Here is a 60,948-nt window from a genome sequence, read left to right on the forward strand (position 1 = left end):
TTGCTACTTTTATCGTGGCAGTGGACGTCTACAACTTCAATATAAAGTTCTTTAGAAAGGTTACATCATTCACAATACAACATGAGAACCTGCATAAAACCTCATCCATTACAAAGAAACAATTTAGAGATACCATCGAGAGCAAAATGAAGACATTTTGCATTAGTGGAGGGGGATTAATTGTAATAAGGTATAGAAAAGTTAATTATATGGATACTTAGAACTATGGAAGTTTTTAGATTTGGAGTTAAGTTAGTGGATCAAGTAGGATCCATTGTAGAACATTCTTAAAAGAATTTAAGGTGGTTACTCAAATAGAACTTACCATAAAATCTTCTAGAAGAGAGTGTAAGCTGGTTGTTATGTTAGAATCTACCACCTAAGAACATTCTTAAAAGTTTAGAGTAGTTGCAGAAGGTATGAATTGGACATGTTTATGATTTTATTAGAGAAGTAGTTGAAGGCCTTTATTTAGGTGGTTGTACCACATATGAACATTCTTGGAAGTCTTAAGGGGTAGGAGTTTTTGTAAATTGGACTTTCTTGGGATATGTGTGCATCTGGTTTGATATGTCTTTAAACTCTTTCTTCTTGTGAAGTTTGGTTTTGCATCTTTCCATTTAGAGTTGTTTTGTTATATTTCTATTTATTCAATTTTGTCTTTCATATCATATTGTATTTAGTTCCTTTTAGTTTTTTTGTGATTTATTCTTTCTTGTATTATGAAAAAGCCTTATATTGTTCTCGATTGACAGGATCTTGAATTTTTGAAGTAATAGAGTTGTGTTTCATCAACCACCATTTGGACTAATCTATAATTTATTACAAAATGAGTTGATTATATTTAAAATAGTCTTTGATGAGAATATAGCTATAAACTTTATATGCCTTTCAAAATCTCTAGTACAAGCTTGTATCTTATTTATGAAGAAAAAATTAGGATTTTTGCTAATATACATAGAATATTAAAGACTTAACAAAATTGCCATCTAGAATTTACATTTCATACCTCTGATTTCAAGATTTCTTAATGAATTAAATCAAGTAAAGATCTATATAGAAATAGATCTATAAGGTGCATTCAACTTAATTTACATTAAAATAAAAGATGAATGAAAGACTTTTGTTTGAGCTAGGTATGAATATTTTGAATATAATGTCATATCTTTTGGATTTACAAATATATGAGCTATTTTTCATCATCTTATTAATAACATTTTTTGTGAGTTTTTTTAGTGGTTTTATTATCTATTATGTAGATGGCATTCTAATCTACTCTAAGAATATAAAAAAATATAAATTTTATGTTCATCGTGTATTACAAAAATTCAAAGATACAAGATTATATACTAAGATAGAAAAGTACATATTCTCTATTACTCAAGATGACTTTTTAGGATACATTATTTTCAACTAAGGTTTAATGATGGATCCAAAGAAGATCCAAACTATCATAGATTGGAAGATTTTAAAAATAATAAAAAATATACAATGCTCATTGAGATTTGTCAATTGTTATTGAATCTTCATCAAGAATTCTTTTCAAATTTCAACTCTTCTTACATGTCTAATATATAAAGACAAACTTGAGTGGAGCAATGAAGCTAGAAAATCTTTTAAAGCCATGAAGACATCATTTATTTTTGAAACAATTTTGTATTACATTAATTTTTTTAAGGCATTTTTTATGAAAACAAATGCATGAAATTTTAATATAGATGCCATTTTATTATAAATGAAAGTATATGACAAGTTCTATCTAGTAGCTTTTCATTCAAGAATTTTTTTAGCAACCAAAATTAATTATGAGATCCATAATAAAGAGCTTCTTGTAAATGCTGATTTATTTTTTAAATGATGTCATTATCTAAAAGGTACTTCAAATTAATTCAACATATATATACAAATTACAAGAATTTCAAGTACTTTATGTTGATACATATTTTTAGTCATTAAAAATCCCTTTGGAGCGTGTCTTCATCAAGATCACTTATCAATTTGAAAAAAATAAGATTTGTTAAATGCTATTTCTTAATATTTTTATCTTATATCAAAAAAAGAGGTGTAATTTTTAATCAACAAAGAATAATTTTCTTGAAGCCAAAATATTTTCATCTTTGAGTAATAAAACAACATTGATTATTAATTCAAATTGTCTTAAGTAAGTTCAATGAAATATGTTCTCTGATTTTTTTGTTCAAAATATTAAGAATATTTCTTCTAAATTTTATGATGTTTTTAAATTTTAATTCAAAATAATCTATTTTATTTTTAAAAATAATTATATACTTTAGAAGGCAAGCCATGATTACGTATTTTTTAAACTTATCATGACTTTTCAGCAACCAATTATTTAAGATATAACATTACTTTGGAGCTAATATTGAAAGCTTTTTAGTAGCATGAAATATAAAAGATATTTAAAGACTTTGAATAATCATGTGATATTTTTTCAAGATCAAAAGCTCCTTGTTATTGAGTTTATGGACTTCTTTTGGCATTAATTTTTTAGAACAATCATAATCTTTTGTTTCTATTAATTTTATCATGAAATATTTGAGGTGTACCATCAATTATCATTAAGATGATTAGACAACTTTTTTGCCATTATCAAAGTTTATATATAATAATTTAATATATTCTTCTACTCAACAAAAATCTTTCATAACCAATTATAGTTATCATCCATGACTTGATAGTTTTAACTTTTCAAAAGTTGATAATCTTATATTGAAAGATTTGATAAATTGTTTGTCAGAGATACATGAAACAATGATGGCATAGCTAAAGAAAGCTCAAAAATGATAAAAGTTTAATTTTGATGTTTATCAAAAGGAACAACTACAATTCAATGCAAGTAATAAGATATGGATATTGTATCACAATATCCAAATTACATGTCCTTGTTGAACTATCATAGACTTGAATTATTGTAGGCTTGGATATTTTTTCTATTTATAAATAAGTCGATCATATTGCTTATTGATTGTATGTACCGAAGTTTATGAAGATCCATTATGTATTTTATGTGTCTCTTTTTGAGCTATATAAGACAATGAATATCTTGATAAGAAGACATATACTACTTCCTTTTATAGAAGTGAATAATAATCAAGAGTTCAAGGTGGGGTCAAAATAGATTGAAATATCTTCTTTATTAGCTAGGATATGATATTAATAAATATACATAAGAGTCAACAAAGAATCTTATAAATGCAATAAGGAAAATTGAAGCATTTTAATGATGACATCCATCAAAATCAAGATAAAAAATATCAAATCTTTGCTATAAAGAAACAAGTTCTAAAAAAGATAATATTCTACCTTCTACTCTTGTATGTAACTTTTGTGCATTTGTGCTCATAAGAAGATGGAAAATCAATAATTAACATATTCAACTCAAGATTTATTATTTGTTGACTTAATAAACAAAACATTGTGATTGTCACAACCTTTAAGATGATGAAATTGAGATGAAGATGTTCAAGAATAACATGTTCTTCTTTCAATAGATGGCAAGATATAACATATTTGATATCATGACCTTTGAAGAGATTCTTGATATTTGTTATTTTTATAAAAAAATAAAAATATATTCTAATAGTATTTTAAATGTATTATTTAAATAGAATTATAAAGGCATCAAAAATGATTAAATAACATGGTAGTCTTTCTATCCTAATATTGGATACTATCAATAGCTGAGAAGTCCTATCAACCATCTTAAAAAAAATTAAGATAAAGATTTGTGGCAAAGATAATTTATCAATATTATACTGTAATTATTTATAATATGTATAAATTAATTAAAATATATAATATTTTTATTAATCTTGATGTATAAAAGAATGGTTAATAGATTAATTTAAAGAAGATTGATGTAAGAAATTTTATTTTGAGGTTAATCTATTTTGATTATAATATTTAAATGATATAAAATTAAGATATTTAAAATAAAATTTAAAGAAAATATTAGAGCTCAGAGATGAAGATTCAAACTACTTAGAAGCTTATTTGGAGGGATGAAAGCAAAGTATGGAAAGATGAAGATAAGAGGCAAAATTCTTCATTTATATAGGTTGAAGGTCATGACCAATAGGCTTTCAACAGGTTGTTGATGGCTATAACAAGAATTTTGGCAACTTCAATAAATGTATGATAAGATTTAGAATTTGAATTAGAATTTGTGCATACAATTTAGAAGATTTAGAATGAGGGTAAAGAGGTTATAGCCATTTGAAGTTAAAGGGTCTTTTTTAAGATATACTATTATACTTTTGACGATTAGAGGAATTATAGGATAATTTTTGGAAATCAGAAGATCTAATTGCAAGAAATTTTTTAAGACCTATATCTTTTATAAAAGAATTTTTATATTTAGAGTATGAATGAAAGAATTATAGAGAGTTGAAGATAGTACAAGTAAGTGAGTAATTTTATTGATAGTAATGATTAAAGCCATATCTTGAGTTTTTGGATGATATTTTAACTCAATTTTTTTTAAAGTGTGAATTATTCGGTTAAAAAGTTATATACTATTTTTATAGTATTAAAGTGATTAGTTTATGAGATATAAAAAAACTATACGTAGATATATGTAAATAAAGATTTGAAGCTATTGTTAGGATTTTGGCAATATTTCATGATATGTAACAAAGTTATAATTAAAATTTGATTTAATAATTATTTAAAGTACATCAATACTTCATATAAAATTTGAATTTTTTAGGATAATTCAATTGCAAGATATGATTTGTTGAAATTTGAATAAAACACTCTTTAAAGATATATAAGATTTTAGAATATTTTTATCACATTTTAAGAGTTTATTGGTACTTAAAACTTATATATTAACATAATTACCTTGATAAGGATGATAATATATAGAATAAATACTTTCTTATTTTAAAATTTAATTGAGTATATAATAAAAGTCAAAAGCTCAAGCTCTTTTGAGATAAACAAAAATAAGACAAGACTAACTTAAAAACCCAAGAACCTTCCAATTTAGAAAAATATAAGGCTTTTTCAAAAATTAAATAAAATAGACTAAAATAAAACAAACCGAAATTAAATCAAATAGCACATGAAAGAAAAACAAAAAAAAAAAAAAAAAAAAAAAAACACACATATAGAAAAAAAAACGCAAAACAAAACTTTCTATGAAGAAAAGGTCAAAAGCATTACGAAACTACATGCCCTAAAAAGCCCAGGCCAATCTAACTAATACCTTCGACTAGTACTGTAAACCTTTAGAATGTTCTTAGGTCGTAGATTCTAACATAATAACCAGCTTACACTTTCTTCTAGAAGATTTTATGGTAAGTTCTATTTGAGTAACCACCTTAAATTCTTTTAAGAATGTTCTACAATGGATCCTACTTGATCCACTGACTTAATTCCAAATCTAAAAACTTCCATAGTTCTAAGTATCCATATAATTAACTTTTCTATACCTTATTACAATTAATCCCCCTCCACTAATGCAAAATGTCTTCATTTTGCTCTCGATGGTATCTCTAAATTGTTTCTTTGTAATGGATGAGGTTTTATGCAGGTTCTCATGTTGTATTGTGAATGATGTAACCTTTCTAAAGAACTTTATATTGAAGTTGTAGACGTCCACTGCCACGATAAAAGTAGCAATGCTCCAAAATGATGTCTACTTCATATTCTTGTTGGTCATCAACTATAATTGGTGGTGGTGGTTGGTGTTGATCCAAAAAGCACTTTGGCTTAGTGTGAAACTCCTTCAGTTGCAAAACATGGAAGATTAGATAGACCCGGATATGTGGCACAAGCTCAAGGAAGTATGCAACATTAGATATCACTACAGAAATGCGAAAAGGTTCAAGCCACTAAAGTGTTAGTTTATAGATTTGGATTGATGTAGCAAGTGACAAGTTGATGTTTGAGAGTAATACTTGATCACCTTCTTGAAAGGTCTTGTGTTGTTGATGGTTATTCACATATTATTTTTATCAATTTTATAAAGTAAGGAAGCAGTGTTGTGTCTCTTTTAAGCCATTGTATAAATTCCTCTATTTTTAGATTTTTGGTATAGATGGTATAATAAAGAAATATTGATATAATCAGATACTGATTAATATTAAAAACAAATGGTGAATGAGTAGTACTTGCTTGAATGATATTATTATAAATAAATTTTAAAGATATTAAGTATTCATCCCAATCATTATGATGAACCACCACAAATGCTCATAGCATATCATCTAAGTTTTGAATAGTATGCTTTATTTGCTTATCTGTTTAAGGACAAAAGGCTATAGACATAGCAAGTCGTGTACCTAGTAGCTTGAACAAGGCTTGCCATAAAACTTCCCGTGAAGTGAGGATCGTGATCTGAAATGATGATACAAAGTAATCCATGGGGACAAAAGATGATATCTAGGATGACTCATTATCGACTTAATGAATTTTCAGACTATGAACTCGCCTTATCTTGCTAGTACTTGTATTTTGACATTTTGGACAACATCCAATCTAATGGCTTGGCTCTCAATAATAGAAACACAATCCTTTTTGTACCAATATTTGTCATCTTTACAATATCAATAATCCTTGTAAGGCATCAATCTCCATTGGCATTGATTGTTGTGTCATAATATTAGATAGCGGCATAGAACTTTATGCTATAGGTTATACTCTACAATTTCTTAAATCTATAGCATCGATCCTCTCTACAATCCAAATTGCGTCTTCAAATATTTGTGGATCCTTTAGCTCCACCTCTTATTGGACTCTAGGTTTCAAACCTTGTAGGAATCATTCCATCATCTCCACCTCTGAAATATTGTCAATTTGGAGATATAAGGACTTGAATTGAGAGAAATAATCTTACACCAACCTAGCTCATGTAAGATTTGTCAAGTGATCACATGCTATCTTCTTCACATTGATGGGTCAAAATTGATTCTTAACTCAATCTCAAACTCCTCCTAGTCACAAAATCCACCTTAAGCTCTATAACTTTGAACTCAATGTTGCCACCAAATGGCTACCACATCTCTCAAATAGCTGGTTGCATATATAATTCCTTCAATAGTATTTGCCCCAGATAGTTAGAAGTATTGTCGCATATTTAAGAGCCATTGACATATATCTTCTTATTTCAAAGTTCCAGAGTATGTACTAGGCTTATTCAATTTCAACCTAGCGGATGTCGATTCTCTTGTCCTTAAAGCTTCTATTTGTCCTTGCAAAGTAGCTATCTAGCCTAAGAGGTGTTGTATTTGAGCTTCCATTTAGGATTGCTCTATTATATCTCCCATACCATAATTTCTTTGTTGGATTCTACTATTATAATGCCTTCTCACTTCCCAATTGATTTTTTAAGAATAATTTGTGATAGCCTCAACACAATACCTAGTGTGACCACAATAATTGACCTTGGACTAAATGATGACTATTGACATAAAACCAAAAGTAAACAGTCTAATATTCACTCTAATACCAATGAAATAAGACTGGACTAACTCAAAAATCTAAGATCCTTCTAATCTAGAACAACATAAGGCCTCCTCATAAAATAGGACAAAAAAAAATCTGAAAAAAAACTAAACAAAATAGAATATAAAAGACAAAATTGAGCAAACAAAAACAAAACAAAATAGATTTGAACAGAAAGATGCAAAACCAAATTTTATTAAGAGAAAGGATCTAAAGCCATACTTGACTAGATGCCTCAAAAGGCCCTAGTCAGTCCTTTTTATACCTTATCCTACCACCCTAGATTTTCTAGTATGTTCTTAGGTAGTGGATTCTATTTCAATAACTGAGTTAAATTATTTTTTTAGGAGATTCTATGGTGGGCCTTACTAGATAACCATCCTAAATCCTTTCTAGAATGTTCTACGATGGATCCTACTTGCTCTACTAACTTAATTCCAATTCTAGAAACTTCCATGGTTTTAATTATTTATATAATTATCTTGTCTATACTTTGTTACAGTTGAGCTTCTTTATGTAGATCAATTGAATAATTATAAGAATAATGTTTTAGAAGAGTATTTGTTTTTTTATTTTTAAAAACATCTTTGAAATCTTGATATTGGTTAGGAATACTACCTGATGTTTTTCTACCATCAAAAAAATGAACATGGCATATATAACAAAAGATGATCCTTCTTTTATTGCATAGATGAAAGCGCTTACACCTACCATTAAGGTTTTAGATGTACTAGGCTTATCTATTTCTTCTTTACTAGCTAATATCAAGATTTTGGATTAAACTATTTAAAAAATTAAAGTTACAAAAAAAATCCAATGTATTTGAGGATTATATTTTTTTAACTATGATAATTCTAAAACAATCAAAATTGAGAGAGATCTTATCATATCAAATATTACTATGCTATTATGATTTTTAATTGTTACTTCAAAAGGAATAATTTCATAGATAACATTTCTAAAAGATAATAAATGACCATCTATGATTTTTATATGTACAAGTTTAATTTTCTTGATTAAAGATGTTTCTTATTTTTTGACAAAGTATTTGTTTATAAATTAGGCTAAGGCTCTTGAATCTAATAATGCAAAGACTTTGTAATTTTTAGGTCCTAAACACATATCTATTATAAAATAAAGTGAGGGATCTGAGGAGAAAATAAGATCTTTACTAGATATTATATATGATTTGAACGACATGGTGTCGGGATAGAAAGAATTTGCCTCAAAAAAGCGTTGGATTTTTGGCTATCATTAATTATTCAACCAAGTCTCAAGATAAAAAGAATATCAAGTTTAGATATAAAATTGTCTCTAGAAAGGCAGTTACATCAATACATAAATCCTAAGTACCAAAGATTACCAAAAATGTGATAAAAATATTATAAAACCTTGTATATCTTTAAGATGAATTTTTTCCAAACTTCAATAATTCATATCTCACGATCAAACCATCCAAATAAACCAAAATTTTACATGAAGTATTAATATACTTTTAACAACTATTATAACAAATTTTAATTGAAAATTTATTATGAATCTTGAGATATTGCCAAAACCCTAACAATAGCTTCAAATCCTTACTTACATATATCCATGTATAATTTTTTTTTTATATCTCACAAATTAAGAATTCAAATACTATATAATTTTAATATATTTCTTTTCAACCTAATAACATACATTTTTGAAAAGTTTGAGTCAAAATTCCGAAAACTCAAGATATAGCTCCAACCATTGCTATCAACAAAACAACTCGCTTACTACCTTTGAATTACATGTATTGTCTTCAATTTTCTATAATTCCTTTATAAAAACTCCAAATACAAAAATTCTTTTACAAAAGATGTAGATCTTGAAATCATCCTTGTGGCTACACCTCCCAAATTCCAAAATCTATCATAAAATTCCTTATATCCTCAAAAAAGCAATAATATATCATAAAAAGATACTTTAACTTCAAATCGCTATAATTTCATCACCTTAACTCCAAATCCTCTAAAATTTGTACAAAAATTGTAACCCAAACTTTAAACCTTACAACCTTTATTTTTATTTTTAAATATCCTTTTTGAAGTCGCCAAAATCCTTATTATGGTTGCGGACAGCCTATTAAATACCTATTGAGCATGGCCTTCAATCAATAAGGATGAAGATCTTCACATTTTTGCCTTCATCCATCCAAACCTTGATTTCATCTCTCCAAATAAGTTTTTTAGAGGTTTGGATCTTTATCTTTCAGCTTCAATCTTTTCTTTAAATTTTATACTAAATATCTAAATCCTACATAATTTAAATATTATAATTAATTTAGGTAAACTTCAAAATGAATTTTCTTATATATCAACTCTCTTTAAATTAACTTATTAACTACTCTAATGCATACCAATACTTATAAATATATTATATATTTTAATTATTTTTTACATACTATAAATAATTATAATATAACAACAATTCTTATTGAAGCTAAAAAAACTTATTTTTCAATACATTATCTTTTTTGGAAATTTTTCTCTTGATTTTGTGATTGTGTTATTTTTGTGGATAATATTAAATAGTATGCTTAACTTTTCTATAATATAAGTACAAACTCTTTTAATGAAGACAAGTATTTTTTTGCTCCATAAGGAATTAAAATCATATTCTTTCTTTCTAATTCAGTCTTTATTCTTGACACATTTTAAATAATCAAGTGTTACATTTAATGGCTTTAGCAATAAATCGTTTCAAAGATTTTGCTCTTGACATTATCAATAAAAAACCTTTGATGTTATCTTTCAACCTATATTGAAATTGATTGATAAAGGCTTTGTCATTTTAGTCTACGTCGCAAGCAATGTTTTGGAATTCAGCAGCATATGATGGTTGACCATGATTTTTGTCATAAAGATAAGAGCTTAGTCTATTTTACTCTTTTTTGATCATTTTTTTTTAATGTGGTTGTAAATACTTGTAGGAATGAATTCAAATTCTTAAAGAATTATGAATTCTTTTCCAACAAAGGTACAAACCAAGAAAAAGTACTTTCAGATAGAAGTACACTTATAAATCTAGCTTGAGTAAATCCATCATGGTATTGGAAGAGATGCAACCTTAAATAGAACTTGATTTGTTACATAAATCTTTGAAGTTTTGATCTTATTCCATCAAACTTCTTAGATTTGGTCGTAAAGTCAATCTACTTGTTTCTTTCAATTGCATAGCTTCTTAATATAGATTTTAAACTTCTTCCATATGTATAGGATTAGTATTTTTGTAGTTAATATTGATGATGTGTGAAATTTTCATCTTAAGAGTATTGACAAATTTGTGAAGATTTGCAATAGTTGCAAATCTATTGTCACTTCTATCAAGTGTAGCATCTATGATTTTTTCTTCTATTTCAAATAACTAAATAAATCCATAAGTTAAATTAGAGGAAGATAATCTGAAACCTCTAATATCAAATAAAAACTTCTACAAAGAAGAATAATACGCTCTCTTTAAAGAAAAAATCAATATTAAAAAATTAAACAATTTGTTTAAAGTTAGATAATCCATAATCTTTAAAATACAACAATAAAAGTAGAGTAATCCACTCACTTCTAAACAAGACAAGAAAAATGAGTTAGCACTCTTGTCAAACTATCTAAGACATAAATATCAAAAAAATAAAAATAAAAATAAAAATAAAAAAACAAAAAAAATCTCAATGCACTCTTATATTACTTAAAAAGATTAGAAAATTACTCAAAGATGATAATATATTGAATTAGAATGGCTATTGCCAAAGACAAAAAGATTAGAAAGGTGTCCTTAAGAGTGAAGAAGGCTTCACTCTTGCCTCCATATATATTTTTTGATGAGGAGCTATATGACAATATTATATAGGACCTCCAACAAGTATTGAATTTGTTGGACCCATGTTTTAACTTGCAAGACATGTTATCTATATGTGTGCCACATAGTTAACCTATTCTATAAGCTACTAATACATGTATCATATGGCTAATTTGTAAATCAAGTTTCTAGCCTATTAATTAACTACAAACACATATAAAGTGAAAGTAATATCTATGATGCTTTTAAGAAGCTTTTCTAAAAGATAATATGAAATTAATTTATTTTTATCTACTTCTATTTAATCATATAGGTAATTATTGGAATAAATATGTGTATCTATGATATATCCTTAGTCATAAATAAAAGCTCCAAACCTAAGATATTTGAGTGATTTAGATTCTTAATTATTGTGTAAAATTATAATTGAGGATAAAAATATTTATATATGTAAGATTAATGGTAATAAATTTTAAATTAATCAATCTTTACTAGAAGTAAGATTAAAATATTTGAATCATTAAAAGTTGAGTTAAATATTGAATTCTCTTTACATACTTATTGCAATACTTATATTAATGCAAAAAAAACATAATTTACTATGATTCCTTTTGAATGGTTCAAAGAAACAACTCACACATCAATGTACAAAATTTTAAATTTTGTATTTTTCATATTTCACAAAAAATATTGTAATATTCAAATTGAATGAATTTGGTTTAATGGTCAATGTAAGTTGGTGTCTACTTTATAGTTTTGCATTCCTTAGCTAAGATTGTGTGTATGCAATTAGTTTTAAAGGCATGTCACATTATGTTCCATCATTCATCAATCACTTGTTAAGTTTTGGAAAGTCTTATTTTACAATTTATAGGTATTATTTTTTGATGTAACAAATCTTTATTAGTCTAAAGCTAGAATTTAAAATTACACATGATTTTCCATAACATTTGAAAGTAGAGTCTTATCAACTGTGGCTTGATTCCTATGATAATATATTTTAAGGAAATATTCTAACTTTGGAGCATATCTCAGAAAAGATTGTTTTGCAGTATCAAGTAAACAATAGTTGGAATCATGAAAATCAATGATAAGATCATTATTTGAACATTGTAGGATGACCATCAGCAGCTTAAAAACCTCTTAATTTATTATTTTACTTACATTTATTAGCACTCCATGCTTTCCAAGTGTGTTAAAATGAAATGTATGTAGCTAAAATTCAAAATAAAATGTATGTAGCTAAAATTCAAATTGAAGTAGGAAAAGACCCTCACCACAAGTTTTTGTTTTTGTTTTTGTTTGTTTGTTTGTTTTTTTCCATTGTTTATTATGATTCTCTTTTTCTTCCATTCTCACATATTACTTAACAAAGTTGAATATTAAATGGATGTTAAACTACTCAATTCTTTACAATTTGTGACGTGTTTTTAAATTTCATGTAACATATACATACCATGATGTATCAAATATGACAAACTCTATATCCCAACAAGTGGTCCTACTTATACAAAACCCACACTAATTTCATACCCCCATAAAAATATTGCAATTAATAACGGTTCTTTGCTATGCCAAATTCTTCCTAAACTTTCCACATTCCAAATGAGTCATGTTAAGAACCAAGCTTAGGGACTGATGTAAACTTTTCGTCTCAGTGGTGCCATGCCCGGGGACACCAATGCTGGGTCACAACCATTCGGGCAGAGTCCGGGCAACAAATCCAATCCGGCAGACAGGAACTTGCGAAGACATGGGGAGGGGACACCATGGCTGACCGGATGTTCTGTTCTTCTTGGATGTGTAAGTTCATCCGAGAATATTCATCGCCTCCCGTCCCATCAATCGAAGGGGGATCCAATCTCAAGATTTGAAAGTCAAGAATATTCTGGAATCATGACTTTACTTCTGAGCTGACTGCTAAGTTTGAGAACAAGCGTGCCCACACTATTATCACACCCCACGGTAAATTTTGACTTACTCATTTTGACTTGATTTGGGGGTCGACTCGATTATTTCTTAGAATTTTCCTCTTTGGGGATTAACTTTTATAATTTGCCGTTACCTTTCATGGCTTGAGCGTTCATCCAACCAAGTAAACTCGATTAATTAGATAATTTGTTTTTTATTTTTATTTTGAACTGAACGCTTTTTTTTATAGTTGAATGGGTTTGATCACAGCTATTTTTATCTGGGATAATGTTTAAATGTTTGGGAAACGTGGAATGGACTTCAGTAATGACCATTGCGTCTCATTCATTGGCAATCTGACGAATTAAGATTTCATTCAAGAATGTGTAGATTTGAGCATTGAATTGAATCAAAGCTTTAGATATTATGCATGAATAACCAATAACATGATTCAGGTTGTCGTTTCACATTTACACATTTTTTTGTAAGGATACATAACATCCGAACTTTCATTATGCAACATTAAAAACAATGTGCAGTAATATGCCTAAAATGAGAGCATTTCAGAATACTTGTTGGACTGATATTTAGATGCAAGAAGTCTTCAAAATTCGGCCCAATTTTTTCACCCAATATTATGTGATGTGAAATTGCGACCAATCACACTTGATTTCAATCACTACAAGCAAAGCATGTTTTCATGACCTCCATCAAAAGGTAAAAGTTTTTATTTTTATTAGTTTAATAGCTACAATATGCACTTTTCATCAGAATAACTGACTGTAGGAAGGAAGTTCCACCAAACTAGGTGATTTCCGAACCACATTCCACAGTTGCGAAATCTGAAGTTTCTCCCACACAAGTAGCCCTAGATGTCTAGATATGAGCCCCACTTCTTCATGCTCTTGTTTGCAATGCCATATCAACACGGAATGTGTTGTTTCGGCAACACATTTTCATGATTTTCATGTTTTCACTGTTCCTCTACTCGACCGCTTTTTTCTCCTTTCACTTTTCCGCTCCCCAAAAAAGATGCTTGTTTCAGATTCATACACCGCATCCTTTACGATAATAATCAAATCACACAGCAGCAAAACTAATCCATACAAGCTGGGGATTAGAGAAGTGAGGGTAAATATATACATGGTTATATATAAATGTAGGGAGAGAAAGAGAGAGAATATGGGAGAAAAGAGGGAATGAATATTCAAGTAAGTAATATCCAAAACATCTGTAAGTGTGTGTTTTAGTTTATTTATTTATTTATTTGTTTCCACCCATTCTTACGAGAACACGAGATCACACTGGGCCCCCATTGAGTGCCAGGTAGGAAGTTGACGTGGACAGCACACGGCAGGGGATTCGCCACGTGGCAATCGGGTGTTGACCACATGGCCGGGAGAGGATTGATAAATATTCATCATCCCAGATCTCTCACTCTCTTCCGTCTGTGTGAGCAATCTCTCCAAAGCCCCGCTCGTGGAGGAAAGCCAACTCAGAGTCCCTTCCTCCCCCCTCGTTCGCCGTTCCCTTCCTACCCGTTCCCGGTATATTTCTTGCTTTAGGGTTGGTTGCCCACGCTGCCTGAACAATCTCACAACGTCTGACGCTGCTACTGTCGTCGCATGGGGAACGTTGGGAACGTGTCCAAGCGGAGGACATGTCAGTCAGGCATCCAGGCAGCAAGGACAGTGAGTCAGTTAGTCGGGGAGGAGGACGACGACGACGACTTCGGGGGGTCTTTTGTCCGTCCACATCCGGAACTCAGGCATAATGAGGCTCTCCTCCTGCTCATCAGCAGGTTTAGGAGGGGGGGGGGAGGAGAGAACGGATGTAGGAGGGGTGACCTCTGACAAATGAGTGCCACAATCTACCCAGCCCACTCACTCCCCCTTCCCGCCCCTTCTCATGGATGTACATCAGTGAGAATAGATGAATGATGAAAGATGAATAACATTGGATGGAAGAACGTGGCGAGAGAGCCCTCCCTCCCTCAGTCCGTTCCTCCCCGCTCTATTCATTCATTCATTGGTTCATCCATTAATTCATTGTTTCGTTCATTCATGTTGTTGTTATTGTTGTGTTTTTGGTCATGTGCTGGGTGGGTTGACGACGTCGTGCCAAATCATCGCTTATATGAGAGGGGGACCTAGACGTGTGGGTTTGGGAATGTTGACTTGGGTACCCTCAATGATGAGTGGAAGGAAAAGGAGGAAATGGAAAGAGCAGAGAAGGGAAGAGAAGTGCAGAGAAAAGAAGGGAAGGGAAGGGGGGGGGGTGTTGTTTGTTGTTGTTCCCAGCCGTGGAGGAGGAGGAGGAGGGGGAGGAGGAGAGCGTGGGCAATCCGGGCTGGGCTGAATCTGTGTAATATGGTGTGTATCCATGATTTGATGATTCTCTGATGATTTATCAAATATTAAAAAGTTACCTCCATAGATCAGAGTAAAGGATTCAAAAACCGGTTATTGAATATAATTGAAATGAAGGTATCAGCATCTCAACTACAACGGTTAGTTTCAAATTCATGACACTTAGGAATTCCCTTGAGGGAAAAAGTAACCTTTATTAAAAGATCATATTAGTGATCTTTCAGTCATCAGCATCACGTTTTACTTTAATTTATAATTTAAGAAACGACTGTAATTGATAAAATTAGAAAATGATGTAATTTGTTGAGCTGAATTAAGTGCACACAAAAGGCAAAAAGACAGTTTGTTGCAAGTATAAGTTCCCAGTATTCCTGAAACTTAACTTGAGCTTCATATCAAAAAAACAAAACATAACAACAACAACAACAATTTGATTAACTACTATTATTAATCTTATCACCAACAACATCATACTAAAGCGGAAAGACATAAAAACAAAAAACCAATCCATACTTGCAACAGGATCATATTTCCGAGCCACGTCACGAACCGCCAATCAGGGCTCACCAGGTTACGCGCCGAGGTGGTACCAGCCACGCTGAACGGGAGAAGAACCACCTAGGCCCTTTTACTGTGCCCGTTACTTTGACGCGATACTTTTTAAAGGCGACCCCGGCTAGTTTCGGGAACTTTTTTTTTTCCCATCCCACTAAAAAGGCCGTGTGGATGCCGCGCTCACACGCAGTGGGAGGGATGGAGGAGGCAGAGGTGGGGGGAAAGGGGTTCAGCGAGGGACTAGTAACAGGCCCACAACGGGTGGGCAGAAAGAGGTGGGCCTACAGGATGACTTCCGGTTAAAACCAGCGCGCCCCACTAAAACTGGGGTTCATCGCCATCGTCGCTTCCATTCCCAGCTCTCTATCTCTGGTTGGGTGCGGACCCGGCTCTTGTGCTCCCTCGCGTGATCCGTCTGCGTTGCCTCTTTGGCTGCAGTTTAGCAGGTGTCGAACACGCCGATGCGAGCCCGAGGTGCACGAGTGTTATAACTACAGCCCTTGTCACGGTCGTGCTCTTCTTCTTCCTCCTCTACCATGGCCAACCCATCCACGCGAGAAGCGTTCCAGGTACTGAACCGTTGTGTGTGTCGTCTGAGTGAGTCCGTGCTGCAGCTTTGGTGGGGCGGTGTGTTGCTGTTGGATCGATTCTGGTTACTGCTCTCTCGTCGGCGTGAAGGTGTCGCGTGGAGGACTGGGCATGTTGTGTGTGGGGGGTGGTTTCGTGGATGTTGATGTGAAGTGGGGAATTTGGGTGGATAGTCGGTGACCAGCTAGTAGTAGTCTTCCGGCGCGGACAGTTGAACCTCGCTGCGTGCATCGTAGTGCCTGAATTTTTTTATCCAATTGTTCCGCCTGCCTGTTTTGTTAGTCCGCTAGTGTACTGCCTCAACACTTTTGTGTTCAATCTATCGCCTTTGGAGGCACATGTGCACATGTCAGTCGTCCGGTAGTGCGAATCAGCTGCTTTGCACATGTACACCGTAGTTGCGGTGGTTGGTTCTCCACCAACTTCTCGCCCTGTCCTTCCCTTTCAGAGCTTGACTTTGGCTTCATAAGATTACGTAACCTCCCTTCCCCCCCTATCAGAAACACTTGTGCTTATAAACTTCACACAAGATTTCAGAAACATTCTATAAATCCGATTACCTTTGTTATTTTTAATGTCCATGTCGGTGGAATTGGTAGCGAGCTGATTTGTCCTCGCTCTTACTCCGCTGACAATCGAATGAATTGGCACTATACATGGCGTTCAGGAGCACATGCAGGAGAATGGACACAAGAAAGTGAAGACTGTCGACGAGTGGCTGCCTGTGACCGGCGATCGCAAAGCCAAATGGTGGTACTCCGCCTTCCACAATGTTACCGCAATGGTGGGCGCCGGAGTGCTGGGATTGCCCAACGCCATGGTCTACTTAACATGGTGAGGGCTCCTCACGTTTTGTCTAATCCGTCTCAGAGTCACACAGTTTCATGTTGCAGTTTGCGGCAGTGGGCACAAGTAACGGAATGGCTATTCACATGCAGGGGACCGGGAGTGGTGGTGCTGGTGGTGTCGTGGATGATCACGCTGTACACGCTCTGGCAGATGGTGGAAATGCACGAGATGGTCGAGGGGAAGCGTTTCGATCGGTACCATGAGCTCGGACAGGAGGCATTCGGACACGATCTGGGCTTGTGGATCGTAGTTCCCCAGCAATTAATCGTCGAGGTCGGTGTCGATATCGTGTACATGGTTACAGGCGGAACGTCACTGCAGAATTTCTACAAGCTTGTGTGCTCAGGCAACTGCCCGATGGCACACCACACAAGTGCCTGGATCGCAATCTTCTCGTCAGTGCATTTCGTTCTGGCGCAGTTGCCGAACTTCAACTCCATTGCCGGGGTCTCCTTGGCTGCCGCTATCATGTCCTTGAGGTAATTCGGTCATTGAATGCTGTTGCAATCGGCATCAGGTTGGTCGGTAGTATCGACAACGACTCCCTTAACCTATCGATTTGTGTGCAGTTACTCGACGATCGCGTGGGCCATTCCAGCTTCCTACGGCCATAGCACACCCCTCGTCGGCCCCGTAAACTACAAGCTCCCGGTTCAGTCTGTGTCAGCGCATGTATTCAATGCCTTCAACGCCCTTGGGACCGTCGCATTCGCTTACGCAGGCCACAATGTCGTCCTGGAGATTCAAGCCACGATCCCCTCCACGAAGGAGCGGCCCTCCAAGATCCCCATGTGGAGAGGCGTGGTGCTGGCCTACATCATCGTTGCCATCTGTTACTTCCCCGTCGCGCTCATTGGCTACTGGGCTTACGGCAATCAAGTCACAGACAACATCCTCGGTTATGTCGGTAGGCCGAGGGGGGTCGTGGCCATGGCGAACCTCATGGTTGTCGTTCACGTTATTGGAAGCTACCAGATCTACGCCATGCCTGTTTTTGATATGTTAGAGTCTGTTCTTGTGAAACGCTTCCGGCTTGCTCCCTCCAGGAAGCTACGGCTCGTCACTCGCTCGCTCTACGTCGGTGAGTGACCCACGCAGATCTGGCGTCTTTTTGATAATTACTCGCTGACCATCTCCGTAGCCAAGATTGATGACCTTAAATCTCCCCTCGTGCAAACATGAGATGTAATGCTCATCGTTAATGGTGCAGCTTTTACTGCGTTTGTCGGTATGACGTTCCCCTTCTTTGGAGCTCTTCTTGGTTTCTTCGGAGGATTCGCCTTCGCTCCTACAACATACTTTGTAAGAATCTAGTCTACCGACTCAATGTTGCAGCTCGTTATTCTTAGTGATCTCTTTTCCTTTAAGCGCTCGTACTTGTGTAGTGTTTGACTAGGAATTGAAGCACTTATCCAAGTGTTTGTGAAATTGTGGCAGCTGCCGTGTATCATGTGGCTGTGCATCGTCAAGCCCAAGGCATTCAGTTTCTCGTGGATTTTGAACTGGGTCATCATATTCCTGGGAGTGCTGCTCATGCTGGTTTCGTCCATCGGAGGTTTGAGGGCGATAATTGTGTCCGCATCAACCTACAAATTCTACGAATGAGCGATCATCTGGATGGTGGATAGGCTCTATCAATCAAGATGGGGATTACACCCACATAAAACGAAAGTCGTGATCTTAGATAGAATGCTGGACAGGTTCATCGCAGCGTGTACATTACTTGTGAATCATGGTTTCGTTGCTTCCAAAGGATTGCTTTTACACTTCTGTAAAAGCATAATGCAGCTCGACCCTTTGTAAAATGAAAAGCAAACGTTTGGCCTTGCTGCCCTGCGAACCTTGTGAACGAACTTATTTGTCTCCATTCCATGTGTTTCGCGATTCGCAATTGCATTGTATTGCACTTGCATAGAGGGTTCTGTCAATGCATATGTGCCCTTGCTTAACCTCGTTATGTCATTGTTCGAAGTGGCATGGCCTTCGGCTTTTTGTACTGATATTCTGTTGAGACTGACTCCCTTTCAGCTTCATATCAGAACTTTGGACTTCATTTCCCAACTTCAGACTGATCTGTGAACCCGTTCTTGCACTCCTAATCGATGAAAAAAGTAGTACATTGACCTCGCTGTACACGTGGATTTGCAATTAGTCAATCATGCATGGCAGCGTTCGCTTGCTGTTTGTTCGAGTGAATTTGAGAACAGCAGGATGTGTGAAGCACGATACATACAGAAACTATCCAAGGATATCAGCAAAGAGCGTTCGGAAATGTGGGTTCCCACCGCAGTGGACTCTAAACTCTCCCGGTTGTGGCATTCGCAGCGCGCAACTGTTTCCTTGCATGACAAAATCGCAGCTAATGTAATAAAGACAAGTGAAATGAGGGCCATGGTTCACAAAACGTAGCAATTATTCAACATCCAAAAGGATATACGCCAGCAATATGCATCAACAGTGGTACATTAGATGCAGTGAACGGATTTGATACTAAATCTCGCATGGGCTGGAGGAAAATAGCATACCGACTGCTCCGACCCAGTTGTTTCACTTCCTGCACTGCTTGGAGCATTCAAGCATTGCTTCCTTATGTCGATGCACTTGGTCTAACAATTTTTGCATGCTCCAAGAAGTTTGGATGGAAAATACTGCTTGAAGTGATACTGCGTGATCAGGGTGGAGCTAGAGAGAGAGAGCTTTAGGAAATTCTAGAGGTTGTAGAGAATAGATTTATGTTTAAAGAAAGAAAGAAAAGACCATAGTTGGATTAGGATTTTAAGATGGTTACTTATGTTGTTTGTGGTTAGAATTGTGGAAATGAAACCGTGGAGGACAATTCTTGATTGTATAATTGGAGCAGTAAGGTTTTGATTGAATTAAGAAAAATAATAAAATATCCCAAAAACTCTAAGCATACACAACAAGTTGAGTACCATTTAACAAATTCTTGTGGTGAGGAAGTGTTTTTTTACTTTCTCTCATAATTATGTTAGTTTTCTATTACAAAGTATGATTAAATTTGACAATACATACAAAAATATGTAATTATAGCAAACTTAGTTGGAAGAAAAATTTTTATTCTTCTAAGCTTATTCTTCTTGATGGTTGGTCTTTTAGATACTTAGTGGAAAACAAATATTTTTAAAGGAGAAAATCTACTATCAAATCCATCTTTACAAATGAATAAATAATAATATAAATATATATATATATATATATATATATATCATTGTAAGTAATAAAATCATATTATATCCAAAATTTACTTCCTTGAGAACTTGAGGGTTTACAAAAGAACAAACATATTAGATTTATTAAAAATCATTACAAATAATAGTATCACATCAAAGTCATCATTAATTTATGTTATAGATTCATCTTCTTGTTAAATAGAAATAATTATTCAAAGAGTTTTAGAGAGCCATTTTAGTATGCAAAGAAAAAATGAGTGATAAATAAAAAAGACTATCATAATAAATAAATATAAACCATACAAGAATTGAATTTTGGAAAGCTTACAAATTTAAATTTTACAATAATAAGTCACAAAAGTTCAAAATATCCACAATTGGAATCATAATTGTGATGTATCGAGCAATTAGTCAACAATAAAGATATATAGAAAAAAATCTAAGTAGTAAATAATATAAGAACATCAAATTTATTAATAATTAACAATAAAATTTGGAATCTACATCCAATTATGACAAGAGAATATGGATGTATTAATAAAAGAAAATCTACCAAGTTTTTTGTGATTTAGTACTTGCATACTATTTTCTTGTCTATTTTACAATCCAATATCAACATATAAGGTAGCCAATCTATTGTTGACCATCCCTTCATTTTCAATCTACAAAGGATCATATTTCGGCTATGTTGGCAATCTCTTATCTACTAAGTTTGACATTTTAAAGTCAACAATAGTTTGGGAGCCTTCCAGAAATGAATTAAATTCTAATTAAAATAAATTTCTAGTGACTAATAAAAACTAATTTTTGTATTAATAGAGCTGGATACATGTGGCAGCTGATTATGGATTTGCAATTGCTTTGTTTATATTTATGCTATAGTTGGTATGAGTGCTTCTGATATTTAAAATTACATTAGCCATATGAAAAAAATCCATACATAATTGGTTGTAAATAAAATGAAGATAGCTTGTGTTTCTTCTCCACAAACAACCAGTCAATTTCAATGTTATATTAGAAGAAAATCACATTAAATAAGAAGAAATTTTTGTAGTCTTGATATTTTGATTGCTTTTGATTATCTATCTTTACCATTCTAATGTGCACCACTACTATGTATATTTCTTTCCAATTAGCCCATAACTTCACAGTGTCTAATTAGCTCTTAACTTTGAGTTAAAAAATGATCCTTCAGTTGGTTTTTTTCTTAGAAATTCAAACTGATATTTTTGTAATCAAGGAAAGTGGGTGCAGAGAAAGAGGAGGGAAAGGAAGGAGGGAAAGAAGAAAAGTGTCTATGTCGGAATATTAATTTTGAGGGATCAAATTTTTGCTACAATTCTATATTATTGAAAAAAGCCCTAGAGAGGTAATTAATAAAAATTTAAAATATAAAATATAATAAAAATTTAAAATATAGAATATAATAAAAGTAAAAAAAGAAGGTGAGTGCATGTCATGGATATGCATATTTATTTTAATAATTACCTATATGATTAGCTAGAAGTAGATAAAAGTAGATTAATTTTATAATATGTTATAAAAAAAACTTTTTAGAAGCTTCATAGATGTATTTTCTATTTTACACATATTTATAGTTGATTAGTATGTTATGTTAGGGACCATATATAAGACAAGGATTTAAGACCAAGGAATGGAGTTAATTAGACATTAAAACAACAACTAGATATAAGACAAGAAGGTCTTGGTTAGATCACAAGAAGCGAGTTGTTGAGACTAAGGATTCCCTCAGCCTTGACTCCTATATATACTAGGTCCTAAAAAGCTTCTTGAGAAGTTTTTGTGAAGCTAGAAAACAAAATAAGCCTAAGATTCTTCTTTAGCAACTTCCTAAATCATCTAAAGCCTCCTAGAACCTTCTAAGATCTCCTATGACCTTCTAAAACTTTCTTAGAATCTATTGGAACCTTTCGAAACCTTCTAGAATCTCCTAAAATCTCCTAGAACCTTCAAAAGCCTTCGTAGAATCTATGATATCTTCTAGAACCTTCTAGAACCTTCAAAAGCCTTCGTAGAATCTATTGATATCTTCTAGAACCTTCTAGAACCTTCTAGAATCTTCTTTAGTTGTATGTTCATGACATCATTTCTTCTTCTAGCTTTGACATCTCTGAGAAGCAATGTTGTAGTAAGTTAATATATGCATAAGAAGTTGAAGATCTGTCACATGGTGTTAGCTATATATTCCAGTTTTTTTTTGCGAGGTAAATGGTTCATAGGCCCTTGTAGCCATCAATAGTGCCTCAAGCCTTCTACTTGTGATTAAGCATAAACTTGGGTATTTTCATTATGGAATTGTTCTACAAACACTCCTTCTAGATATCCTTTATAGGCAGGTTCTATCTCAAACATAATTACCAACAACCTATTACTAGGTATTTCTTGATGTCTTCATGGTTTAGATAGTTCTTTATCTTGAGATCATTTCCGCAAGCTACTTGGTTGAGATGGTATGACCGGCAAGGCATCTATCTCTTGACTATCCATATCATATAAAGTAGACAAGGCTAAAAGAATATAAATAGGCTATGGTCATGAACTCAAACTATTGACTTATATTATTCTAAATATTTCACAACTATCACTTCAAAGGTTGCATCCTCCCCTTCTTTATGACGCTGTCATGTTGTGACACAATTATATGGTGAAAATATGACTAAAAATGATTTTTTAATTAATATTCTATTATATTAGTCCAACAAGAATTCAAAATATTTTAATAAGGCTTTTATGAAAGCCTCTTAGCCTATTTTCTTATCTTAATAGCAAGTAGTTAAAAGTTAATTAATATTTTTACCTTATAGAATATAAAAACTCTTTTATTACCTTAGAAAGGCCATAAATTGATAAAATCAAGGTAGAAGAGATAAATAGTTGGTATGATTGATACTAGGATTAAGTTGACACTAGGATTGGGCTAAAAAATCCTTAAGATAGGTTAGATTGATACCTCGGGGTTGACCATTTCTAAGACAAGGTTGAAATCAGATCTTTGGTCACTAAATTGACCGCTTAGGAAAAATTAAGAATTCATTTGAAGATTGGAAGTTAGAATTTAAGAGCTAGCTTGAAGCGCTTTCTAGAGGCATAAGGATTATTTTTGTAGGATTTTTGAAAACTTAAAAATTATTGTTCAAAATCAGGGTTTGTATTGGTGATGTGGGTTTTATATAATATAATTAGGACTAGCAATTTTGGCTAGTTCATACAATTGGAGTAACATCGATAGTTCAAAAATTTGAAACTATTTGAATTATTAAATATGCTAAATTTATACAAAATTTTGTGATAATCTAACAATGTGGTTTAGAGATATTTGGTTTTTAGCACAAGAGGGTTTTAGAAGTTGGCAATTTGGAATTGGGTAGGGTTTCTATGATATCTAGAGTTTTATTAGTTGAATCAAGGTGAAATTTGGCATGGTATTGAAAGACTTGAAGATCAAGTTGCATACCAATTTTGAATCAAAGTTAATGGTTGAAGAATGAAAAATTATTGCTGGGATTTTTGCTTCATTCTTCAAGTTGGTGGCTCAGTTATATTAGTGCAATTTTTGGAGGTTTTCTCACAATCTAAAAGTTGGATTGGACTGAAAATTCTTAAGCGTATAGAAGACTTGTATTAAAAATTGCACAAAAAAATTTACATCAAGTGGAAGGTCAAATTAGAAGTTACAGCTTGTTAAAGCTCATTGATTAAGATTGGGACTTATAAGAAAAATTTAAATTGCTTAAATATGAAAGTAACAAGATATTGAGATTTATATGTGATTAAGGCTACTAAGAAGAGTATTTTTTAGCACTTATGAATTAGAATTTGAATTATATTCTTCTCATATGGATGAAACCTATTAGGCTTTTGGATGTTTATGAAATACAACCTCACCTTCCACAGCTAAGTGCCCAGTGCATTTCCAAGCAAGATAACATATAATACGATAACGCTAAGAACTAAAAATCTTTATGGTAAAGCCATCTTACTAAACTATTATTCTTCATTTTGCCACTTTTGGTTTGAATGGATGTTGTTGATAGAACCTTCGAACCTTCATTTGTGCATTTATAAGGTTGTCAGCTGGTTCCCATGTGTAATCGTTGATATCATATCCATGCCAATGGACTAGATATTCAAGCCTTTTATGTTTTATCTTTGAAACTAATACCTCTTCTACTTCAAATTCAACATAATCATTGATTTTAATTATAGGAGGTGGTGGTTGTCTTTGACCTAATATGTTGAATTCTTTATACCTTTTCAAAAGTAAAACATGAAAGACTAGATGAATCTTCATAGATGAAGGTAAATCCAAGTGATAAGTTATATAATTAATTTATTTCTGAATCACAAATGGTCCTAGCTTTTGATAGTCTAACTTATAACATAACGTGTTGGTTTTTATATTGCACCAAAAAAGCCATACTTTGTCACCAACTTGAAATGAAGGATGTTCCTTCCTCAATTCATCCGCTAGTAGCTCATAATGTTATTGAACTATTTCTAGGTGAGTCTTAATAGTTGCTTGAAGTTTGGCCATCTTTTTATAAACTCCTCTGTTGTTGGATTTGTTGACTTTGAAGGCTCTATCATATCCAACTTTGAATGATGACCATAATTTGAGTAGGATGGCATTTGCTGCGTAGATACATGGATTGTGTTATTATATGCAAACTCCACCAATGACATATAAAAAGTCCAATCATCTTGTTGATAACTGATGGTACATCTCAAATATTGCTCAAAGATTTGATTGACCCACTCCAATTGGCCATCAGTTTGAAGATCAAAGGTAAGAGAAAGGTTGATGTCAACTTTAAGAAGCTTAAAAGGTGCCTTTTAAAACCTTGATACAAATTGTGATCCACAATCAGACATAATGTCGTCTAAAAATCCATAGTAATGATAAACATTTTCAATAAAGAGTCTTGTCATCTCTTCATCAATAATTGACTTTTTGCAAAATATAAAATATGCCATCTTGGTCAATCGATCAATAACTACAAAGATAGTATCAAATGAGTTTGATGGTGGAAGATCTATAATAAAATCTATAGAAATAGGTGACCATGATTGTCTTGGAATAGGAAGGGGTTGAAGAAGTCCATATAACTGATGTCGAGGGTTTTTTGACCTTGAACAAGTATCACATGATAGTACGAATTCTTTAATGTCCTTTAACATTTTAGGCCACCAAAAGTCTCTAGATAGAAGTTCCAAGGTCTTGTTGAATCCAAAATGTATCACTACAAGAAAGTCATGATGTGTTTGAAGAATGCACAAGCAAGTTAATCCTTCAAGAATGAACAAATGTTCTTCAAAGAATAAGATGTTGTCTTCATACTTAAATTTAGAAGACTCTTCAGGAAGGTTGTTGAAAAAATAGTTGATATTAAGAACAAGAGGGTCCATGTTTGAGGCTTTATAAATTTGATTAAGAAATGATAAATCTACAAGGATTGATATATTGATTGCTCAAAGGTGAAATTACTTAGGTTTTAACAAGATTATCCATTATTGATCATATGCTATCTCGTCTTCTTTTGGTTCAAGGTAGGAACATCTTTATAATATATTTAATAATCCTTATTGACTCTCAGATCAATATGTGATGCAAAAGTCAAATCATGATAAAGATATATTCTAACGTCCTTGGTGACGGTTTAATATTTAGGCTGACATGAAGTATTTAAGATTCTTGTGATTTGTATATACAATCACATGTAGAGACGAGCCTTCAAGAAAGTGGCTCCATTCTAGGAAAGAATCTATGATAGCAAATAACTCTTTATTGTCAATTTTATAATAAATTTTTACTACTGAGAATTTTTTAGAATGAAATGCAATACGATGAAGTTTTTCATCTTCTCCATATTATGACAAAACTGTTGCCAATGCAAAGTTTGAGGCATCGGTCTCTATAAAATAGGGCTTATTAAAATGTGGATGTATCAAAATTGGAGCTGATGTAAAAGCATCTTTTAAGCTTTCTCTACTTTGAGGCTCCAGTCAAGTTTGTTTTTGCATGTCAACCACATAAGTGGAGCTGCAATCTTGGAGTAATTATTAACAAAAATCTTATAGAAGTTTGCAAATCCAAGAAAACATTGGACATCATGTATAATTTTTGGCTTTGTCCAATCGATGATTGCTTGTACCTTCTTTGGATCCATAAAAAGGCCTTTGTTGGAAATAATATATTCAACAAATTTGACTTGAAGTACATGAAATACATACTTCTCCAGTTTTGCATGTAAGACACTACTTCATAGTTTTTCTAGTATAAGGCGGACATATTTTTTGTGGTCTTTCAGATTCTTAGAAAAGATCTGAATATCATACAAATACATCACAACAAAGTTATCAAGATACTCACAAAATATGTCATTCTTTAAGTGTTGAAATATAGCTGGAATATTAGTAAGTCTAAAAGGCATGACATTGTATTCAAAATATCCATACCTAATGCAAAATGTTGTCTTCCATTCATCTCCCTCATTAATATGTACTAAGTTCTATACGCCTCATAGATCAATCTTTATAAAGAACTTTGCTTAGCTAAATTAATCAAAAAGTTTAGATATCAATGGCAATGAATATTCATTCTTTACCATGATTTTATTAAGATTGCAATAATTGACACACATTTTTAAGGATCCATCTTTCTTCTTAAATAATATCGGAGCACCAATTGTTGACTTGGAATATCAAATAAAATTCTTAGCCAGATTTTCCTCAATGTATTCTTTTAAAGTCGCAAGCTCATTCTGGGATAAATTATAGATGGATCCAAATAGTCATTGAATACCTTCTTAAAGGTCAATTACACAATTATAAGGACAATTCTTTGGTAGGATATCCGTTGTCAGGGTAGAAGGAGTTTGCCTCAAAAAATCACTGGATTCTTGGCTATCACTAATTACTCAATCAAATCTTGAAATAAGAAAGACCAAGTTTATATGTATATATATATATATATATATATATATATATATATAATAATTTTAGATGCTATTATACTAAATATATAAATCTTAAGTTCCCAAAAATATCCAAAATATGATAAAACTCCTAAATCCTTAAATATTCTTATAACCTATTATTTCCAAACTTTAAAAACTCATATCTTCTACTCAGAACGTTCAAACACATTCAAATTTTACATGAAGTACTAATGTACTTGTAACAACTACTATAACAAATTTCAATTGCAAATTCATTGCGGATCTAAAGATATCACCAAAATCCTAACTATAGCTTCAAACCCTAGTTTTTATACACCCACATGTAAATTTCTTCATATCTCACAAAATAAGCATTTAAATACCACAAAATTTGTATTTATAGCTTTTTAACACAATAATCTATCTTTTCCAAAAGGTTTGAGCAAAAAATTCATCCAAAAATTTAAAATATGGCTTCAACCATTACTATGAATAAAATCACTTACATACTGCCTTTGATTTGGATATATTGACTTTAACTTTCTATTACTTCTTTATCCAAATTCAAAATTCATCAAACAATATATGAAAAGTATAGTCAAAGAATTACTCTCTTCAATCTTAGTTGCAATTTCTTTGTTGTTCTCCGTATACGTATGTTATGCTCCAAAGAGTGATACTAAGTATGAAATTGACACCTTAACTTTGAGTGCCAATAACTCCTTCATAAAAACTCCAAATCATACAAAATTTGTACCCAATCCATATCTAGAAATCTAAAGTTGATGACTCTAGTCTCTAAAGCTCACATAACATCAAAAAAAAAAACCTTAATTCCTAATAGGGCCTCGGGCAGCCTCCTTGAAGTCCATTGGGCATGGCCTTTGATCAATAAGAATGAAGATCCCCAATCTTTACCTTCATCCATCCATGTCTTTCTTTCATCCCTCCGAATAAGCCTCCTACTAGTTAAGGTTTTCATCTTTAGACTCTAATCTACTCTCAAGGCTTCATACTAAACATTTAGGTCCTATAATTTTTTTAAATGCTATAAACAAAAAAGATAAAATTTAAAATAAAGATTTTTAAATCCACTCTCTTTAAATCCAATTGTAGATTTGCATAGACAGCAAGTATAGTACTTCTTTGGCTGCCTTCACAAATGCTCTAGCTTCAATAAATAAATACTGTTTAAATTTTGGCTTGTTGGGTGTTAAAAGCTTTTTCATAGATCTAGGGGTTCCATGATCTACTAGAGGAAGTTCTAATTTTTGTGATACCTAATCTATCTATGGATTATATTTTTCAAGCCATAAGAGTCCTAAAATGACTAGATTTGATGGTGATTTAATGACATTGAATACTACTTGGCTCTTATGGCTGTCAAAGGTTATTTCTAATGGAATTGTTTCATGAGTGACATTTCCAGAGGATAAAGGTCGACCATCTATTACTTCTACATGTATGGCTTTGGATTTTTTGACCATGTAGATTTTCTATGATTTAGAAAAATTTTCATTATTAAAACATACAAAAAGCTTCCAAGTTAAGTAATGTATGATAATCTAGGTTAGTGACTCCTAACCATATAAGTATAGTTAACATCAAGAAGGGCTGGCATAGAGTATATGATCTTTTTTGATTTGTGATAGTCAAGAATTCAGCTGCACAGTCCCTATTGTGGCTGGATGCCCTCGTTTTCTTGCAACGCTTTTGATGATGTGATTAAACTCTTCATTTGATATTTACGTTGGTATTTCTTTGAACAATTATTAATCTTATGGCCAAGTTTTTCACAATATAAGCATAGGCCAAGTTTCCTTCAATATTTTTTTTCTTATTCAGAAAGAAGTTTAAAGCAAATTGCATCAATCTACATATCTTCTACTTTCAATTGTTCATTAAAATTTGGTGGTAAAGAAGCTGCAGAATAATTGATGTATACATGTGGTATAATTAAAGAACGTGTATCTTATCGTTGTCTAAATAAATGGTTATTGCACTTTCTAACTTAACTAATAGCTTCATTGAGTGTTAGAGGATCTGACATAGACAACAATAAGTCCTTGACATTATTTCTTAATCCCCAATAAAATTGGCTCATCAATGCATCTTCTCTCCAATTTATATCACATGGTAATTGTTGAAAATCTAAGGCATACGTTGATGCAAAGCAATTTCCTTATTAAAAGCTTCGAATTTTAGTTGTTGAAGAATGAACCTTATCATGTTCACCAAATGCTTCTGCAAATGCTGCCAAAAATGCTTCAAAATTATACAGTATATGAGAATTCTTTTCAAATAATCAAGCAAATTAGGATAAAGCTTGATCCGAAAACAAGGTTCCAACCAAATCAATACAAGAGGCTTTAGTAGAATATCATTGATTTTGAAGCAAGGTGATTAGTCGTACTTGGTTTAGAAAGCCACAAAATTTTGAGTGGGTGCCATCAAATTTTTTTGGAAGATTGATCCTTGGTTCTTTTGTTGTTATTGTTGTCAGATCATTGCGTTAAGTGGATGCACCTTTCATATTTGAAGTAAATATAGTCGTTTGAGAATTTGAAATTTATGTTTTGATTTGATGTAGTAGTTGAGGCACTCCAACTCCTTAACCATTATATATGGTCATATATAATTCTTCATTTTGCTTCGACAAAGTCTTTGTCTTAATCTTCAACGCTTCAAGAGCAGTAACAATAGAATCTAACTTGATCTCTTTTGAGTGTGTTATATTGACTTTTCTACCTTTTGCTATAAAAAATCAGATAAATATCTACCTTCAAAAGAAAAAAACCTAATCTATGATATAAAGAAAAAAAAACAAAAGAATATTAAAAAAAGAATAATATTAGTCTAGGAGAGGATAATCTATAATCTCTAAAATACTATAGTACTTCCAAGAAGAGAATTAATCCACTCTCTATGAAGATAGACTAATTTCCTAATATTATTTTATGGCAGTCTCAACAAACTATTAGGAACCATATACAAGACAATGATTCAAGACCAAAGAATGGAGTTAACTTGATATTAAAACAACAACTACATATAAGGCAAGAAGGTCGTAGCTAGACCACAAGAAGTGAGTTGTCGAGACTAAGGATCCCCTGAGCCTTCATTCCTATATATATTAGGTCCTAAAAAGCTTCCTAAGAAGTTTTTATGAGGCTTGAGAATAAAGTAAGCATAAGATCCTTCTTTAGTAACTTCTTAAATCATCTAAAGCCTCCTAGAACCTTCTAGGACCTCCCATGAACTTTTAAGACTTTCTTAGAATCTATTAGAATCTTTTGAAATCTTCTAAAATCTCCTAGAACCTCCTAGAACTTTCAAGAGTCTTCTTAGAACCTACTGGTACTTTTTAAAATCTTCTAGAACCTTCTAAAATCTTCCTCAATTGTATGTCCGAGATATGTTAAAAACTTATTCAACAAGTTAACCACATGTTACATGTGTTGATAGCTTGTAGAACAAGTTAAGTATGTAGTGCACATATAAAAAACTTATCTTGTAAATTAAGATACATGTCTTGTAAAGTCAACATATGTTAGAAGTCCTATAGAATATTACCACATAGCTCTTAGTTAGATAGTATATATAGAAGCAAGAATAAAGCCTTTTTTATTCTTATCAATACCTTTTTAGTCCTTAAATTTGTTTCAATAATTTTTAGTCTTCTTGTCTTTGGCAATAGTCATTCTAGTTTAACATTATATCATCTTTGAGTAATTATCAAGTCTTTTTGAATAACTCAAGAGTGTATTGTCTTTTTAGTTTTTTGAGATTTATATCTTTGATAGTTTGATAAGAGTGCTAATTTATTATTATTATCTTATTTTAAAAGAGAGTGGATTATTCTACTTCTATTATTTTATTTTGAAGGTTATGAATTAATCACTTTTAAATAAATATTTAAGTTTTTTAATATATATATATATATATATATATATATATATATTTTGAAGAGAGTGAATTATCTCTTTTTTTGGAAATTTTTTCTTAAAGAGAGTGAATCATCATCAAGTACAAATATCCTTTACCTTTAATTTTAAGATTTCTTAATCAATTCAATCAAGCAAAGATCTAAATGAAAATAGAACTATGAAGAGCATACAATTTTGTCCACATTAAAGAATGAGATATAAAAAAGATTTCTTTTCAATTTATGTATGGACATTTTGAATATAATATCATGCCTTTTGGACCCAAAAATGCACCAATCACTTTTTAACATCTATTAAATGATATCTTTTGTGAGTTTTTATGATGATTTTATCATTTTTTATTTAGATAATATCTTAATCTATTCTAAAAATATAAAAAAGCTTGAACTTCATATTTGTTATGTATTACAAAAACTAAGAGATAAAATATTATATGCGAAGATGGAAAAATTATATATTTTACAAAACTCAAGTTGACTTTGTAGAATATATTATCTCAAATGATAGTCTTATGATGGATCTTAAGAAGGTCCAAATTATCATAGATTAGAAGATTCCAAGAACAGTAAGGGATGTGCAATACTTTTTGCGCTTTGCCAATTACTACTAGATCTTCATTAAAAATTTCTTCAAATTATAGTTCTATTTATACATTTAACTTATAAAGACAAACTTAAGTAGAGTAAAAAAATTGATGTATTATTTGATGCTTTAAAGAAGTAATTTACTTTTACACCAATCTTATATTGAATTAATTTTTTCAAGCCATTTTTTATGAAAATAGATACATCAAACTTTTCCTTGGGTATAATATTGTCTCAAATAAGAACAGATGACAAATTCTATGTAATAGCTTTTTATTACAAGAAATTTTTAGCAATTAAGATTAATCACAAAATCCACAATAAAGAGCTTTTGTAATTATGGATTCATTTCAAGAATGGCATCATTATCTAAAAGGTGCATTTAGTCAAATCATTATATGTACAAATTATAAGAATCTTGAGTATTTCATATTAGTACATATTTTGAATTGTTGTCAAGTCCATTGGAGCATTTCTTTATCAAAATTTTATTTTAAAATAACTTATTGATTTAAAAAATAATAAGATTTGTGAGATGTATTTTTTAAATATTCTTATCTTATACCAAAAGAATGAGATGTAGATTTTCATTAATAAAGAGCTATTTTCTTGAAACTAGAGCATTTTTCATCTTCAAGAAATAAATCAACATTAACCATTAATTTAACTTCTGTCAAGAAAATTCAATAAATTATATTCTCTAGTCTTCTTATTTATGATATCAAAATTATTTCTTTTAAGTCTCATGATACTGCCAAGTTTGAATTTAAGAATAACCTATTTTATTTTAATAGTCGCCTATATCTTCTAAAAGAAGAAGTATGTTTGTATATTCTTTAAACATATCACAATTTTTTAATAGTATAAAATTTTGGATATAATAAGACTATGATACTAATATCTATAGATTTTTGTTGGCATCAAATCTAGAGATTTTCAATCATGTGACATTTGCTCAAGATCCAAAATCTCTTGTCATTGATCTTATGGACTTCTTTAGCAATTACCTATTTTGAAACAACTATAGTCTTCTGTCTCTATAGATTTTATTATGGATCTTCAAGTCTTAAGTTTTTGTGATTCTATATTCATGATAGTAGATCATTTTATAAAAATAGAAAATTTTATATTATGTATAAAATCTATCATAAGTGAAGAAATAGCTAAATTTTTTTTTTATAACATCTATCACTATTATGGATTGCTCGAAGATATTATATTGGATAGAAGGACACAATTTATATTAAGATTTTAGAGAATATTTTTTAAAATATTAAAGATAGATATAAAGTTCTTTTCAACTTTTCATCCTCAAATTAATGAGCAAATGGAATAGGTGAATCAAGTTTTGGAGTAGTATTTGAGGTATATCATCAATTATTATTAAGATGATTAGAAAATTCTTTTACTATTGATTAAGTTTTCATATAATAATTTGATATATTTTTCTATTCAATAAATATCTTTTTTGTTAATTATAATTATCAAATAAAATTTAGTATTTTGAATTTTTCAAAAGTTGATAATCTTGGAACAAAAGATTTGTCAAATTTTTTATCAAAGCTACATGCAAAAATAAAGATGCACTTAAAAGAAGCTCAAGAATGATAAGATATTAATACAAATGCCTATTACAAGAAACAACCATAATTCAACGTGTGTGATAAGGTATGATTACTTCATTGCAATATCAAAACTATTTGTTTTTATGATAAGTTGGACTATTCTAAGTTTGGATCTTTTTCTATTTGTAAACAAGTCAATCTTGTTGGTTATCAATTATATCTATCAAACTCTATGAAGATCCATCCTATATTCTATATATCTCTTTTTAAACTATGTGAGATAATGAATATCTTGAAAAGAAGATAAATGCCACCTCTTCTTATAGAAGCGGATAATAATGAAGAGTTTGAAGTAGACAAAGTCTTAGATTCAAGGTGGCACCAAAGTATATTGGAATATCTTATTAATTGGTGTGGATATGATATTAGTAAATATACATGGAAGCAATCAAAGAATCTTACAAATGCAATAAAGAGGATTGAGGCTTTTTATTGACAACATCCATCAAAATCAAAATGATGAATAGTAAGTTTCATAAAAGATGATGATTGCTCCTTGTGGAATTTGACTTTAGAAGGAAGGATAATGTCATGGACATACATATTTATTCCAATAATTACTTATATAATTAGGTAGAAGTATGTAAAAATAAATTGATTACATAATATATTTTTAAAAAGCTTTCTAAAAGCTTTATAGACATGGTTTCGACTTAACATGTATTTGTAATTGATTTTTGGTTAAAAACTTGATCAAGAAGTTAACCATGTGTCATATGTATTCATAGCTTGTAGAAAAAGTTAACTATATGGTATACATATAGAAAACTTATTTTGTAAGTTATGATACGTATCTTGCAAAGTCAACACATGTTAGAAGTTCCATAGAATATTGCTACATAGCTCTTAGTTTGATAGTATATATAGAGGCAAGAGTGAAGCCCTCTTTACTCTTATCAATGCCTTTCTAGTCTTTAGTCTTATTTCAAGAATTTTTAGTCTTCTTCTCTTTGGCAATAGTCGTTCTATTTTAATATCATATCATCTTTGAGTCATTATCAAGTCTATTTGAATGATACAAAAGTATATTGATTTTTTAGTTCTTTGAAGTTCATGTCCTTGACAATACAATATGATGTGAATGGAGTAATCAACTACAAGTTATATAATATATCAAATGCTTGAAAATCAAATGAAAAGTAATACTAATATTTTATATTTAAAATAATGATATTTTATAAACAAAAATATTAAAAATATTACCACAATATTTTGGCAATGTATTATGCTTATATTTTGTAATTTTCAAAGAAATTAATAATTTACAAATATGGTATATGATTATGGAGGCACATTTATTGACATTCTATAGAACCTCCAAAAATGTATTGACTTTATATGACATGTATCTTGACTTGCAAGGCAAGTTTTTCATATAGACACCACATAGTTAGCTTGTTCCATAATCTATCAATACATGTGGTACATGGTTAGCTTATTGTCTAAGTTTCTAACCTATCAATCAATTACAAATACATGTGAAATCAAAACAATATCTAAAAAGCTACTATGAAGCTTTTCTAAAAGGTATTATGAAATTTATCTACTTTTATTTATTTCTACATATTCATATTACTTAGGTAACAATCACAATCATATATATATATATATATATATATATATATTGATCACATAGGATGGTCTTTTCGCCCTGGTATGTGTCACTATTGATGGCTGAGAGGACCTATCAACCATCTTCAAAGAAAAAAAGTTCAAAATATGTGGCAAATACAATTTGCCGCATCTAGGATTTTATCAATATATGATCATTGCTCCTTGTGGAACTCGTCCCTAAAAGAGGGAATAAATGTCATAGACATATATACTTATTCTAATATTTGTCTATATGATTAAATAAAAATAAATAAAAATAAATTTATTTTAAAATATCTTGTAGAGAAGCTTCATAGATGTTGTTTTGATTTTACATGTATTTATAGTTGATTGTTAGGCTAGAAACTTGGTCAATAAGTAAGCACATGTTGGTAACTTATGGAACAAGTTAATTATATGGTGCACATATAGAAAACTTGACTTACAAGTTAAAATATGTGTCTTGCAAAGTTAACACATTTTGGAGGTCTTATAAGACATTGCGCCATAGCTCTTAGTTAAGAGTATTTATAGAGGTAAGAGTGAAGTCTTCTTCATTCTTGTCAATGTCTTTCTAGTCTTTAGTCTTGTTTCAAGACTTTTTAGTCTTCTTGTCTTTGGCAATAGCAATTTTAGTTCAATACCATATTATCTTTGAGTGACTTTTTAGTTCTTTTGAATGACACAAGAATGTATTACGGATTTCTTTCTTTGAGATTCATGTCTTTGACAATTGATCTTTATTCTATAAAGCATGCTAAGTTCTTTGTGTAATTTTGGATGATTTTACCATTCAATTTGTATAAGCCATTTTATGAAGCTCTTATAGCTACAGCAACTGCCTTGTCTAAATATTCAATGAAACACTTTTTTTTTATTAATTTTAGATAGTAGTTTTTGTTTAATAAGAATCCAACAAATAATAGATTTTTTTAATACTTAAAAAATAAAAAATATAGATTATAATTTAAATTTTTCATGAAAGTAAGCAAATAGCAACATTGTTTATACTTGTTATATTATAGCTATGACCATCAATTGAAATGACATAAGTATCAAAATTAAGTTTTAATGAAAAAAATATAAATGCATCATGTAAAATTTGATTTAAGGCAAATGAATCTGAATACCATGATGTTGGTGAAGGACGAGATTGTACTTCATTAATTTTTGTAAGATAGGCATTTATGACTTATAAGATAGCAATATGTATTTTTTTCTTGGTCATCATCTTTTATATTAGAGTTGATGTGATTGTTGTCTATAGAGTCTAATTTGAGGCTATGGATTTAACCACCACCAATACCTTTCTATCTTCTATTACATTCATCCTTGTATAATTTTGATTTTAATTTGTTGATTTTGTTGATGATGGATTGAAGTTTTTTTTTTTTTTTTTTTGTAATGAGTCAGATTTTGATCTTGTATCTCCTCTTACTTAGTTGGTATTATACATCTCATTATAGTAGTAAGTATGGTAAGTTGAACACAAAATTTTGGACCTTGTGTAAGATTTTTGCAAATTTGATCCTTTCAAACTTAAATATAAGCCACCAAAATTGGGATATGATCCTCCCAAGGGCAAATTTTATCTTTTCATGGAATAGTTTAGATATCTGCAATGATTTTTATAATCAAATTTGGTATTATGATTTGACCTTCTCCCTTGATTATGAGGTGGTCACTTGAAGATGTTTCTAGATGTGAGAAGAGCTTTGCCTTCATGTTTAGCATTTTCTCTTACCTTCCAAGTGGTTTTCTTATTTCCTTGTTTTATAATCTTGCTTCTTATTCAAGATAAATCAATAGTTTTTTTTTGTTGAAGATTATCTTTTTGATGATCTCATATATTTTGGGTAGGATTCTTTGTGGTGTAGTATACCACTATTGGTTTTGGGAGGCCAACATTTAGTTCTTCCATTTTGTTAGTTTCCTCCTTCATATCTGGAATACATTCATAATTCTAGACTTACAAATACTAAAAAAACTTATCAATAATCAATATTTTGTAGAAGTGGATTTAAACCGTACTTTTAGAGAAGTGGATGTCGATTTAAACCGTACTTTTAGAGACATCCAACAATCATGTGGATCCTTGTACCATATGAGTTGTTTGATTGCTACTCCTCCCTTGATGTTTCCATTAATAAAGCTTATTACTTAATCTATCGATGCGTTCTTGATCCTATGTGCGGTTGCTTGGTGTTGTAATGCAATAGTCGTAGAGGTTGTCTCGTAGTAGTACGTTCTTCATTCAAAACGCCCAGATGCAATAGTTCTCTACTTCAGTGAGGTGGTAAGACTCGGGGATAGTGGTTTGATTGCTAACATGTGACGTCAGAGTCAGAGGACATAGTTCTCTGTTAAGATGAGCAAAAACTACTATTTGCTATGAACACTAAGCTCGTTTGAGCGGCTCTGATACCATATTAAAATTCGACATACCACAACAGTAGGGAACACCTTGTTCAACGTAAGAGAGTAATCGACAGTTAATGTACTCAAGTGAGAATCTAATACAATGGGAATGTCGATGTTCTCTAATGGGATGAAAGGTTAAATATAGGCACCGTATGAGAAGAGGAGGGCAGCGTACAACAGCTTTGGAGTGTTCGAATAGGATGCGCCGCATTCAATCACACTGATTCGATTTAAGTACATCCAATTCATGGAACTCAGCCAGATTTTTACGATGCATGTTGGAATCAAACCTGACATTCAAGCCCTGAGAGGCCACAAAAATTCCTCGCGAAGTCGACAGTTCATAAATGTGAATGTCCACATTGTTTTAGCTCAAACCCCTGGCCCATTCTGACAGATGGGGGCCTTCCGTGCATACTGAAGCCTCAAAATAACTTATTTCCAGCGACTTTGAAAGCGAGCAGGTACCTTATTTTCATGCCCCCGAAGTCGTAGCAAAGATTCATACATTTCAGAGGAGTGCACAAAAAGAATTCGTTCAAGTAATATACGATCTCGAGAATAGCGTTCAAAAACCGCAAGGATAGTCAGGCATTCACTTCAACAAAATTCATACTCGCAGTTTGCACGAGTAACTCACGGTTTCGCGTGCAACGAGCGTTGCTGTATTAAAGGAAATGAACAGTATCATGAATACGCAATGAAATCTCTACAGCACACAAATCCCCACAAACCCACAAGAATGTCCGATCAGAAAAGGATCCACGAACTTCTACACACAACGCAACTGTCACAGATGAACGACGAAACCAATCCAATGCACCGAGCGAGATTAAGAGTTTAGGGTTTACTAAAATGTTTATGTGCAAAAAAATATATGAATCTTTTGTTCATATGGTACCAGGTACCAACTTGATATCTATTTCTCTACAGCCTCTTTAAAGTATCATGTGGTGGAATTCACTTTTAAAGTATAATTTTGCTTTAAAGTATTTGTTTATTTTTAGATAGTTTGGTTTGTTAGCAATCCATGTGTGACTGAAAACTTTGTGCTAAGAGCTACTTTGTAATTGAATTGGAGTGCTGTTCATTACATGTATTTTTTATTTGAGATTTCTGGCTTATATTGGAGAAATTAAGCTGGTATGTTGTAATTATTTTCAGTAAGTTATTTTGGATTTCATTTATTTTTAAATTAATTTTGCAAATATGTTATATGTAAGAATAAAAAAATACATTCTTGTTGGTTCTTTGTTAATTCTTTTTCTAGCTTAGATAACAGGCCTATTTTCTTAATTGTTACAAAAAATGATCCTGTCACAATTATATTTTTTTATATTATTTTAATGATTTATAAAAAATATTGTAAATCCGATATTACTTCTTTTTACTATAATATTTACCTTATAAAATTCTTGTAAATTATTTAAATTTTAATTAGAGTCTATCAAAGCTATAGGTTGCATACAAGTAACAATGATAGAAGTTTGATATTCATCTTTGATTTTAGATTCATGGTGTTAACTACAGAATAATTGTGTTGATCTTCAAAATAAAAAAATTCGTATTTTTAACAATGTGTTAAAAATAGGAAATTAGGTGGACACCCTCCTTTTATTTTGTGGACACCTCCCTCCATCCCTCCCTACATACTCATTCTTGCATACATATTCCCATAAAAAAATAACTACACCAATATTTGTAATTAATGTGTATTATATTATTTGCAAAGTGTCTCTAATACATAAGTGCTAGTTTATAGTGTATATCACAATAATTGAGAATATACACTTATAGTAGATAATTTTTAATGGTGTAGTATACACTATTTAAATTTACACTTAAATAATGTATAGATGTTGTAGTGAAAGTGAAAATTACATGAAAGTAGTCTTGTATTGTAGGTTGAAACTCATAACAATTTTCAGTAGAACTATAGAATGCACCTAATAGTAGACATTCAAAATTTAGAGCATATTAAATGAACAACAAAATCAATGGAGAGTTTAGCTGAAAAGTTTGTAATATTAATTGCTATTTATGATATAGAATTAGTGGCTTTCATACCTTAAAGACCTTAAAATGTAGGATCTTAAAAGAATAGAGTCAATTCTTTGTAATGTCCTTTGTTCATCACAATCAACTTTGCTTTGACCAATGATTAACATGTTTTAAATTATTTAGAAGTGCTCTAATAAGTACAAGTCATTCTGTCTAGAATTATTCTCTTAGGTTTTAGGTGGGAATAGAATATGTACTCAAATCTATTAATAATTTCCATAAGATAAGTACTTGCTTCACAAATCCCAACTAAAATGCTTCTACCAAATAATTCCGGCATTCGTATGATGAATAGGATTGTTGGTTTGTAGCAACAAGGGATTAATTTGGAAAAGAAGATGCACTTGAACATTACAAGCTCAATGAAACTGCCAAGGGTTCTTCAAAATTCATTTTGAATCATTTAGATATAGAGCATTCACTCTCTAAATTACTCTAAATTGCCAATAAACATAGAAAGAAATAGAAGATCAATGTAGACTATAAAAGTAGTGGAAGTGAATAGTGAATATTATACTAATTAGAAATACTTACTATTCAAGTTTATACACTAATTACATATATTGGTGTAGTTTTGATTTTAAATCATGATTTCTATTACATTTATTACTTTAATACAAAAACTCAATATATCCTTATTTATATGCACTCTATAGCTCCATATCATCTTACCATTCAATTCTTTTGCCTTTGCAAATTTTTGTAAAATTAATTTTTTGAATGATAAAAACATAAAGGATCATACTTTGTTATTGAAATTATTTATTGTTGTCAAATATATAAATAAGATCTTATTTAAATCAAAAGTGATTTTTTTTATGAAGTATGTAGGAGGTGTCCACCCAACAATTCTTTAGAAATATAGTTCTTAATAATTAATTCATACAAACATCTAATAATTGTTAATTTGTTTTTATCATAGCTTTTGGACATAAATATTTCTCTATTGCATTGTATCTATGTTGATTTACAATATTGGACATAAATCAACATTTATAATTATTAATTCTTTTTATTAGTTTTTTAAACCTAAAAAATCAAAAGATTTATCTTTAAAAAGTCTACTATTGATATTGATGTGAATTATACAATAAAGATTGACTTTGAATTTATTTAAACACAATATTTTTTATTAATTTGGTATTGAATGTAGTAATGTTGAAATGAAATTTCACTAATGTAATTAGTATAGATTCCAAAATGTATAAACAAAAAAAGTTAAGATTTGATTGGATTTTTAATTTAAGTTAATTTGATTTCAAAATTTTCAACAACCTACTTTATTTATTGTTCATCAATCTGCTATTTTGTAATGATTATAAGAATTATTTAAATAAATAATCTATATTAAAAAATAAATAATAATGATGCAATTAGATTTTAATTATATCCAAATAATATCTATAAAAATATTTTAAAAATTCATTATAAATACTATATATATTAAGAATGATATGCACATTTTGTAGGATATAAAAATAAATAAAATAAAATAAAATAAGTATTTCAGCTATAAAATTTGTGAAGCCAAACAAGTATATCAACTTTAAATGTTTAATTTAGATATATTTTATATTTTTTAATAAATCATTTTGTTTTTTTATTTTACTAGTACACATAGAATCTAGCAATATTAAAAGAATTGTTTCACAAGATTATACAGCATGTTTTTATTAATGAGAACTTTTAAAAGTTTTACAAAATTCCATTTTCCTAGAAACTTAAAATTTCACATATGAAGGCCACAAATTGTTTTTAGCTTAGAAACCCATCATTCACTAAAGTTGTTAAAGTAAGTCACTATCATACTAACAATAGCAACTTCTCCACAAATTTGACAAACCTAATATAATCTTTGTTCGTCTCAAAGATTTATCACCAAGGGGATCTCTACACGTTGGGAACAAGATAAGAGGCCACAACTTTTTAGTTTTCCATTTGGCTGAAACTTAGAAAACCTCCACATTTCAACCAAGAAAAAGATTTAAAATTGGTTGCTTGGTTCTTCTCCCCTCCCTAGATACAAAGACCCACTGTGAAGATCTGCCGTGAAGCTGTCGGCATGCGGGATGAGCACACTGTTCTGCAACGTTACGTCTGTGCAATCGGGTTTGTAGTGAACTGTTGCCTGGGGATCATCAAAGGGCTGTGAAGTCCCAGATGACACGCATGTGGACACCAGTGCGAGATCAGCACCAGGACTGAGGGAGTGAGAGAGTGAGTGAGCAGGAGGGAACCTAGGAAGGAAGGAAAGATTTTCTTCATCTTAAGAAACGGAAAGGTGCATTCAGGCTTGCGAAACGCCAGCAGGATCACACACCTTTAGTGTACCTCAACTGGGTCGATAGCAACTGCGCAAGTGGGGAGAGACAATTAGATAGAGAGAGAGCGAGAGAGCGAGAGCAAGGACATGACTCAGCCGACCAAGCGGCGCACGCGCCTGGTGCAGGAGAGAGAGCGAGCGAGAGAGAGAGAGATGCCGGCCAGCATGTTTCATCCGTCCGCTAGGAACCGGATCCATCGGCGTATGCCATCTCTGCAGTGTTCTTCACGAGGTGCAGATTTTCGACCATGTGGGGACATCTCCGAGCCGTCACGACAGTGCGAGAGTGACAGTGTCGGTCATCTCCTCATCCTCCCGGACCCTCTGTGTGTGTGTGTGTGCGCGCGCTTCAGCGGCGTTCCCGTTGCTGGTTCCTCAATGGAGATCCCTTCATCCCCTCCGGAAACGCGTTTCGCGGAATACATATATATATATATATATATATATATATACATAATTTTTTTCTTGCGCAGGCGAGTTTCTGGTTTCCCTGAGGCGCGCATTCCGTTGCGGTGCGGAATGATTGCCTAGTTGTCCTATCAGTGGAATCAACATCCACGTGTGTCAGGACAACTACAACAGCGTGGAGTAATACGAGAGCAAGCAAACGAGGTGTCTCATCGAGGACCTTGGCGATCACTGTCCCACGTTCCAGTAACTGAATCCAATCTAGCGACGTGGGTAAGAGACACACAATTTCAGACACCGAACTCGCATGACGGTATATCGAAATGTAGTGAGGATAACCTCGAATTGGAGGCTTGGAAACACGCTGAGAAGGATGTTTCTAATACAGAATTATACACGAGCTTGGAAACCGCATGCTCGGCGGAGGTCCTGTGGGACGCTAGTCTTCATCAGCAATGGTGAGAAGAGGGAGTGTGCAAAGTGGGTCTGGTCGGGCCGGTGGGATCCTAAAACCGTGACCCGGCCCCCTGGTCGTTGGGAGGGAGGTGACACCGTGGTCTACGATCCTCATCCTTGGCACCTGTATTTTCATCCATCCAATCTCAAGTTGACTTAATATAGGTTGACTTCTGTGTCCCCGTTCACACTGTAACCATCTTTTTTAAATGGATAATGGATGTGTTTATTCCATGTAGTGGGGTGATTGAATATTAAGATAGAATTATGATTTTTAAGGAGGATTTAGGATGGATGGATGAATACTGTATTGTGTTGGATAGTGGATAAGATAGAAGAGAAGGAAATAAAAAAAAACTATCTCAATTACTCAACCCAACATGGTGCATGCTTATACCTGAATACAATTAAGTTTTAATATTTCTAAAAATAGATATAAAACCCTAAACCCTAAAACCTCGAATTCTTTTAATCTTCACACATTAAGAAATTAAAAAAATAATAGTAATCTCTTCAATTAATTTTCAACACTTGTTAATTATTAATTATTAAGAACTGTTATTAGGATGTTGAATTACTATTTTAAAATATTCAGTAAAAAAATCATTGGATGAAAAATCAGTGTTATATTATTTGAGCTTATTTGTGTGATTTTAGAAAAATAAGAACAATAATACTGTCATTGTTATTAAAACTAAGAATGTCTGTAAATCCAAGTTAAACTTGTAGTAAAGAAATTGTAGCCAAACACACAATTAAAGGTTGTTTCAACAATAGCAAGTAGTCATACCAAAAAAGAATTGTTTATTATGACTTTAGTAACTATAATGAAAAAAAAAAAAAAAAAAAAAAAAAAACTTTTAATGTCCAATTAGAAGTAATTTGATTTTTTTTTTTTTTTTTCTTTGTTCTTATTTCTATTTACTTGGTGGTTTTCCAAAAAGATAAAATGATCCTTTGATGCTATTCTAGTACTATTGAATACATAAAAAGAGTTTTAAATTTACTTAGTGGTATAATTCTGCTTTACTATGCAACATTGAAGTATTTTCTTACATAAAATATTTTCTTTGAAAATTTTAAACTTTAAAAAATTATCTGGACCAAGTTATAACTCTTGGCTGTTAATGCCTGGGGCATGTATTGTTTATTCAAGATAATTTCTTAGCCAGATACAAAGATACGGCTAAAAGAATCTCGTTTAATTTTTAAAGTGATACTGTGGTATAATACCCAATTTTTTATAATGATACTATTCAAAAAGTTTACAATACATATTCAAGTTTTCTCCAAATAATTTCAAAAAACAGCAAGAATAATGATTTGTTTATGTTTAAAAGTTCACATAGTAAATAGAAATTTAATTTAAAAAGGTTTATTGAAAGTGACATCGTACTTTGGTAAGATTAGGATGTAAATGATTATTTGATATTTAGACTTAAAAATGGTAAAATCTTTGTATGGTATTCTTAAACGAATCCTCGTCAAATTTATTTATCTTTGTATGGTATTCTAGAGTATGCAGTTTAAATAAATTTGATGAGGATTCTCTCTCTCTCTCTCTCTCTCTCTCTCTCTATATATATATATATAAGTACATATTTATATAGTTTATTTTTTGTTTACAATTTGAGATCTGTATTTTAAAATAAAATTACATACATACATACATATTATATTCATGTAGTATATCAAAAAAATCAATTGTAGTACTAGTGTTTTTAATCTATAAATTAAAAAAACACAACCTAAATTTTTATTATTAATAGTGTTTTAATTATATTAAGATGATCTTTTATAGTTTTAAATGATTTTAAACTGTTGATTTTTTTAGAAAGTTTGTACTTGCATTTGATGCATAATTTTATATATTTATAAAAAATACTATGATTTTATAGAAATAAAAAAGTGTATATATATATATATATATATATATATACACAATGGGTATATAATTTGTTCAATTACTGCACAAATCACTTTTATTTTCTTAACCTTCAAATTAATTATAATGTGATTGAAGTAGGGTTTATATGGCATCAAGTAATTTTTCAAATATCCATAAAATAGCCAACAAATATTATAACTTATAAACCTTCTTCTATACTGGAACGAATAATTGATTGCTGCAACCTCTTCTTCTCTTTTTTTTAACCTTTTTGTAAAAAAATCATTTATTGTTGTTAATGTGTCGAAGTTGGTCCAAAATACCAATCATCTCGTTTTAACTGTGATATGTTATTATACTCAGATGTGTGTTTTTTTAATATGATTTTTTTTTTTTCTATTTATTGAATTATTCATATTTGAATTTTATGTGTGTGACTCTCTCTCTCTCTATGTATATATATATATATTGCATTGTGTTTTAGAAGGCATGTCCTGTTAAATATCTTCTATGAAGTTGCACAAGTGTTGAGATACCAAATTTTTTATTTATATTTTAAAGTCTTAACAGGTTGAAATATTTATACTCTCAAAGATTTATTTTTATCATTATTTATTTATTTTACAAGTGCCATATTATATTGAAATTCAGATATTCTCACAGACACATAAATTGACATGTTTTGTTTATCCATTGTTGGGAATAAGAGGACCCGATAAAAGGCCAACAAACATATATTTAAAATAAAATAAAATAAAATAAAAAAGTAGGAAAATGTAAATGTTAGTTGCGCAGAACAAAAACTGAACCACAACGTTACAAAAGTTATTTATGGACGTTGGGCTCTTTAATTTTTTGCACCCTACTTTTTTAAAACAAGTGAAACTTTCCATTTAGTCAGAAATTACACAATGGTATCATAAAAAGTGAAAGGAAGATGGAGTCCCAAGAGGGCAAAAGAGCCCACACTAGTCAAGAGGAGGCGGGAGATTGGATAAATAAAATGCCACAATTGGGGCCTCATGGAATTCCATATTTGGAATATATGAGACCCAACTTATAATGCACGCATTGGTATTAGCAACAACGACATCCATCCACACGTACTTCATCCATCCATTCTTCCATTCGTCGATCCGAGAGACCTTGGACGGCTAACATCTCCACCGCTCCTTCCGCTCCCTATCCCACGGCACATGGCGACCGTATACAAAAGTATATACACCCTGACCACCGTCAAGGGGAATTTACCATGGTCCGATGGCACGTCAGAAGCGATCAGATCAATCCAGTCAAAGTTGAGACCGGAGGGTAAAAAGTAAAAGATCAGCCACGTCGGATCGAGCATCCTTCCTTGGCCGAGGCTTTGTCTTCTTCACCTCGGGGCGGGCATCTTAAAGAGCCCTCGAGACCGCGCAGGCCATGGTGTACGCGGGCATACTTTGAAGGCATCTCCAGAGAAGGTTTGTGTGGCGAGTTTGATGCGCGTTTCTGGCTCTGCGATTTCGTGTTTTAGCCACCACCTGCGCTGAATTCGGCTGTGTTACGCCTCGATTAGCGTGCGGAGCTGGTGGATTTTTTTAAGGGGAGAGGTGTTTTGTTTTTTAATTCTTGGCGGTGCTTTGAAGAGCCAAAGCAGGCGTGCTTAAGGAGAAGTGTGCGGAACAGGGGGCGTTCGAGGTTGGCGGGTGATGCGTTTGTCGCTTGTGAGGAAGGCTGTAGGATTGTGTGTGTGTGTTCGGTGAGTGGATTGCTGTTCGTGCTGGATGATTTGTAGCCATGGGTATGGAAACGACGCCGCCTCCTTTAATGTCAACTCTGAACCCGAATGCGAGTGAGTTTATCCCTGCGGCTCTTCGTGTCCGAGCGGAGTTGAGTAAGACGACGCCTGCTGATGTTGTTATCCTCCCTCCGACTGTTGATCACGTCGTAACGGAGCCATACTCGCTTGAGTGGTGGCACTTCATGGAGACCGATCTTGCTTTCCGGCAGCAGTATTTCTCAATGTGTTCAAGTGAACACGAGAGGACTTTCCTTTCCGAGGAGTTAGATGTAAGCGCAGACTCCGATGATTTTTTCAGTTATCAAGAGGAGCTTGTACTCCGGGAAGAGGAGGAAGAGTTGGCTCGCAACTTGGCGCATATCGGTAAGTTCTTGGCTTCCTCAGTCTCCATTCAACTTCCTTTGTAGTCTCTTTGATTTTTAGGGGTGCACGGGCGTGGTCTACTGAGCTAGTCTCCCCCAGCTTATGATATTGGTGCATCTCTTTAAGCATCTGATTGGAGGCTTTGTAAGAGGTCTAGTTTGCATAGTGAATTCTATGTACTCAACTGCGTTTCCGGTTGGAGTTGAGAGTAGTTCTTTTGTAGTTGGGAATTTCTGAAGTTCGTCAATTCAGGTTGCGTTCACACCAGTTTTTTGTCACTGGTCCATTTTCTTGGCTAATGAGACAATTTTATTCTATACTTTTCCCAAGTTCATTTACTTTGAGTTTTGTTTCGTTGTTTAGCTAATATCTTGGGGGCTCTGCAGATTTCTATTCGGATGAGGATCTTAGCCTCACAGCTACGAATAGCTGCAAGGACGTCAAGTCTCTCAAGCCTCAGCCGCAGGTACCGTGGTCCAAGAACTTTAATCAGTATCAGAATAAGGCTATGTCTTACCGGGGTGGTCCACCTAGAAAGGCAAACACCTACCACCGCATTCACCAGCCACGCTCCGATATGTAGAACGATAGAATGAATCGTGCCCTTCCGAGGGCTGTATGGTCACTGTACATTTTCGAAAAATACTGTTGTAGCGTCGTGTACATTGGGAGCTTTACCTGCAGAACTGTAGTTTAGCCTACAATTCTGGTAGGCATTGATGTACAAATTGTACCGTCACCCTGAGTCCAGCATTCCCGTTAGATTAAATGCTTCATAGGTGTGGTATGAAATTTTACAGAGGTCGCATTTTGATTCAGGTTGATGTTACTAGTTCTTTAAATGTCTACCATTTTCTTATGTGTATTTTGTGCTGGTGGTCGTTGGTTAAGTTGTTGGTTGCAAAGATAAACGTTTGGATCGGTCAGAGAACAACCATCAAGTTTTATGTTTGCAAAGTAACTTACGTCTGCTTCGTCTGTCACAGTGGCTGCCTTGTTCGTGCTAGTTGATGGAAATAATTCATGTCGTCATTAGTTCGCGCTGTCAGTCTGTCACATAAACCTCGATTTGTAAATTTATGTCTGGAGATTGTCGATTGGTGGACACCTTCAATGTAGAGAACATTGCTTAGGAAGCTTGTGGCATAGTAGTAAGTTAGCTTGAAATTGGTGGAATCGGTTGGGTTTGCGTTGAGCTAGTGCAGAAGCTCGAAATGAGATATAGCTAGCTGCAATTTCCTAAAATAAGCATTAGTCTGTGTAATCAAATTGAAGAGATTCTATTACTATGTACTGAGGTGTGGGTCTTATCAAATTTCTTGTTAACTGGTGAAGCGATGCAACGGATTTCTCACAGAATCATTAGCAGCTATACTTATTAACAATGTATGCGTATAACCTTGCTATTGGATCCGTTAGTGAACTGGCCGATTTGAAATTGAGTAACCAAATAGGTAGCCTTCGTCGTTTTCTTCATTTTCTCTTTGTTATCTCATAAGTACCATCGAGTTTATTATTGTAATCAAATTTGTAAGGATCAATCTTCTTAATTTAGTCAAAATAGTGCTTATTGTAGTGTAATATTCAATTTTAGGGATTTACACCAGAAATATGTGTAACACATCTACATGAGTGGAGAAGTATTTGGACTTGTAATGTATACCTCTCTAATAATAGGGAACGGTTTGGACCTTAAAGAAGAAGTTTTTAGTGCAGTTGGAGATATTATTACATCTAGATGTGTTCCATATATGAAAAATGTTGGGGATCCTAACTCATGGAGTCTAAAGTTTGTGGTGCTCCCAGTAAAGATTATTCTTTGCAGTTAATGTGGTAGGAAAGTTTTCATCATTGCTGTAGTGCCTCTTTGAAGTTATGGGTTTTGTAATCGGCTCTTTAAAATTGGGCTTTTTTTGTCACCATTCATGTCTATCATTGTTGAGGTTTTTGTCGTCTTTTCTTAACAACCGTAGAAATGCATTCAAGAAGTGTGTTGCGAGGTTATCAGTAGTTGTTTTCTTTTATTACTTAGATCAGTTGTGTGTCTTAAGGACGTTACAAGCTTTCTTCAAAATCGGTTCATGAATGTTTCGAAGAGATGGTGCTCATATTGAAGAAAAGAAGTCTAAAAGTTACAAACATTTAGCATCAGCAAGGATTATAGTCTAATAGAAGTGTGGAGAAAGATAATTCTTACTTTCAACACTTTTTACTTATAGGTTGTGGTTTCTTCACCAATGAGGCAACTTCCATTCTTTTGATATTACATCCATTTCTACCTCATCCAACTAAATCCTTGATGCCACCACAATAACTTACTTTAACTCTTTGCTACTTTTTTACTATTAGTAACATATTATAATTAATTTCTATGTGGTTGTAACTAAGCAAGTATTTGCTGATCTTCAATACTCTCACTTTTCTAATAGTCAAAAGGCTTTTAGTCCTAATCTCTTAATCAAGTCATGATGTCTATCCTTCACTAATGCCTTTGTAAGCACATCAGCAAGCATGTCATTTGTAGCACAATACTTCATACCTATTAACCATCTTCAATCTTCTCTCGTATGAAATGATGTTGAACATCAATGTACTTGGTCCTTGAGTGATGTTTTAGATTCTTGGCAATTCCCATATACCATTGTCTATAAAAGATTAGTACTCTTCTTCCATAACCTTCTCCCACTTGATTGCATCTTCACACTTCATATCATTATACAAAGATAATGGATCAACAAGAAGAGCAACATTTGCATGTTCTTTACTTTGAAGAAGGATGTGATCCTTCAACCATTCACCACGTTGCCTTCTTTCTCTCAAAGGATATCTCCTTTCACCTGTAGAAGAACATTCGCCTTCTTGCACTCCTTGTTCTTTTCCAACTCTTAAACCTTGTCGTTTTTTACTCAATGGTTGGTACTCTTCATCATTATCATCATCCCAATCTTCAACATCTTCATTTCTTTCATTGCTGGTCCTAGCAATTGTAAGAGCCTTCATCTTTTCAACCTTCTTTGGCTTTTCATCTTCATCATCTTCATTATCTTCATCTTCTTGTTTCTTTGCTGAACTCAAAGATGTATCCACAAATACACCATTACTCCCACTTGGACACATCTCCAAGTACTCACAAGCACACTTGTGCTTCAAAAACTCAACATCACAACTTTTTATGATCTTCTTGGTTTCCAAGCACATTAGCCTATATGCCTTAGTACCTTCACAATAACCAAGAAACACACACTTTGTACCTTTTGCATCAAGTTTAGACCTCATAAAATCTGGTGTTTTTACATATGTAATGCAACCAAAGGTCCTCATGTGGAAAATGCAAGGTTGTCTCTCATTCCAAGCTTCTTGTGATGTCATTGATGCAAGTGTACTTATTGGACACCTATTTCTTGTATACACTGCATTCACCACAACTTCCGTCCAAAATTCATAGCCAAGGTTTTGAGCATGAAGCATGCTCCTTGCCATCTCTACAATGGTTCGATTTGCCCTTTGAGCAACACCATTTTGTTGTGGAGTGTATGGAGTTGTGGTTTGTCTAGCAATTCTTTCATTCTTCAAATAAACCTCAAATTGCTTAGACATGTACTCACCTCCATTGTCCGTACATAGCTCCTTGATCTTGCATTCACTTTGGTTCTCAACAAGTGCTTTAAACTCCTTAAATCTCCAAAAGCATTCACTCTTAGCTTTAAGAATGTAGATCCAAATCTTTCTTGAATAATCATCAGTGAAAGTGAGAAAATACCTTGATCCTCCAATACTTGTATTCTTCATAGGTCCACATACATCAGAATGGACAATCTCTAGCAACTTGGTAGCACGTGTTGCTACACTCTTTGGAAATGAAGCCTTTTGTTGTTTGCTTTGTATGCATCCTTCACATGCAAGTTGTTTTGCATTATGGCTTGTATTGCCAAGATCTAAGCCACTTACCATGGTCTTGAGCTCTCTCATGCTCTTCACATTCAAATGGCCAAGGCGACGATGCCATATATTCAACTTATCTTAGTTTGATGTAAACTCAGAAAATGCGGCTACTTCCACTCCATTCACCTTCTTATAAATGAGGTAGTACAAATTTCTTTCTTTTAAGCCTTTGAAGACCTTGTCTCCACTCAATGTTCTTACAAAACATCCATTCTTGTCAAATTGAACTTTAAAACCTTCCATTACAAGTTTACTCATCGAAAGTAGGTTTTGCTTCATGTTAGGCACATGAAGGACGTTTTTGAGTTTGATCCTATTGGTTTGTCCATTCACAACCACCTCCACCATAATAGAGCCAATTCCAATGGCTTTATATGTACCACTATCTGCCAACACCACGTTTGATGTTAGAATAGCCTCATAAGTGTCAAATGAATACTTATAAGATGTCATATGCTTGGAACAACCTGAATCCACAATCCATCTTGACATGGCAGCCATAGAGGTCCCATTTGTTGTCGTGAATGCATAATCTTGTCCTTCAAACTCATCTTGTACACTATTAGCATTCTCCTTCTTCATCTTTTTGCCTTTGTAGCAATTTCGAGCAAAATGGCCTACTTTGCCGCAAATGAAGCAAGATTTGACATTACCTCGTTGATTTGAATAGTTGCCCTTGCCTTGACGTGAGTAGAGTGCTGAATCTTCACTTTGAGGCTCCTTTTCTTTCTTCTTGGTTACTTCATGAGCAAATCTTGCCATTACATAGTCCATTGTAAGCTCTTTTAGCTTGATGGATTTCAATGCCACAATAAGGTAGTTGTAGGATTCGGGGAGGCTCATTAGTAAGGTCATGACAATATCACTTTCTTCTAAAGGCTTGTCAACAATTGCTAGTTGGTTTGCAAGAGCCTTTATCTTATTAACATGAGCCATGAGGTCTTCACCTTCTTCCATCTTGCAAGTAAAGAACTTCCTCCTTGTATAGATGATGTTGGATAAGTTTTTGCTCTCATAAATGTTGCAAAGAGTCTTCCATGCTTCCACTAGTCTTTTATAAGAGATAATGTGGGAAAAATTGGCTTCATCCACATTAGTTGCAATCAATCCAAAAGCCTTCTTTTCACAACGTTTGAACTTCTTCTTCTCCTTCATATTAGCAGCTTTGCTTTGAGCCTCTTCACTTTCATCTACAATATCCCAAAGATCCAAAGATGCCAACAAAAGCTCCATTTTTACCTTCCAATGGTAGAAATTGTCACTTCTAAACTTCTCAATAACTCTCAATCCTTCACCCTCACTTGAAGCCATCTCTAAGGAAGAATTGTATCAAAAAAAATTGTAGGAAGAAGTCCTAATGATCTAAAAAATGAGCAAGAAGGTTTTGTTGCCTTAGAATCCCCGAATCCTTCTATGTGAACAAACTAGTATTTTAACTGTCAAAAACTCTCTCAACTTCACTTCCAAAACTTGTTACAAGTCTAATGACTTATTTAAGTGTCTTAAATCTGATTTGCCACTCTAATATCTTTCTTATGCTCACAAATCACCTCTATACGACATAAGAGGCCTTTTAAGCACAATCAACAACTTTAGGACATGAAAAATAAAATTAGATTACCAAGGATCTATCTTAGTAAAAGCATATTGCAAACTTTGTCTATAGGTGAATAAGAAGACACTAACACTAAAATGCTCTTAACCACAAGTAAGAGAAAACCATGATCTAGATTTAGATTTGAATCTGAAAGTTAGGTTCTTCCAAAGCCTAACATCAGCAACAACAATTTGATCTACTCCACACTTACAAAACCACTTCAAAGAACTTCAAAAATTACTCAAGCAAATGTGAGTGGGCCCATAACCTATTGAAGAAAAGAAGTCTAAAAGCTACAAACACTTAGCATCAACAAGGATTATAGTCTAATAGAAGTGTGGAGAAAGATAATTCTTACTTCCAACACTCTTTAGTTATAGGTGGTGGTTTCCTCATCAATGAGGCAACTTCCATTCTTTTGATATTACATCCATTTCTACCTCATCCAACTAAACCCTTGATGCCACCATAATAACTTACTTTAACTCTTTGCTGCCTTTTTACTATTAGCAACATACTATGCTTAATCTCTATGTGGTTGTAGCTAAGCAAGTACTTGCTGATCTTCAATAGCTCATCCTTCAAAGAAAATGATTTTTGTGGAGGTCTTTTTGTACATGTTAGAAATCATCAATATTGATCAAACCTAATGATGCACATTGAATTTTTATGTACAAGGGATTGCTTTAAGATGAGAATCGTGCACCAACTAGGTAATTTTTCATCTTCTTTTTCTTCAGTGCCATTGACAATCGACATGTACTAGGTGTACTGTAAAGTGATGGTACATTGTTGAAGTTCGATTGAGTCAGTGTAGTTCAGAAATTATACATCGTATTTGCTTAGATGATCAACTCGTAATAACAAGTGCTACCAAGAATAAATAGCAAACTCACTTAGGGGTAATGTATGTCAACATTTACTGTACAAAAACACAGCTGATAATTGTGCGACGAGTGCCAGTGTGTGGTGATTGGCTCCCTTGTATTTTCGGGTAACCCAGTGCTTGCATGCAATTCGAGTTAAAATCTCCAGGTACAAATTAATTCAACATTGTGCTTAGCTACCGTTTCCTGAATCCGTGGTAATCTTTGCATCGCTCCGATTCCGCAACAACTCGTGAACCTATGTGCCAGTGATATCAACGTCGCCATCACTGGAGGAATCATAATATGGTGTAAGATTTTACATGCTCTTACATTCAACAGAGTTGGTGTACCCACCGATTTTTCATAGGTTACAAAGTACCACATGTGAGGGAAAAATATGTACTGCAGAATACAATTTATGACTTGCGGTTCCTGACTAACGTACAGGGTTGAAAACATGACACTTGTCGTAGTCGGCAATTTAGGTGGCCAACACAACTGTTTGGATAGTTTCCTAGAATAAACAAATAATAAACCTAATATCGATTTTTCCAGTGTTTAACAAAATAAACAGTTTCATGTAATCTGTAAATATTTTCAGGTTTGTCAATCACGGATGAATGAATTTGTGGGTTATGAGTTGATTTCTGGATACTGTACTATAATTTATCCCTGAACTTAAGGAGTGGGATGGTTGGCTCGTACTTAAAATAACGAATGCGATAAGATGATGATAGAAGTGTTCCAGTTTATTTTAACACAAAACGAAGATTGTGGTGAGCCCGAAAAAGAATGAATGTACCTCAAGAAACGGCTATCTTCATCGCTAGCAGGAGTTGACATTGTGACATGTCGTGCGACTCTGTGCAGTCTCAGCCGGTAAGAGAGGCAGCAAATTGTCCTAGATTGTAATCCCATATACTGTGACTGGTCCCACCACTCTTGCAAATCGTAGAGCATTGCGTGGAGGCCCTTGTTGACTCCAACTGATGCCGCAGCATCATTTCCATCTCCCCCAGCCGCAGTGGACCTGCCAGCCTGTTTGCTAACACCTTTGAATAAAAGTGATTTTATTTCAAATTCCCATATGATGACAACGATTATCTTCACTTCTTATTCAAGTTTTCTACACATAACAGGGTGCAACTTGGTTACAAATATATCTTCACCACAATAATATGTATTTAGAAACCTATTCTTGAGAAAGTGCTTGCGCCGAAAAAGGCAAACGCAAGGCTCAAGTGCCGATATTTACAGATCTGGCTACAGAAATCTTACCTTTCCAGCATTTCCAGATACAAATTATGGGTCGAGAAGCTGTGCAGCATCTACAGTGCTGAGACATTGCTAGCTACTGAGATTTTGGAGCGTTGTAGGCTCATGATTTTTTCTTCAAGTGTCCCATGCACGTCCTCAAGCTATTGTTTTCAAATCTCCTGTCGATAACTGGTAGGGCCCTGGAGAACAACGAAAAATTTACATACATTTATCATGTCTTGATGAAACATGCATAGATACTAGAAGCCTACTAAACTAAGAGCTTGTGGTCACTTCCTCCGCAAATCGTCACAAACTCAATAGGACAAAATCAGTCAAAGCAGGCAATGTACCGAGTCAAAGTGAAGAGGTTATCCAGAGTGTAAAACTAGTGATTTTATTTGTGCACGAATAAGAACACCATAATGACCTTCTCCATTAACAATATTTTAAGCTGCTGCACACATTCTTCGAAGATGTCCTGAAGAGCCAGAAGTTCGTGTGGAACTTTGTTGTTACTTTAAGCAATTGTATCTGCATGCCGCGCCGCTTCTCTATCATCCTACAATATTAGCAGCGGATGGCTACAAAGATTCCGCAGGTATTGCAGTGCCTGCGTTCCCAACACAAATCAAACGCCCGAGCAAATTTAAATATTTGTGTACTACTTGTTTGATGAGTCCTGGAACCTTGTCAGGTAGACACAAACATTACAGCCATGACTGTTTCCCAAACATTTGTAGCTTATAATAAAGAACTGCCTAATATATGTCATCTGTGAAAGAACTGCCTAATATATGTTATCTGTGAAGAAACTAGCCAAGCCACAAGGCGTGCCTGGAAAACATGTGTAGAAGGCACACTGGATACTAGAGATTAAGAAACATTACACCCACTGTAAGTTCGTACAAGGATAAAGTCTTTTTTTTGTTTAGCCTGCGTATGAGAAATCTTCATAAAGCTGTTACCGCGATGGGCTGAGATCACAGTATCGGTCTTGAATGATTTTTGGTGGAAGATTTTCTAGGACTTCGTTTTTAGTAAGCCTCAACAAAAATAGCATGACCTCTATTAAATAGAACTTGTATGTATGTTGGTGTTGAAGAAGTTCACGGTTAGATTTAAAGCAGGACCCAGCACTCAGATTTCCATGATCAGATGGCAGAAAATGAGCCAACATTTCTAAATTCTCAAAACGGCAAGAGAAAGACAAGAGCAAGACTCGCCATACCAAACCATTGGAGCTGCGTCATCACACAAGCTCAAGCAAGCTAGAAATCGGACTTCAAAGCACCCCCACATGCCAAGAGCAAGCGACTTTAAGGCAGAAAGAAGAGCTACCCCATGTTCCGAGCATCATGAACATAGAATCATCCTCGTTAATGACCGAGCCACACAAGCTGAAAGGAGCAAACAATTTTTTAGTATGGAAGGTAAAGATGCAAATACTCTTCATAAAAGAAAAACTTTGGCATATTGTTTTTCCACAGAGCACAGATTCACAGTAAACGACCAACACTGCCAAAGTCATTAACCCCATTAACATCACGACATCCCAACAGCATGACAAATACAGAGCAATAGCCATGTTGATAATGTTTGTTAAAGACAATATCATTCACCACATTGCGAACTTTGAAGACCTTGCACAAGCTTGGAAAGCTCTACACGACCTCTTTGATTACAGGAACACAACACAAACGATGTTATTGTTTAACCGATTACATTCAATCACAGTGGACAAGAGAAGCTCTGTTGCGAACTACTTACAGAAAATCAACGAAATCACAACCCAATTAAGGTCATCAAGAAAAGAGGCGTCGGAATCGCAACTAGTTCATATTACACTCAAAAGCCTTGTCCAGGGCCTCATGGTCCTCGACAAACTTCGTAGCTTAGAAAAATTGATCGAAAAGCTACTTGTTGAAGAATCACGAGGATCTCGGAGAAACACAACATGGAGAAGCACTATTTTTCAAAGACCAAAGGCGACATTCCATTGAAAGAAGACACATTAGAGGCAAGATATAACGATCCAAAGAAATATACAATCCATCGCAACCTAGATTTCGTTCAACATCTTCAAGAGCAGTAAACAAGAGGAATGGGCGATATAATAATTGTGGCCAATGGAGCCACTGGGCTAGAGAGTGTACTCGCCCCCGCCGCCCGAGAAGATCAATCACAAACTCACAAGCAAACATTGCGGCAAATGAAGAAATCTTGAAAACAAAAGCATAACAGGAGGAAGACAAATCAAAGATTTTTGACATAGCAATGCTTACTATGAATTTAGAAGGAGATTACTTGTGGTACCTCAATAGTGGAGCAATTTTTTTGTTGTCATAGATGACAACACCAACTTCTAAAAACTAGCTCCAACTACAACAATCACCAAGGTACAATCTGTAGACAACTACTCTTACATAGTCGCAAGGCAGGGCTCAATCACGATGAACTACTGGGAAAAGAATTGAGCAATACAAAACGTCCTTCATGTACCAGGTATTAAGAAGAATCTCCTGTTAGAAGGCATTATAGCAGATCAAGGATGTGTTGTAATTTTCTCCTCTGATAAATGTTGGATCATGAAAGAAAAATCACCATCCACCGTCATAGCTGAGGGTATTAGAGATCAAAATTTGGGCCTCTACAAACTTATGATACCAATAGAGAAAGAAGTCAACTTTCTCAAAGCTATTGACATGCAACTTTGGCACCAACTCTTTGGACACATAAACTACAAATTCATATACATACTCTAGTAAAACTCTATGACAAAGAAAATGCCATACATACCAATCAATAAGGCCTTTTGTTATTGTTATGAATGCATGTTAGCAAAAATCCACAAAGTAGCATGATCAAAAGGAAGCACTACAAGAATGACTAGGAGACATGAGCACTTACATGCTGACTTATGTGAACCTTTCAAGAATGCCTCATTTGGTGGTTCTAAATATTTCTTTATTATCATTGATTATAGTCGCAAAACATGGACTCTTTTCTTCAAGGCAAAAAACAATGCTTTTGTATATTTCACCAAATTTTATCAACAAGTCTACAAAAGCAAAGATAAAATATAAAGTCTATAAACAAATAGGAGAGGTGAATTTATGTCTATTAAATTCATGGAGTTTTACAAACATTCCAGTATCACATGCCAACTTATAATACTACAAATTCTATACAAAAATAGAATTGTAGAACATAAAAATTACACAATGTTGTATTTTGTGAAGTTTGCTTAAGAATGCACTAGGCACTTGACTATAGAAGATAAAATAGAACTTACAACAAGAAGATCCTAACAATTCTAATAAAACTCTAAAAAAATTCTAATTAAATTATAACAATGTTAATCAATCTTTAATTAAACTCCAAAAGAATTTTAAAAAACTTAAAAAATAAAAATAAAAAAATCATAAATTAATCTTAAAGAAATATATATAATAAAAAAATCCTAAAAAAATACTAAAGTTTTTTTTAAAAATATTAAAAATAAAAATCTTAATTAAATCCTAAATAATTTCTAATGTAAGTTTTAACAAATTCCAATGAAATTCTAAACCAATTTTAACTAAATCCTAAACAAATCTTAATAAAATCCTAAATCAATATTAACCAAGTTCTATTGAAATCTTAAATAAATCATAATCAAATCTTAGACCAAATCCTAATTAAATCCTAATTAAATCCTAACTAAGTCCTATACAAATCCTAAATCTTAACTAAATCTTATATCAAATTTCAATCAAATTCTAATCAAATCCTAAATAAATCTTAAATCTTAACCAAATCTTAAGCCAAATCTTTATAAAATCTTAATTAAATTACAATCAAATCTTTATAAAATTCTAATCAAATTTTAATCAAATCCTAATCAAATCTTAAATCAAATTCTAATGAATTCTAATCAAGCTCCAAACAAATCCTAAATAAATCCTAAGTAAATCCTAAATCTTAAAAAAAATCTTAACAAATCCTATAGCAAATTGAAATTTCAACAACTAATAATCAAACCATTAATATCAACTCAAAATGTTTACTTTTTTCAAAAATTTAATTGAAAAAAAATACAAGAAAAATGAAATCAATTATACTTACTAATTGAGAGAAAAGTAAGATAATTCATTTGGATATTAGATAGCCTTATTTTTCAACCTTTGATGCCAAACTCTTAGTACCAATATCACTTTTTAAACTATTAAATTTCTTTCTAAATTCACAAAAATATTGAAAATTAAGTCTATTATTTATATAAGAAATTTTTATTTCAACCCAATTGGAAAATTGTATTTCAACCCAATTGGAGATTACAAAGTGTTTCTAAAATCTAATAAGCTTAATTTACTCTATTTTCAAATTCCACTTTCTAATTTACAAAAGAACCTTGGAAATAGCATAAGTACTTGGTTTTGTGCCTTAAGGTTTAATTTCAATCTTAATTAGCAACCATTCTTCTCCAAGTATTAATTCTTATTTTCTTGACATAAGTTTTGCTAAAATCAACTCTTAACTTTTTCTTATATATGTCAATATCTTTTATTTTTTTAATCTACCTTATTTTGCCTTATTTAGAGCTAAGAAAGTAAGTAGAATATATTTTCTTAAAAAGTAGTTCTAATACTATAAGGTTTTATTACCTTCCAATCTTTTATTTATGTTTTTATATTAAATCTTTTAATTAGGCTCCTCTATAATTTATTTATTTTTCTTCTTCTTTTCCTAATAGCTATATTATTATACAACAACAATCATCAACATAATAAGGACCATGGCTATAGATGCAAAGTTGCCACATATATTTTGGTTAGAAGTCATTGCCACAACTTATTCAACAAATATCAATCCTTTAAGATCTAACCAAGAGTCATTACTAATATAACAGTATACTAATAAGCCCATTGACTTCAGTAAACTTAAAGTTTTTGATTGTTTTATTTACATTTATGTAGAAAGTAAAACAAAGAAAAATTTGATGCACATATAAATCTTGCATCTTCATTGGCTATAACAACCAAATCAAGAGATACTACATCTACAATAATAAAAAATAAAAAAAGATTTTTGTCACAATAAATCTTAGATTCAATAAACAGACCATAAAACTTCTTAAAATTGATATTAATTAATCAATAATAGATACAATGTCAATGATTCCATTATAATTTTCAAATATATCATACAAGCTAATGTAGTTATATAAAACCTAGCAAAACTATATTAATTTATTACATCTCAAAGACAACAATGAAACTAGCATTGAATCATCTAAGAAAGATTAAATACATGACATATAAGTTAACATAAAAGTAACCAAAATATTGACACAAAAACTCTAATCAACTTGACAAAAGATAATTTTTCAATATTAAAAAATAAAATAATGGATACAAGGAAAGAGAGCAATTGAATCAAGACATGTGATGTAATGTGAGAGAGAGTGTTGGAACACATAACATTCTTTGAACTAATACGTCATCAAGCTCTACTACCTAAATACATGAGCAAAACAAATTACCTCAATACAATGATTCTATAGAAAAATTAGGGACCTATAAGCAATCTTAGGGACTATTCACTAGAATAACAACATAAAGACTAGTAGATTAGGGTGATAATTATAAATAATAAGGTTAAAGAAAGTAATGGCAATAAACTCAAGTAATAAATCCATGTAAATAAATGCAACTCTAATGTGCATAGTAAAAAAAGCAATAACTTCATTTTGCAACTTTATTTCAAGTGTAACTTAGTTTTTTTATTTTTTGCTTTAATAAATAGTTTAAAAATATTAAAATACTCATTATTAATACTAAAAAGCTCTATAATTCAAATGACCTCAAATGCCTCAATCAACAAATTTAAACCTATAATATCTTTAAATTTTGCTAGAACAAATCATTCCTATATGAATCATATTTTTCTAATTAAATTATAATTTATGACTTTAAAAATATAAATCTAAGATACAAGCTAAAATATAATCATAGACAATATTTTTCTCCAAAATAATAAAAAATCACCAACAAGCATATCCTAAAGCTCAATGTCTTGTCTACATATGCATCAATTAAGCCAATACTCAAACAACAAGATTACTAGCACTAGAAC

The 60,948-nt window shown here is 32.5% G+C and overlaps 3 protein-coding genes across 9 annotated transcripts; 2 read left to right on the top strand and 1 right to left on the bottom strand.

Annotated features, from left to right (window-relative positions):
• Positions 1–16,468: 16,468 nt before the first annotated feature.
• Positions 16,469–19,417, top strand: LOC112290760 (lysine histidine transporter-like 2). The gene is made up of 6 exons (XM_024537417.3): positions 16,469–16,696; positions 17,383–17,549; positions 17,654–18,043; positions 18,134–18,645; positions 18,775–18,866; positions 19,002–19,417. Exons 1-6 carry the CDS (start codon positions 16,664–16,666, stop codon positions 19,167–19,169), a joined length of 1,362 nt encoding a protein of 453 aa, XP_024393185.1. The 5' UTR covers positions 16,469–16,663; the 3' UTR covers positions 19,170–19,417.
• Positions 19,418–46,455: 27,038 nt separating this feature from the next.
• Positions 46,456–48,031, top strand: LOC112290722 (uncharacterized). Its single transcript, XM_024537345.3, has 2 exons — positions 46,456–47,166; positions 47,553–48,031. Exons 1-2 carry the CDS (start codon positions 46,800–46,802, stop codon positions 47,747–47,749), a joined length of 564 nt encoding a protein of 187 aa, XP_024393113.1. The 5' UTR covers positions 46,456–46,799; the 3' UTR covers positions 47,750–48,031.
• A 5,443-nt stretch (positions 48,032–53,474) lies between these two features.
• LOC141046078 (uncharacterized) lies at positions 53,475–58,276 on the bottom strand. Of its 7 annotated transcripts, XM_090255306.1 has the most exons (5): positions 56,602–58,276; positions 56,173–56,231; positions 54,853–55,444; positions 54,377–54,626; positions 53,475–53,830 (listed from the first exon to the last, which is right to left on the bottom strand). In XM_090255306.1, exons 3-5 carry the CDS (start codon positions 54,917–54,919, stop codon positions 53,728–53,730), a joined length of 420 nt encoding a protein of 139 aa, XP_090111432.1. In that variant the 5' UTR covers positions 54,920–55,444; positions 56,173–56,231; positions 56,602–58,276; the 3' UTR covers positions 53,475–53,727. The 7 variants fall into 7 exon arrangements, 6 of the variants coding, with proteins under 6 accessions (XP_090111432.1, XP_090111430.1, XP_090111431.1 ...); XM_090255304.1 differs by having other exon boundaries at positions 54,853–56,231; XM_090255305.1 differs by having other exon boundaries at positions 56,063–58,276.
• Between the last annotated feature and the right edge of the window lie 2,672 nt (positions 58,277–60,948).

This window comes from Physcomitrium patens, chromosome 13 (assembly GCF_059467195.1).
Source record: "Physcomitrium patens ecotype Gransden chromosome 13, ASM5946719v1, whole genome shotgun sequence".
Classification (NCBI taxonomy): Eukaryota; Viridiplantae; Streptophyta; class Bryopsida; order Funariales; family Funariaceae; genus Physcomitrium; species Physcomitrium patens.

Coding starts and splice junctions, on each gene's coding strand:
- LOC141046078 (XM_090255306.1), bottom strand. CDS start 54,919: ATGTCTCAGCACTGTAGATGCTGCACAGCTTCTCGACCCATAATTTGT. Junction 54,627..54,852: donor TATCTGGAAATGCTGGAAAG/GTAAGATTTCTG, acceptor TTTTATTCAAAG/GTGTTAGCAAACAGGCTGGC. Junction 53,831..54,376: donor GAAGATAGCCGTTTCTTGAG/GTACATTCATTC, acceptor ACTGGCACATAG/GTTCACGAGTTGTTGCGGAA.
- LOC112290760 (XM_024537417.3), top strand. CDS start 16,664: ATGGCCAACCCATCCACGCGAGAAGCGTTCCAG. Junction 17,550..17,653: donor GCCATGGTCTACTTAACATG/GTGAGGGCTCCT, acceptor ATTCACATGCAG/GGGACCGGGAGTGGTGGTGC. Junction 18,867..19,001: donor TCGCTCCTACAACATACTTT/GTAAGAATCTAG, acceptor AAATTGTGGCAG/CTGCCGTGTATCATGTGGCT.
- LOC112290722 (XM_024537345.3), top strand. CDS start 46,800: ATGGGTATGGAAACGACGCCGCCTCCTTTAATGTCAACTCTGAACCCG. Junction 47,167..47,552: donor TCGCAACTTGGCGCATATCG/GTAAGTTCTTGG, acceptor GGGGCTCTGCAG/ATTTCTATTCGGATGAGGAT.